We start from the raw sequence: 61,629 nt of genomic DNA on the forward strand, positions 1-61,629 counted from the left end.
GTAGGCAAAAGTGATGAATTCCCCCCCCCCCCCCCCTTGCGCGCGAGGTATACGTAAGGCCTAATTCCATTCCGATTTTCTTAGACGTTACAAAATCTTATTATTAATTCCCTGAATGTTATGAGACGTTTCAGTTGTTAGTTTTGAGCCTACCCGAAATTGTCTGAATATAAGCTTGCCGGATATATCTCCGGAATTAGTTGCCGAATTCATATCTCCGGAATTAAGTTAAAGGCTCATTACTTCAGCATTAATAGCGATCTTTATTTTCTTAAATGTTATGAGACGTTTCAGATTTAGCCGTTATCACCGCCTTACCTTTTACCTATATAAATAGAGGTAGTGATCTCTATTTCAACACACACTGAAACAAATCATCGGCTTCATCATAAAAGTTCTTTCACTGTTTCTCTTCCCGAGCAAAATACTTTGTGCAAACTCCATACTTCCAAACACCAGTGCAGGTGTTCGGGAGTTGTTGTGGAACCTTGGGAAGCGTACCGGGCTAAACCATTTGCATCGTGGTCGGTCCGGAAATCGCTTTTAAGGCATTGGCTTGCCATGACACAACAGTGGTTTCATAATTTGTTTTCGTGTTTTACTTTTTACTGATCTATATTGTTCTCAATTTTTTCTAACAAGACCTTTCACCCGAGTATAATGTTATCTGTTGTATTTGTACAACTTTTTAAATATAGAGACAAAATCAAAAAAATGGCTTGAAAAAAGAATATTTGTGTAAATCAACCTTTACTTAAGGAATATTCTTTATTTGGTCTGAAATGAATATCGTTTTAGCCAAATCAATTTGATTCAAAATAAATGTTGTTTCAGAGAACTAAGAAGGCATTTTATTCTATATATACCCTTGCTCCAATATATGATGTAAAATTTTTAGAAGAGTTGAAGGGCAGTTTGAGGAGATATAAAGGATTATTTAATCAAGTTTCTTCATGATTAGGTGAAATTAAAAATTTAAACTTGCACTGAATGGATGCTAAAAGTCGTTTCTACCAGTAATTATAACGACAAATCATAGGATATAGTTACTATCATATCTAAAGATAAGTTTAGTCAACTTTAGGAGTCAAAAGTGTTACATTCGTAAAATCAAAATACAAACTAATTAAAGCAAAAGAGTCACAAATTTGTGATTGAAATCCAAATACAATTCATTGTTAATAACTATTGGTCATTAATTGTAAGAGTATAGCTTGATAGTCAGTAGAGTAGGTTGAGAAATATGAACTCTCGAGTTCAACAAAAATACAAGTAGGCAAAAGACAAAGAAGATAAGAGTGATAATGTCACCATGATTCACGTGTTATGTGTTATTGCAAACAAAAAATACAAGTGTGCATGCAAATTTGCAAATAACACAAGAAAACACTTGTTAACACATTTTTTGTAATGCAAAAACTCCATTAAGAAAAAGATAAAACAAGAGAGGTGTAGTATTTCAAACAAAAACAATGAGCGATGAAGTGTTAACGACAAAAATACAAAGGGAGGTCTATAAAATTATTCTTTTAATTTATTCAACTGTATCAATTAAAGTATTGAAAACTATGAATTCATATGTAATCTAGTGAAAGGCGTTTGGATGAGAACTTGAATCATGAATTTGAAATATTTATTTGGGTAGAAGTTGAAATTGTGCTTGAAATTGCAATTTGGACTTCAAAAGTTTTACTTTTTCTTTATAAGCATGAAAATCCCACAATACTATGAATTCTATCAAAACAAACATCTATTTTTTCTTTTTATTTGCATTTGCTTTGTATCTTATCAATTTCAATTTTCTGTCTTATAAAGGTTTTTCCTAGTGCTCTTTAAATATATAAAATATTCGGAATTTTTTTCCTGAAATATCACAATATATCAAGACTTTTTAAGAAGATAAATATTACAATATCTTGCATCTAATAATCAAATTATAAAGGGGAAAGATTTATTATATATCACCTTTACCACTTAAAATAGTTTCGTAAAAAGAGTATCAAAATAAAGGAAATAAATACAGTATTTAAAACTTTAAGGGAGACAATGCTACATATACAAACATGAACGGATGTTTATGACATAATTCGTTCTAGTCAACGGTAGCAATTAAGGTGTTGTTTGAAAATCCTAGTTAACTCATCATTGATTATGTAATTTAGTCATCGGATTTATAATAAGAATCTTCAATTATTATTTTTTCTAAAAAAAGTATCATTGCAAAATAAATAAATATAGTATTTAAAACCTTAAGGGAGGTAAGTGCTACCATACAAACATGAAGAGAGGTTTATGACATTATTGGTTCTATTCAACTGTAGCATTAAAGTGTTGCAAATATAAATATCCAAATGCAATCAATTAAAGTATTGAAAATTTGAAAAGCCAAGTCAATCCATCATTGATTAATAGCTTGTTTGGCCAAGCTTATAAAAACAGCTTATTTTAAAAAGTACTTTTAAAAAAAGTACTTTTGACTAAAAGCAGTTTGTGTTTGGCCAATTAATTTAAAAAGTGCTTTTGAGCAACAATTACTATTTGGCCAAGCTTTTAAAAAATGCTTCTAAGTGTATTTTTCTCAAAAAGTACTTTTCAGAAAAGTGCTTTTGGGCAAAAGCTATTTTTTTTAGCTTCTGAAAAACTGCTTCTGCTGCTCCCAAAAGCACTTATTTTCTCTCAAAAACTTGACCAAACACCTCACTTTTTTTAAAATAAGCACTTGTTGAAAAAATAAGTACTTTTGGGGGGAAAATAAGCTTGGCCAAACAAGCTATTAAGTAATCTAGTCATCATATTTATAAGAAGAATCTTCAATTACATTTAAAAAAATATATATATCATTGCAATATAAATAAATAGAGTATTTACAACCTTAAGGGTAAGTGCTACAAATACAAACATGGAGAGACGTTTATGACATTATTTGTTCTATTCAACTGTAGCAATTAAAGTGTTACAAGTTTAAAAATCCAAGTTAATCCTACACTGATTACGTAATCTAGTCATCAGATTTATAAGAAGAATATTTAAATATACATCTTTTTTCTAAAAAAAATATCATTGCTATATAAATAAATATATTATTTAAAACCTTAAGGGAGGTAAGTGCTACAAATACAAACATGAACGGAGGTGTATGACATTATTTGTTCTATTCAACTGTAGCAATTAAAGTGCTGCAAATCTGATCTAGCAATTAAAGTGTTGCAAATTTGAAAATCCAAGTTAATCCATCATTGATTGCGTAATCTAGTCATCAGATTTATAAGAAGAATCTTTAATAACTTTTTTTTTCTAAAAAAATATCATTGCAATATAAATAAATATAGTATTTAAAACCTCGAAGGATATATGTGATACGGATAAAAACATGAAGGGTGGTTTTTGACATTATTTGTTCTATTTTACTATAGCAATTAAAGTGTTGCAAATTTAAAAATTCAAGTTAATCCATTATTGATTACATAATCTAGTCATCAGATTTATAACAAGAATCTTTAATTACATTTTTTTCTAAAAGAAAATATCACTGCGGTGCAAATAAATATAGTATTTAACACCTTAAGGGAGGTAAGTGCTAAAAATCCAAACATGAAGGGATGTTTATGACATTATTCATTCTATTCAACTGTAGCAATTAAAGTGTTGCGAATTCGAAATTCAAGGTAATCTATCATTAATTATGTAATCTAGTCATCGAATTTATGAGAAGAATCTTTAGTTATATTATTTTTAGAAGAAAATGTCACATCAACATAAATAAATATAGCATTTAACACTTTAAGGAAGGTAAGTGCTCTAAATACAAACATGTGGGGGTTTATGACATTATTCATTCTATTCAACTGTAGCAATTAAATTGTTGCAAATTTAAAAATTCGAATGCAATCTAACAATTAAAGTATTGCAAAACTACAAATCCAAGTTAATTCATCATTGATTACATAATCTAATCATCAGATTTACAAGAAGAATTTTTAATTTTTTAAAAGAAAATATCATGCAATATAATCGCAATAATAAACAATTTTACTGTTTTACCAAATCATGTGATATTGGTGGAAGAAATAAAATGAAAAAGAGCTACGAAAAGAACAAAGAAGATAAATGGGATGATGTCACCTTTATTCACATTTTATGTGCTTTTGTTACAAACAAAAATAACTTATGCATGCAAATAAATACGTTACCTAAGCAAGGAAACACTTGTTACAAATGAATGTTAACAACTACACTAGTTTATTATTATTTTGAAAAAAGTCATAAATCAAAAGTAAAATTCATAGTTTGGAAATTCAAAATTTGAGTCAATCTTATTTATGAATTAAAAAAATAAATGAAGTTAAAGTTGTTTAATATTAAGAAAAATGAATTAGATAGAGAATGTTAAGAAGTTAATAATTTATAAGACGACAATAAACTCAAGCTCTTAAATTCATTCCGGTGCTATAAGTATCAGAGTCAGGTATCAGTGCTGAATGGACGACGGTCTTCTTGCCATACAATTTCGATAAGTATCAGTGTCATATACTTATTTCTTATCTATTAATTGAGTGACATTCTTCATTTGTCCTAGACGTCAAATAAACTAGAGGATTGAAAATGGGAACAAATATAACAAATAAAAAGAAGAAGAAATTAAGCTAAATTAATGCTTGATTTCACGAACTCCATGTTCTTCAAACCATTAGACTTCCAGAGAAGGAAATTCCGATCTCCATTAAAACTCTTCTAAAAAAAAAATACATTTTTGATTTATTAGGTAAGATGATGTCACCTTTATTCACATTTTATGTGTTCTTGTTACAAATAAAAACAACTTATGCATGCAAATAAACAAGTTACTCAAGTAAGGAAACACTTGTTACAAATGAATGTTAACTAATACGACAATTTCTTGTTCTTTTTATTTCTTCTTAAAAACTCATAGATCAAAAGTAAAATATCGTATTTTTGAAATTCAAAATTCAAGTTGATGTTATTTATGAATTTAAAAATAAATGAAGCTAAAGTTACTTAAATATTAAAAAAAACCATTAAGAGGTTAATGCGTTATAAAACGACATCAAACTCAATCTCTTAAATTTATCCCTATAACATATCTAATTCTCATTCAACCGTCTATCCTCTAACTATAAATATCAGAGTCATGTATTACTCGAACCATTTCTTCAGTATTCTCTCAAGTTCTCGATCAAATTGTATTTTCCGGCACTAAAATGGATGGATTTTTCGGTGCTAAAACGGACGACGATTTTCTTCCTGAACGATTTCGGTAAGTAATACTGTCATATACTTATTTCTTATTTGTTGATTGAGTGACATTCTTCATTTGTCCTTGACGCCAAATAAATCAAAGGATTGAAAAAGGGAACGAAGATAACAAAGAAGAAATTAAGTTGAACCAATGCTGAATTTCATGAACTCCACGTTCTTCAAACCTTTAGACTTCTAGAGATGAAAATTCCGGTCGCCACTAAAACCTTCTCAGAAATAAAAAATCAACAACATTTTTTATTTATCAGGTAATATCATTCAATAGTCACTGATTGTAGCATATAAGTCAACTATGAATGAGATTAAAATAGTCGAGCTCTTTTAAAAAAGTGTGTTAGACATAGAAACATTGATTGATCTCGTCGATAGAAATAAGGAAAAATCTCTTCCGCTCGATGATTGAATATCAAAAAGAAAAAATGAAAGAACACGTTTGATTTACCTTTTTTTTTTTTTTTTTTAAGCTGGAATTTGATGTTATTTATTATTTATTAAATTGACTCGTTGATAAGAATAAAGAAAATTCTGTTTTGCTTGATGATTAATTATCAAAAGTAAAAATAAATAAAAATGAAACATTCGATTTATTTTTATTTAATTTTCTTTTAGTTGGAAATTGATGTTATTTATTGTTTAGTTGATTGATCTCGTCGATAAGAACAAAGAAAAATCTTGTTCGCTTGATGATTGATTAGCAGAAGTGAAAAAAAAATGACATATTCGATTTACCCTTTATTTTTTAATTTTCTTTTACTTGGAATTTGATGTTATTTATTATTTATTTGATTGATCTTGATAAAAATAAAGAAAAGTCTCTTTCGCTTTACGATTGGATATAAAAAATAAAAAAGAAATAATACGTTCGATTTACTTTTTACTTAATTTTCTTTTAATTGGAATTTGATGTTATTTATCGTTTATTTGACTGATCTCGTTGATAAGAATAAAGAAAAGTCTCGTTGGCCCGTTGATTGAATATCAAAAGTTAAAAATAAATAACATATTCGATTTACCTTTTACTTAATTTTCTTTTAGTTGGACTTATTTATTGTTTATTTGATTGATCTTGTGGATAAGAATAAAGAAAGTTCTCTTTCGCTCGAAGATTGAACATCAAAAGTAAAAAAAGAAATAACACATTCGATTTACCTTTTATTTAATTTTTATAGTTGGAATTTGTTATTATTTATTGTTTATTTGATTGATTTCGTCGATAAGAACAAAGAAAAATCTCTTTCGCTTGATGATTGATTATCAAAAGTAAAAAAAAAAATAACACATTCGATTTACCTTTTATTTGTTTTTTTCCTTTAGTTGAAATTTGATGTTATTTGTTGTTTATTTGATTGATCTCGTCGATAAGAATAAATAAAAGTCTCTTTCGCTCTATGGTTGAATATCAAAAGTAAAAAAAAAAAAAACCACATTCGATTTATCGGAAATAGCCTCTCTATCTCCACGTGTTAAGGGTAAAATCTGCGTACACCTCCCCTTCCCAGACACCACCTTGTGAAATTTCACTGGGTATGTTGTTGTTGTCTATTCACCTTTTATTTTAATTTTCTTTCCGTTGGAATTTGATTTTATTTATATTTATTATCTTATTGTTTATTTTTGTCAAGAATATTTGGTCAAATGTAAGAGTGTAAGGAGAAAGCAGTCATTTTTGGGAAAAATTTCCAAGAGCTGCAAAAACATATGCGACCACTATAACTTCATGGGATCCTTGATGTTACTTAACTGGCAATGTTTTGCTAAGCTAAACATTGAACATTTTGTCTATGCTTCTCCTAGTAGCAAAATTGTTGCTCTTTTCTCATCAATTTCCTTTTCAATTTTGATAGATTAGCTCAAATTTCATGCTCCCAAGTTGTTGTCTTGATATCTTCTTTAATTTTCTCAGAATTGAAAATTCTATGATTCCCTTTCTTGATTCAAACTCAAATGAGCGTGTTATAAATAAATCTGAAGTAGCCAAATTTGCGAGCTTATTTGGTTGTTCTGTTTCTTTTTGCCTAGGGTTTTAGTTTTGCATTCAGAGTTGTGTTTTTCCCGTTAAGTGAGTTTTCGGGTCGGGTCCAATGGCTTCGTATAGGCCATTTCCACCACCACCACCACCGCCACCATCTCAGTCAAGTTATGTTCCACCACCACCACCACCTCAAAATCAAAACCCTAATAATAATCAAAGCCAATACTCTCAAAATTGGGGGGGTTACAGTGGTGTAAATGATGGATCTTCTTATACACAGAATTATCAACACCACCACCCTGGTTATGTTCCACCACCTCCTCCTCCATCAAGAAACCAATATCCACCCCCTCCCCCACCCCCTTTGGATTCATCGTATCCGCCCCCACCACCGCCTTCCGGGCAGCCCCCTCCACCCCCACCACCAATGTACTACCCACCCCCACCCCCACCACCTACTCAACCACCCTCCCCACCACCACCCCCTAAGGAAATTAGGCATAGTGGAGGAGAGAAAAGGCGAGAATCGGGGCATGGTGGTAGTAGGTCTAAACAGGTTCCACCATTGCCTGTGAAAAAGGGTAGTAGAGTTGAGAGTGAGGAAGAGAGGAGGATAAGGAAGAAGAGAGAATTAGAAAAGCAAAGGCATGATGAGAAACATAGGCAGCAATTGAAAGAATCACAGAATAGGGTGTTGCAGAAAACACAAATGTTGGCGTCCGGTGTGAAGGGTCATGGGTCGATTAGCGCATCGCATATGGCTGATAGAAGAACTGCCCCTTTGTTAAGTGGTGAGAGGACTGAAAACCGGTTGAAGAAGCCGACCACATTTCTTTGCAAGTTAAAGTAAGACTAGTTTGAATTTATTACCTGCTAAGTGATTGTTCGATCATTATGTGTTCGAATTGTTGTATGTTGGACTAGTTACCTGATATATTATCTATTATCTGCTCCGCTGAAGATTGGAGTTTTTAAGCATACTAGTTGGTCGAAAGTAATGTTTTGTTTGGTATACTTCTGGAGTGTTACAGACCTCTATGTGCTTTGACTTACCTTGTGATGTGATCAGATAGTGTATGTTATCACTTGGGACAAACACATCGTTTTACATATCAGAGATAGCTGATCGTTCTGTAATTTATGTGTACTCTGCAGATTCAGAAATGAATTACCAGATCCGACAGCGCAACCAAAGCTTTTGAAATTAAGAAGAGACCCAGATCGGTATGTGATTCTGCTTTTCGTTGTGCTAGTCGTCTCACTTGTATTTATGATAATCAATTCAACCACAAATGCATCTTCTGACTGAAATACAACAAACAAATCAAGTCATGCTCTCTATATGTAGATGAAATGTTCCAATTAAATTGTGCAGCTTTTGTAAAGGTCGTAAGAGTTAAATTAGACTTCTTACCCAAGTGCTGTTCGCAAGCTTTTTATATACTTTTCTTTTGAACCTTTTTATTGTGGATTGCCTGCATATGCCTAATTCGGAATTGTGCTTAAAGCATCAACGCTGGTTAGTCTGATCCAGAAGTCGTTAGACTATCCCGATTGGTGTGAGAACGGACATGGCCGCAACTATTTACTTTTTTTTTTTTTTTAATTTATTTCTTTTCACCATTTTCATCAAGCAATTTGTTGATTTTTGGTTGCTGCACAACATCACTGCGCCTGCTATAATTCACACTATGCATGAATTTGCCCTAGAAAATTTCCTTCAATCTTCGAAAGATAATATTGTTTTCTACCTATTGATAGACTATTGCTTTAATGGTTGTTGTTACATTTCTCATTTTAGATGTTAGTCCTTCTAGTTAGTTGATTTACATTGTTGAGCATTTAAAGTTTCAGTATTGCTTATGAGCCTAATTTGAAGTTGTATATATATGAGGAGTAAATGACTTTGGTTTAGTAGTTACCAACTTCATCTGCGCTAGAGTAGGCAAGCGTTTAGCTCATCCGGGGCTCCTCTTCCTTTACATGTCCTTTTCTTTGGGAAGCAAAGCTTGTTCGAGTCAGGTCCTAGTTAATAGATTGCGAAAGATTATCTGAGGTTGCTTAAATGTTGTGTGTTCGCCCATTGTGATTTCATTTCTGAGGGCTACTTGCATTTGAATTTCTACTTTTCTTGGAGTGGGAGACTGCACCTCCATTGGTTCTCCATAAGCACTTCAATGCAGCATATGGAAGTGCTTTTGTCCCCAGACTCCACTCGTGGGATTAAGCTGGGTATGTTGTTGTTGCATATGGAAGGATTTTGGCTATATGTTAGCAATATACATACTAGAATTATTGAACTGGAGAGACTGCTTGGCAGAGTGTAGTTTGAAAATGATGGTATCTTGATGTCTTTTCCACCTTTCTTCAGCACTTCACACTTCGTGTAGTTTTTGATACATGAAACTCCAGGTTGTTGTCAGAGTATTAGTGTTGTCATTTTTTCTAAGGGCAATTCATTTAAGTGTGCAGATTTACGAAATACCAAATCACCTCATTGGAGAAAAATCACAAGCCTGAACTATATGTTGAACCAGACCTTGGAATTCCGCTTGACCTTCTTGATCTCAGTGTATACAAGTATGTTACACACACTCTCCTTATTTTCAAGCAGCACATTTTAATGGAAAAATTATCTATTGTTTTTACATTGTTGCTGGCTTGCTTAGTCCTCCCAAGGGTGTAAAGATACCGCTTGCTCCAGAAGATGAAGAGTTGTTGCGTGATGACGATGTTGTAACCCCCGTCAAGAAAGATGGCATAAAAAAGAAGGAAAGGCCAACTGACAAAGGTGTTTCTTGGCTGGTCAAAACACAATACATCTCCCCTCTTAGCACAGATGCAGCAAAACAGGTTCTACTAATTATAGCGTATAAAGAATGTTTTTCAAGGAGTTGCAAAACCTTATTTAATTAATTGTTTATGCTATTTGCAGTCTCTGACTGAGAAGCAAGCTAAAGATTTGCGAGAAAACAGAGGTGGCCGCAACATCTTGGAGAATCTTAACAATAGGTTACTTTTGCTTTCTGTGTTAATGCTATCCATGACTAAGATAAAGAGACATAGTTGAGACCTGAATATTGTATTCCTCAAAACACTATTGTCAGAGAGAGACAAATCCAGGAGATCAAGGCTTCTTTTGAGGCATGCAAGTCACGGCCCATTCATGCGACCAATCGCAGATTGCAGCCTGTCAAAGTCCAGCCACTTTTTCCCGACTTTGATCGGTAAGTCTTCCTCTCATTTTTCCTTCCCTTTTCATGTTACATATCAATATGTTGGTCTGAATGTTGGAGAAGAGGGATGGTAATAAGATTATGTTTCAGTATAATTGATGCATTCTCCTTTTATATTTTCTCGTCATCTAAAAGAATGCGGTATTGTCTTCTAATATGCATGCTTAAAGGGCTCAGACATTTCCTAGTTTCTCCTTTTATTATTGATCTATCATGTGATAATTGCAGCTTCCAGTCTTTTTTCCTTTTGATTGTCTGGACGGGAAAAAGTTTACCTCAATTCTCAATGCTGAAAAGCTCACCATTAATTGGCCGGTGGTTTTTGAATTGGAAGAGGATTTCATGTTAAAGTGGAGTAATAAAAAGCTATCCTTCCTTTGTACCTTCTCAAAAAAAAAAAAAAAAAAAAAAAACGATACTTTTTATGAGAACAGTGTTCTCTTTTACAGCAAACTTTGCACAACCTCCCCTATGGGCGGTGCCTTAGTGCCTCGCTCTACGGCGTACACTTTGTTGCCGTGGGTTCTGTCTTGAAGTGAGCGAAAGTAAATGTTAAATATAGTTGAAAAATAATATATTAATTGTTAATTAATGATTTAACATTATGAGTGAACATTTTTGTGATTAGGATTAAATGTAAAAGTTGAAAAATAACATATTAATTGTTTCTTACACTCCATGCTCATTCAAGCACCTCCACATAAATGACGGGGGGAGCATGTGAAAGCTAGTCACTAAATAACGAGAAACTCTAAATTAAAGGGCTTTCAAACCCTTTGCCCATTAATTTCTGGGCTTTGTTTGTTTGATATATGTAATTTAGCACTTGCTATTTGTTGTACCAACTTACGTGGTGGACCTTTTCTTTATTGTCACATATCCTTCATTGTCTCTCATTCTGCTTTACTTTTTCTAAATTATGGCACGTGTAGATGCAACTGGAAAAAAATCCTGAAATTGTTCTACAATTACTGTAGGTGGACAAATGAGTCTGGTATACTTTTTTTATATTCTTTGGAATGCCCAAGATATCCCACTTGTATAGATGATTGGATGGGATTTGTACAGGAGATCACCAGATTGCACTCTTTTCTTACGCATCTCTTATACTGGAATTCTTTTGATCTCTTTCTAGTCAATGAAATAATGTTTGCTTGTCAGACGAAAACAGCAGAGGCTGGATGCATTTCCCTTTTTTTTTCCTTCTATAAAACTCAACGTCATTAGATCATGGCAATTTCTTGGTACTAGAGATAACATGAACAAATAATGCTACCTACTTTGCCAGGATTGAAGACCCATTTGTGCTTGCGAATTTCGATAGTGCTCCAACTGCTGATTCAGAAACCTACAGCAAGTTGGACAAAACTGTTCGTGATGCATATGAATCACAGGTGAAGTTACTGATCAGATGCCTTTCTCCAAGTTTGTAATGCTTTCTCCATGTTAATAATAAGCTAAGGGAAAGACTCCTTTGGTCAGTAGATGTGAAGGAGCAATTTCTACGTGAAAGAAAGATTGGCAAAGTTAGCTTTTTCATATGAAAACTGAGACCCATATATTCATCTTCTCCAGACTTAGATTTGTCTGTGTCACCAGCATGGATGATCTTCTATTTACCCTCGGATCTCCATGACACTATGATGTTTGGATGCAATCTTAATGAACATGTATTTTGATTTGCAATACACCTTGCAGGCCATTATGAAAAGCTTTGCCGCTTCAACTGCAGATCCAGATAAACCGGACAAATTTCTGGCATATATGGTCCCTGCACCAAATGAGGTGAAATTTCTTTCTTCTTAAATGGAAAAGTTGGTTCCATGAGCATAAGTCTTATTTAATAATATTATGTTGCTTTCGTTGATTGTGACAGCTCATGAAGGATATGTATGATGAAAATGAGGATATCTCATACTCTTGGGTTCGGGAGTATCAGTGGGATGTATGTACCTTCTCTGAGTGCTGAACTCAACCTAGCTGCATCTTTATACTTTGATAAATTACTTAGTTGTATTAATTTTTCCATCACCTGCCCATTGGCAGGTACGAGGTGATGACAAAGATGATCCTTCTACATATGTTGTGGCGTTTGGTGAAACAGAGGCCCATTACGTGGTAAAAAACTGTGTTTTACTTGTAAAACTTTAATATGGTTTAAACCTGGAACTTAACCCCCACTGTGGATGTGATGTGATCCAGCCTCTTCCAACAAAGCTTGTTTTGAGGAAAAAGAGAGCTAGAGAAGGAAAATCAAATGATGAAGTTGAACATTTCCCAGTTCCCTCAAGAGTAACAGTAAGGAAGAGACCAACAGCTGCTGCCATTGAACTAAAAGAAGAAGGGGTAATGAAGCCAGCCCGCCTCTCATTTTTTTTTTTTTTGCTTTCTGCACGGCCTTTCTTTTTGCAACTGAATTATGACATTGGTGGATCCTCGCAGGGTTATACAATGGCTTTGAAGGGGGGTGTTTCAAGTTTTAAGAGAGGAAGAATCAGTCATGAAGATGCTGTCGGTGAACAACAGAACGATATGCATGATGGTGATCAAGATCAATCTAGTGGTGGCGAGTACGATATGTCTGATTGATTCCTGCTCATTTATTTCAGCTGATTAGATAATTTACATAGAAGAGAAAAAAGAGAGGGTAGGTACATGAGAGAAGGTGCATAAATAAACAATGCTTTGTACTATATCTGAATTTTGCTCTTTGAAAAGGTTGAACTTTCAACTACTTTGCATATGCTCCGAGGATTGTCTGTCCCGACCGATATTCTTGTGTGGTCTCCGCTACCCTGTGCCCACCTCACAGGTCTCGCTTTAGGTTTGGCAATTTGTGCTTTGCTTCTTGGTATCAGCTTTCTCAAAATTGTCTAGTGTGCACTTCTGCTTGTTGTGGCAGTGTATAGAAATGGGTTAAGAGGATGGATACTGGGTTAGCATCAGGCCTGCTTTGTGCTTTAGACTAATAGCTAGAACGCCCAAGCTTCCAGAAGAGAAAATGCTTTGAGAAAATACACATAGAAACACTTTTTAAAAATTTGACCAAACACTAATTGCTGTTCAAAAGTGTTTTCAAATCGATTAGTCAAACATGAAAGAACTTTTCACCAAAAATATTTCCTTGAAAAGCACCTTTTTAAAAAGTATTTTTCAAGAAAAAGTTGATTTAGAAGCTTGGTGAAACAAGCTATAACCCTTTGTGCTTCTAGCAAAATCTGATATTACTCGGAAATACACATTGCACTTCCTCACTAATCCTCATTTGTGCTGTGACGAGTCTTTGGGGATAGAACCACATATATGTGGAACTCGGGTTCCACTGACCCAAGAAGATATAACCGGTCAAGGTAAATGGTACACTACTTCTTCCATAAACGTTTGATTTGAGGAGACTATTTCGTCGAAACGGTGTGCAACTATCGGCCTACGTATTTCTTTTTTCGATCATATTACGGTTTTAAGTTAATATTACAAGTCTTAGGAGCCGTTTAGACATGATTTCATCTCATGAGATGAAATCAGGTTTGGACATGCAATTTGGATTTCTTAAGTTGCAGGTTTTTTTTATAAACATAAAAACTCCACAAGTTGTGAAAACCATCAAAATTCTCCAATTCTCATACAATCTTATCAAATGAGTAAATCATAATAAAATTAATACGCTACTAGAAGGCCTTTCTAAAGAACACATCAATTGATCAAGCTTTAGTTCAATAAAAAGGAAAAATTAGCATGAATAGTAATGTAACTACTCTTTAATATAATCCTTTCACATGGTAAACATGATTGATAAATATATTTTACCAACTTGCAAATTAATATTTAATACAAATGATTGGTAAACATGATTAGTAAATATATTTACCAACTTATGGGTCTTTTTTTTTACAAAATATAAACGTATGGTTCAAATTTTACATTTATATTTTTTGAAATCATAATTTCAAATCCCAAATCATGCCTTTTTGGAATTTCATCTCATGAGATGAAATCAGAAGCGATATCGCATGTCCAAACGCCTACATAGTTTGGCAGAGGTACAGTAAAAATTAAACGAAATAGTATATAGAAGATTTAAGTCCCTTAAAGACTCCTGCAAAAAGATTTAATGATACTCCACAGTCAGGCGGAGACATTAGAACAAAAATCAAAGAGAAGTCCGACAACGTTGCATTGTGTTTTTTGATTGTTTACAAGGTTGGTAGCAGAAGCAAGATTTTCGGGGGTGTTAAGTGCGAGATTGAACGCTAACCTTTTACAACAATCAACTGTTAATCATGTAGAAATCGCGTACTAAAATGTGGTGTCACAATGATTTAAACTACTAGAATCAAATCTTCCAAGTTTTTTTTTTTTTTTTTTTTTTTTTTGATACAACTCAGTTCTGAAAGCTAGAGTACAGCTGTACCCGGAAAGAATGGTTGAAGGAAATTGAATCAATAGGATACAATGTATGGTAATAGAATGTTCCAAAGTTTTTGAAGCATTCAGTTCCACCCACTACAACCGTTCAAACAGGGCTTCTAAGTTGTGGAATGACATCCATGGTAGCCACAAGTTCGAAGCTTTACAAAGGTCAGTACAATTTTCATTTACAGCTAGCTCTCTCTGCATACTGAGAGGAGATGGGATGTTCATTGTAGGATTAAGGTTGATGCATCACCACTTAATCGCTCACTGGGGTGTGGAATAAAACTGCTGCCCCTTCCGATGTTGGATCACTGCAGGGGGATTATCCCTTGTAACAAGTATACACCGTGATTGATGGCCAAGTGACAAAGAACTTCGATACAAGAGCAGCTGTCAAAGACTCCAGAGACCACTTCCTCATATTGAAATTTAAAGACCATGTCATTGACAACATGTCTGACGCCCCCCTTGCCAAGAAACAAACAGAAAACGAGAAGGGCTGATTGTAGACCTATCGATAAGCTACTATACAAGCAGAAGCAAGAGGGTGTACCATCTACAAGGATGCAACACATGAATGTGGTAGCAATCCTGCTTATCTATGCAATCCTGTCAACACAAAAGTAATCAAGCATGGTAAGCAAAACTTTAGAAACTGTATAGAAGATGTGGATCAAAATTCTCAGCCATCTAAAGTATTAAATTTTCTCACGTCATATTCATGCAACAGTGTGCCTAATACTTCTACATTAAGGAGTTGAGGTTAATATCGATGACAAACATGATAAAGATATTACCCAACCAGGCTTGCAAGGAGGCCTGCTGCGTGCTTTTAGAAGTGAATACTCCTTGATGCCATTGAAGCCCTACAAATTAACAAAAACCCCAAAATTATGTATAAGGTTTCAACTCGTAAACCCGTTAATGTGTATATAATTGATGTAAAGAACAATGGATCTATAATCTCTTACCAAGCTAGCCGACATTTGACTGCCTCTAGACGAACAACCCTCTTTGGATCATCAAGAGCTTTGGTTATAGCTTGCAACACCTAAATACGGAAAGACACATTGTGGAAATCCAGGCTTCATGAGAAAACAAGAACCTCTCATACTCCTGATAAATAAGCGGTCGCATCCTTCTAGCAGATACACGTGCCACTTCCCCACAAATTTGAAGATTATCAACAAAACTATCATACTTGATGATGCCAGGTCCATTTGTTATTATATTGAGGAATTCATGAAAATCATGTATGCACATATTATACATTTACGAACATGAAAGAACTCAGATTCTAAGGGATGCAAACTAGGACAACTCATACAAGATATTCACGAAGGGACAAGGGGATGCAGAGCACAGCAGCCGCTCGTCAAAGGCATGGACGCTAATTAAAATAGACAAGTAACTTAACCCATGTAAGGTTTAGTAGGGATGGCTACGAGGCAGGGGACAGGAAGTTTTCCCTCAAGTCGGTGAGAGACTTATTACACGCTATTAAATCCATTGTTAGGCCTTCATTTAGTGTTTCAGAACTGAATCTTCTGATAAAATGCCGTATATCAAATCATGATTGCATTTCACACGACAAAACACCAACCTGTGTTCTCATGGGATATATCCTCGCATGCGGCAGCTCTGACATGGCACCAAGGCACTGGATTGCAGTCTCTCGGATCACCTGCTAATTTTAAGTAATGTCAAAATTAAGAAAGGCCACAAGACTGAAGATGATTTCATCAAAGACTCCACCATATTTTACTAAACAGCTAGGTGCTTGATTGCAAGGAAGGAGCTCTTCCCATCACCTATCCCCGCTTATCCCTAGGCACATAAAACAAAGACCAGGCAAAATGGAATTGGGGGATGGGAAGCGTACAAGACTCACAGGATCAAGTAAGTTTTGTCAAAAAGGAGGAAAGGAAGAACCAATCAAGGCTACACTTGCGATCATTCCCACATGCTTTATGTCGTTACAAGCACTAGCCATGGTCATAGCCTCACATGTAAATCAAAAGACTTCCAGAAGAACTTTTTATTAGATTAGGCAGGATTTTCACGACTCCAAGGAGTTGGGACAGCATTGGGGTGAAAGACTCTTATGGAGATTCGGTATAAAGAAAGCACGGCCCATGGAACAAGGTAATTGCGGAAGAATATAGGACTCCAGAAGGAGGCGGCAGGGCAAAAAACATCACTCCACCTTTTTGTTTTTGGAAAGAACTGGAAAAGTTTAGTGGTAAGTAGGATCAGTTTTTTTAGACACAAGTCGTATGCATTGAGACTCACATTTCCGTACTACAATATCTCTTGCCAGAAGTAGATGACAACAACGACACCTCAGCCACGAAGAAGTTGGCTTCGGCTATATGAATCCTAATTGACCATGATTCTTCATTTAAATTCAACAACATTACACAAAATAAAAAGTAGTAAAATTCTCTAGATCTTCTACCAGCATGAGAATCTATGATAAGGCTAAAAATCTCCTAGAAAGCATAGGACCTACAATTAACGTACTGACATAACCAAAACATACAAAACATATTCCCAACTAATAGATATAGCCTATAAAGATCATTTTCTTCTATTATGTTCATTCTTTCGCTAATTTTTGCATGGATCTAAGAAATTGTAAAACAACTTCCTCCCGTGTGAATTCTCTCTCGTCCCCTTTTAGCAATTTGCTTGATGGTTTCACACATTCAGACTGGTGTATCTGGAGGCTGACGTTGGACATGACCAAACCATCTTAAGCGACTTTCTCTTATTTTATTTTCAATGCGTGCTACTTGCACCTTCTAATGTTTTTTTTTTTGACAATGTGGTCATATTTTATATTATCTAATCTTTCGTGACCAATTTAAAAGAATAAATTAATCTAGTATATTCTTGTCAAAAATAAATTAATCTGGTATGACAACACATCCATTCAGCAATTGCATATTTGAGACACTCATCTTGTGGATGTGTTCAACTTTAGTGGCTAATAATCACTCCCACGACATTGCTAGTCTTATCTGTGGAAATTACTTATCACTTCAGTGGACAACCAGAAGTAGATGATGACCCATCAAAATAGATGGTTATTGGTTACAAGAAGGTCAAGCTCACCAAGAACTAGGTCTAGAAGAAACCACTGGAGGTGAGAGAGTAGTGGGCTATTTCCAATGAAATCCTACTATAACAATCTTGATTAGAGAGGAATCGGCTCAATATCCATCTGTTTTATTCTCATGTTACCAGGAAAGGGTTGTTTCTTCACTTGGTTGGCAGTGAAGGGAACGTTTTGAGAGCTGAAAACTTTAGAAAACAAGAAATACATATACCGCTTGGTATTTTGTGTGTAAAAATTTGAACAAAGACATGGACCATCAATATTCTTTACATTGTCAGGTAGACAGTGAAATTTTTGCAGATGGTTTAGACAGGCAATGTCACGTTATGTGATCTGCAGGTACTCTTCAGCTGAACCTTTAGATTACGGAGGGCAAGACACAGGGCGATAGAGGGCTCTACTATCACTCATGTGCGTTTGTGTGCAAAGACGAGAGAAATAAGAAAATCTTTTGCAGGGACAAAGTATAATTTTGTTCATAAGGGGACAAAGAATAGTTTTGTACATATGGGGAACAACTCTTGTTCCTTGTTTCTCTTTGGTGCATACATGAGCTCTCAATTTGTATAAATTTTTTTTTTTTTTTGGGGGGGGGGGGGGGGGGGGGGGGGGTGTGGGGGGCTGGTGACAAGCCAAGAATAGCAAGGAACTTTTACCATCATATAAGGATAGGATGTGAGCTCAATAAGTCTGCGGATCACCGTGGGAGCATTTTCTACGATAGCTTCTTGTCCTGCATCAACGGAAGAAGTAGAAAAATGAATGACAGAACCATTGAATGCAAAATTTAACATTAAGGTGTGAAAACCATAACCTGATTAACTTTTTTTTTTTTGTATAAAGTAATAATTTTACTAAAATGTTTGAAAGCACATGTATACAAGAAGTATACCAAACAGTAGAAAGCCTATAGAAAGATGCGGTTTTTGACAAAAGACATCAATCTTCTATACATAAATAAATCTAATGGGTGCACCAAAAGGAAATAACGGATAAAAGACTATTCCTCAATTGTACAAGTTCATCTCTACACTTTCAAAAACTCTCCTATTTCGCTACTTAAGATAGTCATACGAGGGCTATCAAACAAAAAAAGAGCTCCCTTAGTTCTCTCTCCAAGTGACCCATATAAAAGCTAGAGGAGCAACATTCCCTCCCTACTTCTCCAAATAACCTGATTAACCTTAAGTTGGATAAAGACACGTGTAATTTGTTACGATTTAGTAAAGAGCTTTTTGCTCGCACTTTGGGTTTGGGAAGCTCAATTACACTACAGGTTCTCCAGACTTCTGTAGTGAAACTAATATGTCTTTCCAGTTTTCTCCAGGAAGTTGCTACTACTTAAAAGAGCAAATAGCACACAGCTTTTCATCAACATGCTTACCGTCCAGGGGCATCATTGGAATTAATATAAAGCCTGTTGTATTATGTTGCGGTTGCTTAATGGTTGGAATGAATCCCAGGAAAGGCAACAGCCATTTTTTAGAGTCCTCGTGTCCTCTTAATTGCTGGGCCAAATGTCTCCCTCTTACCACTGGCACCATACAACTTTTGACACGTAAGAGCCTGAAATCTGAACTCTGGATTGAGGACCCTTTCTTATATACTACACCTTTCTTATATACACCTTCAGACCGGTGTATCTGGAGGATACCTCTAGTTTTTTTTTTTTTTTTTTTTTTTGAGATAACCTTGCTGTCCGGGTGGAGGGTCCCTCTAGTATTCAGATATGCCACTTACATCTAGCATCACAAATAAAAATCTTAAGCAAGTACAAAATTGGCAGCCAGTGAAGCTCTTCTAGATTTCAAGCAACATCCAAAAGCTAATTGCCTATGTCTTTAACTTCTTTGTGTAACCTTGAAGATGAACAATTACAAATATAAAATATACAGTAAATATGCAAATCCTTAACAGATGGTGGTCAATAAGCAAATTGTTTGCACATGCTACAGCAATGAACTTATCAGAACTAAAAGAAATTCTCAGAGAGATAAGCAAACACTCTTTACCATTTTTATCCGTTAATATTCCAGAGAGAACTATTAAGGCACTATAAATTATCTCCTTATGAGAGACATCCTTGCTCAATATAAGAAAGCAATCCATAAGTACAGGAACGACCTGTATACAAGGATAAATATCATAAGCAATTAACTTCAGGCCTGACCATCAACAATATAAGAATCAACTAGTTGTGGTCATTGCACTACTCACTCACTTTTTTGGCGTCACCAACAACAGCAGCAAGAGGAGTTTCAGACACCAGGTGTACAAAAGCTTGATAGAGAAAACACCTGAAATCGCGGGTCGATTAACTTAAAAAGAGGACGTGAAACAGGCAAGCCAGCTTAACATTAGATCAGATCCACAGCAGTTAAATTCAACTCATTACAATGAGCACTTTTAAGATCGAAGTCCTCCCGTTCAATCTTTAATCAGCAAAAACAGTGTAGCTAATTAATATTCCAACAAAAAAATTACTTGTTTTATCTAGGGATGGCAACAGAACTTTGGAAACATATGTTACGGCGATTCATGTATGCTCTGACAGATTCAATAAGGCTTATTGAACTTTGAAAATCCACATGAAACAACCCTTATACGATTAGAACACAAGTATTTAGGCAAATGAAGATCTCACGGAACATAGCAAACAAAATGGGACATGCAAGATGGGCAAGCTTCGTATTTTAATCCTTTTTTTCTTTCTTTTTCAGATTAGCATTGTAATTTCATAGATGAGAAAACCCCACCCCCAGGGGAGGGGGCTTTACGCCTATTATATATCGCGCCGCATACCCCTTTCTTCTGCAGAACTTGCCTTTTAACTTAGTACATTACTTTGTAGAAGATAGCAGCTAGTGTTCAGTGTTATTGAAGAGAATCGCATTAAAATTAGCTAAAAATAACTTTTCTTTAAACAAGGTAGTAGAAATTAATTAAAAAACTTCTACCAAGATGATAAAAGCTTCTTAACATCTATTGCCATTCTTAGGCTTCTGAATGTTTCATCATGAAACCAAGAACCAGCAGATTATAGTTTCTATCATAACCAGATAGAAAATGAGAGTGTGAAGCTCCACATATAGAACAATAGAACTTCACAACTATATTGATATTTGATACATACCTTGTAGTGGATGAATCACATTTTACTATTGCAGATAAGAACATAGGCATCATAATGTTGAAAAACCGTTGTTTATAGAGTGGGCGAATGCTTGCATGATAATTTCTGTTCAAACAAGCATCAGAATCATTCATAAGAATATGAAATGCATCTGCAGCTGATTTTCTGAGACAAAGCACTTTCTGCTCAGCGCGATCTTTCATTTGATCATTAAAAGGTAGCAAATTTCCATGATCTCCATTTGAAACTAAGCAATTCAAGAAAGTCATAGTCACATCTTTTAGCTTCTCATGACCCCGCATAAGCAAACCTTTCCCTATCCATGCTAATCCAACAACAGCATGAATATTCAGACTACTTAGTTTCAGGTTACTCATATCAACCGCACCACCATCATTGCCCTCTTTCCCAATACTAATGTTGCACCACATTACATTCTTGAACAACGTGTCAATAACTTTTTCGAGACTGCAGTCTTCTGATATATTTAGAGGAAGTTTGTTAACCAAAGAACCCAGGGCCTGAGCTGAGGGAATATGACCTTCAAGGAGAGTCGTCGCCAGCAACTGTAATAACAGTCTTATATTTGGTATCCGAGTTTGAGGACGCAACGCAATTACAACTGACGCGAAGAGTGAAGTAATCCATTCGTCTCTACATGACAAACCCTCAGAAGTCTGACCAAGTTGAGTTTTCTTGTTAAAGAGATCGGTTCCTAGAATCAAATCTTTTGAAACGAAAAAGGAGCTTGTTGCCATCACATCAAAAGCTTTCTGAAGAACCTTTTCCTGGCTTTCCACTGAACAGCCTGCCACAGATTGCTTCATTGCAGCCATTGTTGCATCCAGAAGTTCCTAAGGTAAATTATAGTATACTTTTAAGCACATTTCTCATCGAGCTTATGGGAAAATCAGATGAGCCAAATATTTCTTGAAATAGAAGACGCCTGAAGAAAACGGACAAAAATATATGTTATGCTTACCTTTCCCTTTGCTCCTAGACTCAAAGATGTGCTTTTTTCCATTTTAGAGAAAATATTAATCGCAAGATTCAAAGAGACTTCATCTACACCTCCATTGCAATGGAACCTGAGAGGCAACCAAAACATACAGGTCAGACCTTAGCTCGAGAACATTGCAAAACCCAGAAATATCAAGTTATTTAACTCATTGGTTCACGAGAAAAGAACAGCTAAATACTGTGTACTTTTAGACCTCCCTTTCCCTTTGTACTTCATCATTAACCCATTCTTTTAATATTTTCGTTTAAGGGAACATAAGTGGAAAAGCAAGCTAGTGAACCAATGTGAATCTGGGTTGCATCAAGTATCAACATGAGAAAAATCAACAGGGAGCACTGGCCAGCCATACTAGGATGAATCACAATAGAGAATGCAATACGGAGAAATAGCTTGAACAAAAAGGAGTAGAATGGAAAGCTATTAAACAAGAGATTGTAGAGATTGAGCTCGTACCATGGAAGTACCTTATTGGAATAACATTCCAAAAGCCCAGCTGTCAATTCAGCTAACCGCAGATCTCCACAGACCTGCAACAAGAGAAAGCTGTTCTGTTAATATAAACAAGATGCTAGTAAAAGGAAACAGAGTTGAAAGGGGGGATGCGCTCAAGAGCAAGGTTCTCCATTTCTAGTTTAGTCATTTTCAGCAGGAGGTCATGGGTGCTTACACCTACATGTGTACTAAAGATGCCAGAGAGAGAGAAAAGTAGTTTAGTCAATTGCAGCAGGAGTTCATGGGAACATACACCTAGATATGTACTAAAAAAGCCAAAGTGTTATAAGTAGGACGCAGATGGCTGGAAGAAGCAGACTAGCAAACTTGACTTAAGAACGACACCAGGAAGGACATGACATTTCCAGTAACAGGAAGGCTTAAATTAAACAGACGACACATGTGGTAAGTTAGTAACGGCCTCGAGGTTTCAAATAGTACGTACAAAAATCTCAGACAAGCGGGCAGATATAGTCTTCTCCAATTCGCTTACAGCACTAAGCATGAAACTTTTCCCAGTCACTCCAATATCAAAAATGGCCTCCAGTTTGAGTGATTGAGGCATATTTAAGTCATCAGAAGAAATCAGAGAAACAATCTTTTGCCTGACAATAGTGTTAAAGCTAGCTGCCTTCTCGTCCTCATGATACTTATTGACAAACAAGTTGATCTCCACTAATGCTTTCAGTGCTGTCTTCCATAGAAACTTCTTGTTGAAATCAGATTCAATGATTGACGTCAAAGTCAGCAAGATATTCTCATACATGAGCTTTGACACTGAAATAAAGCTTCCAGGAAATGTAGCCAAGATCTCCAAACCTTTAACTAAAAATTGAGCACAAAAAGTGAACGACTTTAGTCAAAAGCAATAAACTTACACTTAGCAGAACTTATTCTTTTGTCAAAGAGAAGTACTTACCTGCTGCATAAACATAAGCATTCCAAGTACTTTCAGAAGAACTTGCGCGAATGAGACAAAAGAAAACATTGCATAATGATGTGCAGAAACTACGAAGTATCTGGCACCAAGGGTCACGAGATAGATCAGGAGCTGAAGTGACTTTATGAGAGCTGACTACCAGCTGTCTGCATGCAGCAAGGAATTCAACGCATAGATACAAGGCCCCAAAGTTAAAGTTTGCATCCAAAGCTGAATGAATAGTCTCATGGGAATTTTCAACCGAGAGCCTTAAAGCATCCACCAACCGAGGAAAGAAACTTTCAAAAACTTTATTGCAGGAAGATGCCGAAGATTTAATGCAAACAGAAAGAAGACGCCCAACGGCATGTAATCTCTGCTTGTATTGGGTAGAAAGATTATTAAAATCGTCTAACTGGGAAAAGGAGTTCAGAAATGTGCTTATGTCCCCATCACCCAGAATCAAACTCAAGAATGAAGCATTATGCTGACGAACAAGCACCTGAAGAAGTTCAAGGGCCTGTGTCATAATTTCACTCTCATGAAAACCTAATCCATCTACTGGATCGGAATCCACTGACAAAGTGGATTGCGGATTAGTAAATATTGCATCTTTTAATGCAGACCAAAGGGATCCTGTGTATTTTTCCATTCTATCTCCTCCATATTTCAACGTGCAGTAGCTAAGGTACTTAAAAGATTCCACCTGTCGCACAAGAATCCATGAAAGTATTTAAAAATTAAGACATTATCAACCCAAACAATAGTAACATAGAACAAATTGCAATAATTGGAATTAACCTTTGCTGACGGCAGAGAAGAAGACAGTTTTTCAAGAAGTAATGGAATGGCTGTGGGTTCAAAAAGTGGTGTCGAAGCAAATGCCAGCTAGAAAACAGCAAAAGTATGTTAGAATCCAATTAAAAACAAATAACTTGGTAAAGGAACTGGAAGGAGAAAGCTCCAAAATTGAAGTATCTAATAATACTAATTGAATATAATTGGAGTAAAAATGAAAAGACAACAACAAGAATGTGAATGCGAATAGCACATTAATTTTATTGGCTTTCTAGATGAACACATTCGATCGAATTATGGCACCATACATGATTAGTTCATCATTTAAGATTTCCTATGTATGGGAATAGGCCCTTCAGTTTAACATTGGAAAGCATATACCAAAAAAAAGGCAGCCCGGTGCACAAAGCATCCCACATTAGCAGGGTCTGGGGAAGGGCCGCACCCAAGGGTTTTGATGTAGACAGCCTATCCTAATGCAAGCATCAGTGTCTACTTCCACGGCTCAAACCCGTGACCTATAGGACACACGGAGACAATGTACCGCATTGGACAACATATACCGTTGGTTCAATTTCAAGAACCTACACCTACTAAGAATTGGTCCAAACTCCAATTGTATCAGTAATAAGCAGCATTCATCAACGTAGTCTCTGGGCCAATAAAGAGCAAAGTAAGAAAATCCAGAGACCACAAGTCCACGATACTATTGCAGCGGATGTTTTCCAAAGAAAAAAAGGTTTTGATGTAAAAAGGCAATCAGATCGTCCATATATAAATGAGTTTTATCATATTACCCAGGCAATACCCACATCCTAGGCTTGCAAATAATCTCCTTACTTTATAGGGAGTTTCTCCCAACCTAATCAAGAACTTCGCTACGGAAATCACACATCCCTCAATTCCTTCAGCTACCTAAAAGCTTAAAGCAAATACAATAAAGACGGATAGTGGTAAACAAAACTGAAACGCCCAAACGTTAAAAGATCCAGGTTCCAACAATTAACCCAACTAAATCCTCTCAACCAATGGATAACTGCAAAGTCTTGGACTAGCATGAAATGCCTGCCCAACAGTTAATGGGCCATGTTGTGCCCGTCCAGAAAGTTAGGAGAGGATGGAAAGATTCTAAATTTAAGACCTTGCTGATCAATTTGTTAACACGTTAATTTTTAAATGGAAACCATCTCAATATTCAAATAACATTCTTCCACTTTTTGGGGGCAAAGTACCAATATTATTATTAACCCGCCATATTCCCTTAATGAAAGAGAATATTATCATCCAGACACTAAAGGATACACCTCCAGTGGAAGCACCCTAGGGAAGAGAACCATATATCAGCATCTACAGTCAATTCTCAATCGGCATCGAAAGAAACAGAAATTCTTACAGCTCTATCCTATGCCACGTCACATGGAGTAAATAAAAATTAAGACAACCCAAAGTAAGTAGCAATGCTAAGATCTACCGAAGTTGTAAGCTTCAATGCATACATACATTGCTCAGTTAAATTCTTTAAGACTTCATTTATTTTTTTATACCACTCCCTAGGAGCTTCCCCCTTTTCGCTCCCTTGGTGACTTGAACCCACAACATTAAGGTTGGAGGTGAAGGGTGCTTACTACCTGAGCAACCCCCTCTGGTGGAGGGGGGGAAAGCGACTCACTGCACATGCATAAGTTCATTTTTTTGTGTTCATTGCACATACATATATCTCTACAAATGCCACTTCAGCGATAAAGACATATCAGATCACTATATATTAGTACACATATTGTGGACCATATCTGAGTCTTCCCCAGAACTAAGCTGCAAACACTATGCTGCCAACCTCTTGCAGAAAAGTTGGAAGAAGAGAACTCTCTTCTCAACTAGACAAAAGTACCAGCTGTTTTAAAACTAAACCACAACTAGAAGAAAACAATTGATACCCCACAACTAGAAAATTAATATGTTAAGCAAAGTGATGCAACTCAACCAGCATAGTAATATCTACATTTTCTTGAGATTCACAAATTCATGTCTACTGTTCGCAGAACAGTCAATCATTTGGGACCTCGGGGGATCCTATGTGAATTTCAGAACAAACTCCTTGATCATCTGATCCATAAATGGATGGACTTGTTAGTGCTTTTAGTATGAAGATACAAAGCATAACATCAATTATAACAGACACTTTAGAAAAGGTTTCAATGAAAGCACTATAAGAATTGGCATACCATTAGGGCCCTTGAGAGTTCCCCCTTCTTTACATCAACATCATCACTCTTAGGCTGGATATTCCAAAGAATAAGACAAATGAAAATTTGTGAAGTTCAAAAAAGCGTGGTGGGAGAAAAATAATGACTATGAACCACTTATGAATGATAAATAACAAGATTTTAGTTTATAGTACATGATTAATTAGCTACCTTCTCATAAGTCTAATGTTTATACTTCCCCTTCAAATGCATGAAAATTATTCTTGAATGGTATCAGTAACCCCCGAAGAAAATAAATACGGTATACTACAAAATATAAATGGAGTCTCAATCACCAGACACATTGTTTTTGAATGGTATCATCAACTCCAAAGAGAATAAATAACATATACTACAAGATATAAAAGGAGTTTCTCATTGATTTCAGACAAGATAGCAGTATCAAGTATTTTTTATTGAATTACCAAATCATACTTGGGACTATAGCTTTCCAGGGGGATGTAGTAAAATTATCTTCACTAAATGTTGAGGCAAACTAACATAGTCAAATAAATATTTCCTAAATAAAGAAAAAAAACACAAATAAAAAGCAGATAGGCATTATAATTCAATAATCTCACATGGGTAAAATGGATAGGAAAGTAACATCCCAAAAGGTCGAACAAATCCCCTGCATAATTCACCAATGGACCAGAAGGTTCAGGAAATAATTGTGCCAGCAGTTCAACTATATGGAATAAGAGCATCAAGCACTGTGGATCCTTTTCACCATCAATAGCTTCACAGATTCCATAAACGAGATCATCACCCTAGGTGGCCACAATCCAAAGATTAAAATTAAACATGTAACGGACCCTAAAGCAAATAAATACATAGGTGGAAGGGAGTAATAGGCTTGTAAAGCAGAAACTAGATATCATACTCAAAATAACAACAGAATGGGATGTTGGAGATTACTACATAAGTTTGGTCTAACATATTAGCACCACATATCTACAGGACTGCATGTTTCTGCAATCCTTTCAAATCATACTGTTATAAGGCCCCTTAGCTTAATCACGAATTCAAGAAATTGTCTTTAAAAGGGTGACAGAAAACTAAAGTAGCTAGAGCTAGAAACAAATATGTATAAGACATTGAATTTCAATTTTATTTTTTTATTTTTTTTTAATGATGGTTGGCCAACTTACGCGCATCTTGACTATTTCACCAGGTACATGCTACCTCCGGAGAGCAAATTAGGATAACTCTGCTCACCAAGGCTTAGGCAAATGGGGAATGTTATAATTTTCTTTTGTTTCTTTAGTATTTTGGTGTAAAGAGTTACACCTAAAGAAAACATCATCTTGGAGTAGTATTAATGAACACTCTTGCTTTATCCCAAAAAAAAAAGGGTATACCGAGAGCTAGTAGTTTAAATTATATTGTTTTGTTGGTTACTTAAAATTACTGAAGATAGCCATACAGTAAACCATGCTATAATTATCACAAAGATCAAATACAGTTAACTGAAAGGAATTAAAAGCTGGGGAGATGTTGCAATTGACTGTATGGATGATCCCAGCAGTCTTTTGTAACTCTTGGTACCTTCTTGGTACTTAGTCAATAGACCTTCACCTAATTAAAAAAAATGAATTAAAAGCTATTACCAGTGAAAAAAGTGCATCCTGATAGCGATCCAACAGGCATTCCAATATTTGAAGGCAAAGCTGCAAGAATTAGACAGTAAATTCCCCGAGCTGAAGATACTTCCAACAGCGTAGAAAGAATAGTTTATTTATCTGTGTACAATCACTATACCTTCCTGTCTTGCAGCCCCAAGGACTGAACCTGCAGGTTTTTAAGATAAGACTCTGCAACAGCCTTTGCTTGACTCTTATTGATCATACCAGTATCTCTTTTCCTCCTTAGTAGAGCCAAACAACCGACAAGGGCACCATGCAACGCTTTCCAGTCTGCCTGATACAAGTACAGTATCATTTATTCAGAGAACTCAGATGATAACCAATTAAAAAACAGACATATAAAAAGGTAAAGATACATGGTGCGCACAGCGATTGAATTTTTCCAAATTGCTGGACACACTAGTATAACAATATGATATATTCCTATTAGAAGCTTAAGAGTGTTTCACAGTTGAGCTTTCATTTCATAAGATTAAGCTTTAAGATTTTAGTTCAGCAATAAGAGAAACTTTTTCATCATAAGTTCCTATTCTGAGAACAGTAGTTCACCAGTAATGAACTAACTTGAGACAGATACGAGGCACAACATGCAGATAAGAGCAATAGCTCGTATCTTGTTTTAATCATAATTGTTTTGTAGAAAGCAAATACCGTAAAGGTGTTAAAGCTATACAGAGGAAAAAAGTTTAACAGACCACATTTAATTACAGACAAAAAAATTGCATGAAAAAAGCACTTTTTCTTGCTAAGGCAAACTCCTGATCCTAGAATGCTTGCTCACCAGCCTCTCTGCGAAGAATTCTAACAAGCTGCTTATTGCGGTATCCCCCAACGGCTTCGATACTAGTCGCATCAATAGTTCTCCAAGTAAGAGGATACCTGGAAGAGCAAAGGTTATGTAGCATAGAGTAAATGTAGGAATAGAAGGAAGGGTAAAATGTAAATTACAGAGAAAATAACGGTATTATCAGAGGAAAATAGCGAAAAAGTGTCTAGATCTCGTGGAGCTTTCAACATAAAGCGCAAATAAGCAACAGGTTTTATTGCAAAGGGCGCAAACGAAAAAAATAAAAAAATGCAAATGAAATTCAAGAGTGATAACTATAAACACAAACAACAATCATGGGAACAATGGATTGAGAAAATTTATAACAAAGTTAAATAGTTATTGTTCAGTGCTTTCAAAACAGACACTGTGGGTGATAGACGAAAACCTTCGTGCCCCTAAGCAAGACAAACCCCTCATCTTGGTTTGCACCTTAGCAATAAGGTTTAAACACACCTCAAGCAAGCCACAGACAACAACGGGAAAAATACCATGGCCATGCAAAACTACACATTACTGCCACTACTACTCATGACATATTTACATACACATAACGTTTCTGGGAACCAATAGGCAATAATGAATATTTACTATGCCTCAACAGAATCGCTAATCGGCATCTCTGATGTTTTTCAACAAATTGAGTTTCATAAAACAAATTTGCAACACATAATGTCTGTCTACTTAAGTCTCCACTTGGCTAAACAAGGATTTCAGATTTTTCACAGTAGATAACAAATCAACAGGACCATGCGCAATAAGTTCCTAACAGATTTATCGGTTTGGTCAGTATCTCATTTTCTCTACCCTCAATTGCTCTTTCTAATAAAATTTCTCTACATACCAAAAAAGTATATGGTAAAACCCTATCCAGACAGTGGCATAAAAAATGGGTGCAGAAAAATGTGAAGATGAATAACTAGTCTACATTAAAATGCTCAAACTCTATTCACTCCAAAATCTTCCTTCTCCCTCTTTGGTGTCTCAGTGCTGCCCCCACACTCAAACAACAATGAGAAACACAGTTCAATGGATAATTTACCCCTCCCCCACCCCCCACCCTCCACCCCCAAAAAAAAGGCAAAAATTACAGCAACAACCCTAAAATTATCAATCAATCCCAATATCATACCAACATTTGCATTGTGAATTGGGGATGAATTTCCTTGCCTTCCAAAGTGAAATAGCACTTCTAAGGAGCCAATTGAATTTTTCTAATTTCCTTCAATTATTAAAACTAGTAACAATAACTAAAAGATGAGTTACTTATATCAAGAAAAAAGGAAAGGGTACCTCTTGAGCGAATGCTGCTATCTGTAGTAGTCAAATACATCTCCATCTCTCTAACCTATGTATATCAACCACAAAATTTTAGCTTGGCAAAATAATAAGTTAAAAAATTGCATACAAAACAAATATTAACCCACCAAGGCTTCTAAACTTAAGAGGTCATTCTTCAAAAGAACAGCAATTGCATCACTGCTTGCAGCCTGCAAACACGAATCAGTAAAATAACATGAATGCAATAATTAAAGGGGGGAAAAAAAAAGTTACACGAGAAAAAGGAACCAACCAAATTTTCTTATTTTATACTCAAATCAATACGGTTGATGCAAGAATTGAAATTAGATAGTTGTAAACTTGAATTGACTTATTAAATTGCAATATATTGTACCTGTTGTGCGGGAGAGGTGGAAGAGCTGACATAGGACTCAATGTGAGTGACATACTGAATAGTAGGAGTGCCAGAAGACATAATAGCGTTAGACAAGAGGATTTTTAAGGACAAAGGAATTCGGAGGGTTTATGGTAGGGGCGAGGGTTTTTGAGGTTTCGAAGTGGAGCGGTGGACAAAACTGTCGGACTGTTACTAAGTACGCGGGCAGAAACGTGTTATAAAAAAAAAATTGGGAACAACAAAATGTTTTTTGGCCTATAATTCCAATAAATAATTGTTGTTTTATAATAATAATCATGGTGTTCAAACCAACTTGTGCGTATCTCGAGTAATCGCACATGATAAATTTCACCTCTCACGAGCAACAAGTATAATAATTTTGTCCACCAAGACTAGAAAAGATGAGAAGAAATTATACGTGCTACATTAAAAATTTATTAAAAAAATCATTAATTTGGAAGGGCAAATAGTATCGGATTTTAAACTTCTATATATCGTTGGAATCCTCTCATTAAGGCCTTCCCGAAAACCGATGTCTTGTCGGGTTTTGAACACATTGACCAGAGGGCGTTTTCGTCCTTTAAAATTTGACTTTAACCGTTTAAGCCTCTAAAAATATAGAAGTGGTTTACCCTAAGGGTTTTGACCATTCTAAATTCGTTTTTGTGTAGTTTGAGGCAATCTGGAGACTCGAGAAAGCAGTTTTGATTTATTGGGAAGTGTACTTGAATTGTGAATTTGAGGTAAGTGAGACTTTAAGCTTTGGGTACTTGCTTTTCAAAATCCGTTTTAAAAATATGTTTTGTCTGCCTGGTCCATGTGTTGGGGCGAGTGTGTGCTTGACAGAATCGGTGGTCCTTAAGGCCAACCGCATATACTTTATTTTCAAATAATCCAAAACTCTCTTTATAAATTATTTTGTGATGTGATATAGCTGTGAGCCATGATATTGGGGCATTGTGTATGTTTTTTGATTATATTAGGGCATTGTGTATGCTTCCCTTAGCATTGTGTATGCTTCTTGATGATATTGAGGCATTGTGTATGCTTCCCTTAGCATTGTGTATGCTTCCTGACATATTTGGCACATTGTGTATGTTGCCGTGGATTCATAGTGTTGACTAATTCTTTAACTGCCACTTATGACGGTTCGTAGTGTAAATTGTGTTGAGATATATAATATATCTGATAAACAGTGGTTTGGACCTTGGTTGCTATTATATAATGATATATTCATGTACATAATATTTTTGTGCTTGTTGTGTGTTTATATTTTCTAACATTTGTTCCAGGGGTATTTGAAGTGGCGGGTCGAGGATCTTACTGGGTTATATTTATGTATAACTCACTCCTTACCTGTATGTCCATGCAAATACTGTCGTTGAGAACGAGGCTCGTAATTGAAGACTTTGTGAGTGGATTCTGTTGTTGAGGTGAGCCACCGCATTGTTCGTGGAGGCATCCATTTCAGCTTTATCTAGTTTATTTCTAGTTATTTCTTTTATTTTGGGTTTACATGCTCGACACTCAAACTCATGTAACTCTGTTAGATGTTCCATGGTCTTAGCGTGGGATGTGGGCTAGAGATTCTTTTTATCTTAGCGTTGATTGGTTTTCATAAATCGATTATGGATTTGGTTAGCGACTATTTCGCATTTTTATCATTAATAACGTTGTTGGACCTGCACTTATTTTCTTTTAGTGCTTTTGTAAATGATTAAGAGTATGATATATGGTTCGCCTGGCGGGTGGTGTTTGCTGGGTGCCAATCACGTCTAGCGGGTACTTTGGGACATGACACCAGCCATACTACCCAGTCCTAAATCCTTCTTAAGATTTTCACCAGCCACCAGTTCCTCTCCTTTCTCACAAAATCCTAATCCACCACCCAGAAATAATCCCACATTTTCCAAACCACAACAATCCACTAATATCCCTAGACCTAAATCCAACGACAGAAATCCCAAACTGCTGACATCAACAAAAAAGGATGAAAGGAGGAGTAAGGGGTTGTGCTTTAGCTGTGATGAGAAGTACACCTTTGGCCATGTGTGCAAGAACAAGAGGCAACTCTTTTCTACGGAAGTGGAATAATGTAATGAGATAACTGGGGAAATTAATGAAAATGTAATGGTTGATGCTGCTGAATTCTTGACTATGATAGGTCAAGGTTTAGAGACTGATTCTGAGGGTGCAATTCTACCTCATGTGTCAGTCCATGCCATGAATGGAGTTCATAATTTTAGAACTATGAGAGTTACTGTGTCTGTTAAAGGGAAAGTTATTCATGTCCTGATAGACACTGTAGCACCCACAATTTTTTAGACTTCAACACTGCAAAGAAACTAGGGTGTTTGTTGACTACTATCTCTCCTTTTGATGTGTTTGTGGCTGATGGCAAGAAAATCCAAAGTAACTATGTCTGTAAGAATCTTAACTAAAAGATGCAAGGCGTCACTTTTGAATCTGATATGTTAATAGTGCCTATTGGTGGTTGCAACATGGTGTTAGGTATTCAATGGTTGATTTCTTTGGAAGATGTTACGTGGAACTTTTAGAAACTCAAAATGGAATTCAGTTCTTGGGTAAGAAGGTATTTTTTAGGGGAATGCAACCCTCCTCAGCTAAGGTGATTCCACAAGCTGGCATGGCTAAACTACTAGCAAAACCAGCTGAACTTTGTATGGTCTCCGTGGGAATGTTTAATGAAGGGAACTCATAAGGAAATGCCAGCTTATTCTCGTTGGAAGTAGCACAAGAATCAGAGGTGGATGAATGAGTGCAGTCACTTTTGCAAAAGTACAAGGACTTGTTTGAAGTACTAGAAGAGTTGCCACCTTCCAGATCACATGATCACAAGAAATTTTGAAAGAAGGAACCTCTCCCATTAATATCAGGCCATATAGGTATCCCACCATTCAAAAAAATGAGATTGAAATGATGGTGGATGAGATGCTAAGCTTAGGAGTGATTAGACACAGCAACAATCCTTATCCTTCTCCTATTGTAACAGTCAAGAAAAAAGATGGGACTTGGAGGATGTATGTGGATTATAGAGAATTGAATAATCACATAATCAAAGACAAATTCCCAATTCCTGTTATTGAAGAACTGCTAGATGAGTTACATGAATCAAGGTATTTTTCTAAGTTGGATTTAAGGTCTGGCTATCACCAGATCAAGATGTTTGAACCTGACATTCCTAAGACTGCATTTAGAACTGATCATGACCACTATGAGTTCTTAGTGATGCCATTTAGGCTAACCAATGCACTATCTACATTTCAGAGCCTCATGAACCATACTTTCCATACTCATCGTAGGAAATTTATTTTGGTGTTCTTTGATGATATACTAGTGTACAGTTCTACAATGCATGAACATGTGACTCATTTGAAGACAACTTTCCAGATTCTGAGAGACCATGTGTTATTTGTCAAACAAAGCAAATGTGCTTTTGGAGTGACACAGATTGATTACTTGGGGCATGTCATTTCTGGACAAGGAGTAGCTATTGATCCTCACAGGATTGATGATGTACTCAACTGGCCTCAACCAACAACCATCAAGGGGTTGAGAGGATTCTTGGGCTTAGCTGGTTACTATAGAAGATTTATCAAGGGATATGGCAACCTTGCAAGATCCTTACATGACTTGTTGAATAAAGGTAACTTCTCTTGGATTGTTGATGCTACCATTACATTTGCAGGATTGAAATTTGTTATCGCCTCATCACCAGTCCTGGCTTTGCCTGATTTTTCCAAAGACTTTGTAGTTGAGACTGATGCATCAGGTGGGGGGTATAAGAGCTTGGCATAAGAAAATAGACCAATTGCTTTCTTTAGTCAAAGATTATGTGACAAAAATAAGGTCCTTTCAGTTTATGAGAGGGAACTGCTTGCACTAGTTTTAGCAGTGCCAAAATGGAGACCCTACCTGCTTGGTAGGCATTTTGTGGTCAAAACTGACCACTATAGTCTCAAATATTTGTTGGAGCAAAGAATCACCACACCTAGTCAACAAAAGTGGTTAGTCAAACTCCTTGGGTATGACTACACCATAGATTACAAGAAGGGTAAGAAGAACACTGTAGCTGATGCCCTTTTTAGGAAGGAGGAAACTATACAACTCTATAATATTTTTGGAGTTCAAGACAAATTGTTGGAGGAGGTGAAACAATCATGGGTATAATATCCTATCCTACTGAAACTAATTCAAACTATTCAAGCTGGTACTGCTCACAAAGTTTACTATAAATATACTGCTGTCATCTTAACTAGGAAGGACAAGTTGATGGTGGGATCTGATATAAGGCAGAAACTACTAGCATTTTATCACGAGGGTGCTATTGGGGGTCACTCTGGGATCAAAGCTACTCTACAAAAACTGAACCAAGATTTTTTTGGGAAAAAAGATGAAACAAGATGTTTATGCTTTTGTGAGACAGTGTGATGTTTGTCAGAAATGTAAAGGGGAGAATGTAGCTTATCCTGGTCTCTTACAACCTCTACCTATCCCTGCTGGTGTTTGGCAGGACATATCTATGGATTTCATAGAGGGTCTGCCTAAGGTTACAAGAAAGGAGGTGATCTTTGTAGTAGTGGACAGACTGAGCAAAGTTGCCCACTTTCCACCTCTTAAACATCCCTATACTGCTTTGGATGTAGCTCAATTGTTCATGAATGAAATTTTTAGATTGCATGGCATACCAAGATCTATTGTGTCTGATAGAGATGTTGTTTTCACAAGCAAATTCTGGAAGAAGTTTTTTCATCTCCAAAAGGTGTCACTTTTGACTTCTACTGCCTACCATCCACAAACAGATGGTCAGACAGAGGTGGTTAACAGGTGTTTGGAGGGGTATTTGAGATGCATGACCTTTGAGAAGCCTAGAGACTGGCCTAAGTAGTTGCCCTTGGCTGAGTGGCGGTATAATACCACTTTTCATTCCTCGATAAAAATGACTCGTTATGAAGTTGTGTATGGTCAGAAACCCCCCCCCCCCCCCCTATATGTCATTTGACTCTCATATAGATGTTGTTAATATGAGTTTGGTTACTAGAGAAGCTACATTGAGGACTCTCAAAGCTTGTTTGACTAAGGCTCAATGCAGAATGAAATCACAAGCTGATAAAAAGAGGACAGACGGGACCTATGACATTGGTGATTGGGCCTATATCAAGTTTCAACCATACATACAACTATCCCTTAGATCTCACACATTTCATAAACTTTCAGCTAAATTCTTCGGTCCTTTTCAGATCACTGCCAAGGTTGGTCAAGTTGCTTACACCTTGGACTTACCTGAGGATGCTAAAATCCACCCCATCTTTCACATTTCACAACTAAAGAGGAAACTTGGTTCTCAGTCTGCTTCAGCTACCCTCCTTGTTTTTCATTCAGACTCAGGTCATGCGCTCCTAACTCCTGAAGTTGTATTAGACAGGAGATTGATTTAGAATTGATACGCTCAAATTAGACCTATTAGTGGCGTAAAGCGGACGTTGTCAAATATAGTAACCCAAACAAGGTTGGGGTCGAATCCCACAGGGAATATGGAGAGAAAAAGGTACTAATTATTTATGTAACTAATCTCTAGAAACTTTAATTTTATTCCGAATAGTATAGAAGAGAGATTTGGTTTGTAATCGCTATTTTGAAATATTTGGAATTTGTTTGGATTGGGAGAACCAAAGTTGTGTCCCCACGGTGATTAGATGTTATGCTATGGGTATCAATATGATATATTTCTAATGGGTTGGGGTTTTGTATGCACTTAATCTCTAATGCACTTCCTAATATTTTTCAATAGTTAGAAAGTATTTCTTTTCATGATTTTCCCAAATGTAGAAAAGTTGCAAGTAAGATCGATTAAATATGTCAAGTAGAACTCATCTTATCCCTAAGTGAGTTCATTAAACAAGGGTTAACGCCCCGAGTCCTTGTTATATTATTTCAAATCACACCCTAGTTCATCTTTCCAAATAAACTAGGGTTTGTGCATAAGCAAGTGTTTGCAACCACTAACTAACAATGAATGTGAGAAATAATAAAACACATTACAACCCATTATATATATATACAATGTTAGACACCCATTACATATCACCCATCATTTGGGTCCACAACTTTGATTAAAGAAACTACTCACACATAATGGTCTCAAAAGTAGTAAGCAATAAATGAGACATAAAGCTTACAAAGTGTGATAAAGATGATGGAAAATGGAATCTTATTGTCTTCACTAAGCTCCAAAAGTGGAGTAATAAATGCTCACCTATCAATGGAACTTTGTTCACGTGCACAATAGAAAACTGGCTCCCAAAAATAACCTAAAATGTTCTTTAAATTGGCTCCAAAAACGCACAGTAGCGACTGACAAAATTGCCCCTGATAGCAAGATCGACGGACCGTCGATCGTTCGACGATCCGTCGATTCCTCCGTCCTTTATATCTTCAACGATGCGATCCATTCGACGGTGTCGTCGACCAGTTCGACGCTCCGTCGAGTATTCCGTCTTTCTCTCTTCTTGTTGACAGATCTTGATTGATGACACAAACGACGAAGCGTTGATCAGTTCGACGCTTTGTCGATGGCTTCGTCCTTTGTTGTCTTCAACTAAGGCCATCACTGAAAAATCGAGCTTATCGACGCTCCGAAGGACGGTCCGTCGGCTGATCGACGGGACGTCGATTCTTCATTTCTGGCCAATTTCTCCTTTGTTCTTTGTTTTTTTGCTTTTGGGCCATTGTTTTCCTAAAACACAACAAAAACATATTAACAAGAACCAAACTTACTTGAAAACAACCAAAATTCATAGTAAAAAGGCGTTGAATGTGCCACAAATCCGCGGCACATCAAGAACCATGAAAGAGTTGTTGCCCAATGACTTATTAAGTGGTTCAGTGCTGCAGAGGAGGATAGCACTTGGGAGGATTCTCACATATTTTGCCAGCAGTTTTCTAACTTCAATCCTTGAGCACAAGGATTATTTTATTTGGGGGGGGGGGAGTGTTGATACGACCCTATTGTAATACATTTCCATTTTCTAGTTAATTCCAATTAATAAGCAATTAGTTGAGTAATTAGTTAGTAGTCACATGCCGGACACGTGACTAAGGAATTAGTTAGACCAGCCTGTCAAGTTAGTTGATAACTAACTTTTGGAAACTGATTTTGCCCCCCCAAAAATCCCAAATTCCTCAATACATAAGTAGTTGCTATTCCATTGATTGTAATCATCCAAGTTGAATACTAAGATCAATAAACTCTTTTTTCTCCTTCTAAAACTGTTACTAGAGTAAGCTGTTCAAGAGCAATTCTTCATATTTGTTCTTTAGGCAAGCTAAATTTTCTTCTATTTTTGTTCGTAAATACCGGAGCTGTACCATTAATTAGACGAGCCATTTCAAACTTAAAGATAATGTTCAAATCAAATATTAACACGACGTCATTAAGCGAACCAAGCACCTACGCATGAAGAAGCTATAACTGGTCCACGAGTTAGAACTCCTACTGAACTAAAAAAAAGCATTTGTGTCTTGGTTGGCAATTGTGTTCTCCGGTCATAGCAACATTGAATGAATAGTTGATTTTGGACCATATTAGTCTGTTAAGTACTCAAATTCTGTCTAAAGGATAAAAGATAAGAATTGTTGATGACTCGACGATCTCATCTCCTCTCTCTATATTGCTATCACAAAATATAATTAATTTTAGCATTCATTCTAGCATCAACTTATCATCCAATGAGAAAATTTATTGTAATAAATTAATATTTATAGTATAATTTAATAAAAACACATAGTGGATGTAAAATTTTACTCATTTAATTTGACCTCAAATCTTCTATCCAGTTCAGTTTGACTGCATAGTTAGAAGTAAGTTTAGCCCGTTAGTTCATTTCACCTTATCTAGTTAGATTGCTATACATAGTTATTAGGGGCGTTGGTGCCCCCGGGGGGGGGGGGAGGGTGGGTAGCGTGGGAGGGAGAGGAAAATAAACACTACTGTGAAAGAAAAGGGGCAATTTACAGGATTGTCCTTCGCTGGGGTGGTCTTTAATTTTTGTCCCTCAAATTAGTGAACCCCCGCTCAGTCAAAAATAAAAATAAAAAATTCGCAAGACAGAGTTTAAAACTCTACCTTAAGGTAGAGTTTTGAAGGCGAAATCTTGCATTAAGACAGAGTTTTGAAGGCGAAATTCTGTCTTGCGAATCCAAACCTCTATCTTACGATATTCCTTTTTTTTTTTTTTACTGAGCTGAGGTTCGAATTCAGAAACTCAGAATATTAGGCGAAAGACAAAAATTAAAGACCATCAATTTGAGGGGGAAAATTAAAGATCACCCCAAAAGAAGCACAATCCGCCCAAAAAAAATGAAAGAAAAGGAGACTAACACCATTATTGCATCGCTTCTGCCTTGGAAAAATATATTTTTTTGGCCCATACCATATTCTCTTTTGTTAATAATTATTATGATTCTCATTGGACAGTTAGAGTAAGAATATTTTGAAACCAAACGTTATACGAGGAAGACACAATTTACACCTCAAAAAAAAAAAAAAAGAATATTGGTAGTTTGGTACAATGGAGCGTATTGAAATAGACAAAAAAAAAAAAAAAAAATTGAAATATGGTGAGTTACATGACATAAATTTGTGTGGAGAGAAATTTCATACGCCTAAGTGTATTGTTCATATCAGTAAATCCTTTTCATACCTACATGTGCCAACATTTTCATACTAATTGTTCCCTTAATCACAAATTAATTGTCATGTTTCGCTTTTCGATAGTCAGTGAAGATAAACATTTTAATATGTATTTAGTTTATCATACTAATATGAGAATAATTATAATTACAATTTGTAGTACTTTTCATATAGTTTTTAAATATTAATCTAAATCCAATTCAATTTGAAAGATAGTCAAAACGACTCTCCATTAGCAAAATATGACAATTAATTTGAGACAGATGGAGTAGATTTGAAAATTCTTCCCGGTTGAAGACTCAAACATGTATAGCTTAAGTTGAGCTAACAGGGAATAAAATGAATATGGACAAATATAGGGGAAGGGGGAGTATTTTAAAAAAGTCAAGATTTCCATAATTCGCTTTCAATGAATAGGGACGTATTTTGTGGTGAAATAAACAAGTATATCTATCACGTGTCACCCCGCAGTAGACAAGAAGACTTGCACAGCCGTGACGCTGCACGGTTCCATATATAAACATCATATAACTCAACCATTGCTCAATAATTGCTAAAACAAACACAGAGAATCGAAAAAGATGCCATCAAATTTGTTGACCCAAGTAGGAATACCTCAACAGAAACACTTCAGTGGTGTTCCTTTCCCTGCTGTGTTATCTCCAAACCCAAACACTGATCATACAAAACCACAACTACCTCAGATAATTAAAGAACAAAAACCATGGATTGGATCACTTCTACATCAATCTGGGGCTATTCTTTTCAGGGGATTTCCTGTTAACTCAGCATCAGACTTTAACGATGTTGTTGAAGCTTTTGGCTACGAGGAACTGCCGTATGTGGGTGGTGCTGCTCCTCGTACCAATGTTGTTGGCCGTGTCTTCACCTCTAATGAGTCCCCACCTGATCAAAAAATTCCCTTTCATCATGAAATGGCTCAGGTGTATGATCTATCACTAGTACTTTACTTATATATATATATATATTGTCCTTTGCTATTCTATTAAATCCTGTAGAGCAGAATGGATAAAAAAGATTGTGCCTTGATTGAATTTGAGGTGTGTAATTGATTGAATTATTGATGGTTATAAAATAAAGACTTGTAAAAACAATTACTAGTACTCCCTAAGTCTTAAATTGTTTGTCGTGTTTCTTTTTTACACGCCCCTTAAGAAATACTACTATTAATTCGCATAGAGTTTTGGCTATTTTAACCTTATTTATGCCTTTAAGATATAGGATTAAATTTCTATTCATTGAATATTTAGTCTATCAACTTGAGGTATTTGTAGTCTTCAAGAAAAATTACTACTAAGGGTAAAATGAGGGGAAAAAAATAGTACTCTGTAATTGGTTTTTTTTTTTTTTCAACGCCACCGCTGCTCGGCAGTCAGCGACACAGCCAACTTCAGCCTTCGCACACGCACTCACTTTCTAACACTTAGATTATTTTTCAGGTTAGTCACAATGAAAGGAACACACACAATTTACGGGCAACGCCCAACCTTTTTATTATCTCTCAGATATACAAAAGGACTCACGAATTTGGAGGCTTACAAAACTGATACTTGCCTTAGCCAAATTCCCTCTACTTATAAAATCTGCCAGGGGCAGCTACCAACCGTTACAAGGGGGGGGGGGGGGGGGCGTGCATGGCATGTGCCAGCATTTACATTGGGATAATGGCATACAGATTCTAGGCCTAGAATTTCGCCCCCATGCGGGCAGAGCTTCCAAAAACCGTGCACAACTGTCGCGCATGCGCGCACCTCGATGCCCGTGCCGCGCACGTGCCTCGCTCGTGTGCTGTGCACCTGCCTCGCTCATGTGCCTCGCGCGTGCCTTAGCCTGTTTTTCGCCTCATAGCTTCGCCCAACACTTAGAATCTTTTTCGCCCATCTTCATGCCAATGTCATGCCAACACCATGCCAACCCTTTTCCTTGCTCGTCTGCCTTGGCCCCAGCCAGCCCATGTCCGCTGGTGCCAACCCACTGCCTGCACGCATGCCCGCCTGGTGCCATGCGCCTGTCCGTGTCACTGACATTCGTCAAGCTGCTTTGCCAACACCCAAGCACCTTGACTTAGTTGCACACCATGCCATCGGCATGCAACCCCGCACATTGCTTCCAACACCCACATAGGCCACTGTCAAGGGGCAATGTACAAGCCCTTGACACTGCCCTCGCCTGCATGCATCTAGGTTCGAATTTGGGGGTCTAACAAACCACCCCCACCAGTTGAACTCGACGCCCTCGTCGAGGTTGTTTTCAAGTAGTCCTCCAATGGCTTGTCGAACTGCCAAAGTGACTTAGTCTTCTCCCAAGTAGCATCAGCTTCTTGCTTACCCTTCCATTGAATCAGAAATTTTGTCCGCCTATTTTTCTTGACACCAAGTATCCGGTGATCCAATATCTTTTCAATCTCAGCATCAAACTGTGTGCGCACCACAGCCGGTGCTCTCTTTGACTGGTTCCTGTCCGGATCAGCATCTTTGAAATAAGGCTTCAGAAAACTCACATGGAAGGTTGGGTGTAATTTCAACCTTTCAGGCAGTTTCAACCTATAAGCAACTTCGCCGACTTTCTGGACTACTTCAAATGGTCCATCATATTTTGGGATCAAATCGCGGTGCCTAAACTTGTAATCTGTTTCCAGATTTGGGGAGTAAGCTTGAGCAGCACCCTATCACCAACATTAAATTCCAACGCTCTTCTACGCCGGTCTGCATACTTTTTCATCCGTTTCTGGGCCTTGCGCAAACTGTCTTGCGCTTCTGCAAGCACTTCCTGCTTGTCCCTAACGAAACGATAGGCAGCAGGGCATTTCCCTTGAGTCTTCTACTTAGCAACATCAAGCGGAGTCATAGGCTGTCTGCCTAGGACCAACTCAAACGGGCTCATCTCCGTGGCCGACGACTTGTGCAAATTATAGCAAAATTGTGCACTGTCCAATAAGTCCACCCAATTCCGCTGACTTGCAGTCACAAAGTGCCTCAGATATTCCTCTAACAAGTGATTAATTCTTTCAGTTTGCCCATCCGTTTGCGGATGGTTCGCTGTGGAAAACTTCAAATCAGTTCCCATCATATTGAACAAAGTAGTCCAAAACCGTCCTGTGAACCGAGTATCCCTATCACTGATGATATCAGCTGGCACACCAAAGAACTTAACCACATTTTTGTAAAACAAATCTGCAGCAATATCCGACGAACACACAACTGGGGCAGCAATAAAAACAGCATACTTTGAGAACCTGTCCACCACCACCATGACCGATGCCATACCGTTTACCTTCGGAAACCCACCAATAAAGTCCATCGAAACAGACATCCAAGGCCTTCCAGGAATAGGAAGAGGCTGCAACAAACCTGCTTCCTTCTTGCGCTCAGTTTTATCTAGTTGACAAACCAAACAAGTTTTCACATAAGCTTCAATATCATCTTCCATCTTCGGCCAGAAATACACCCTAGACAGCAATGCTAACATCCGTTCAACACCCGGATGTCCAGCCCAAGTAGTGTCATGCGCCTCTTTCAATAGTTCTTTACGCAATCCACCACCTTGAGGTACCACGATTCTCCCCCCTTTGAAATAGAGCAGATCGTCCTCGATCCAATACTTCCTCACTGTCCCTTCTTTAACTTGACTCATTAATTTAGTGTATAATGAATCATTTGCAGCACATAGTCTAATTTTATCAATAAAATCAGACTCCAACCGAGAAATTGAATATATAGCAGCAAACACCTCTTTTCTACTCAAAGCATCAGCAACTTGGTTGTGCTTCCCCGGCTTATGCTCCCACATGAAGTCATACTCAGCCAAGAACTCTTGCCAACGGGCCTGCTTGAAGGTAAAATATTTGTAGCCTTCAAGAAAAATTACTACTAAGGGTAAAATGAGGGGAAAAAAATAGTACTCGTAATTGGTTTTATCTTAAACTTCTAAAATGACAAATAATTTGAGACAACTATTTTAGAAATCACGACAAATATTTGAGATAGAGGAAGTAGTAGATAGCTCTTAATCAACTATTTATACAAAAGTTTAAGTTATATACTCCGTCAAATTAAAGATTTTTATACTATTAGGTCAACCATAGGCCAGTCAAAAGATATCTGTAGTTAAATCTCCTTAAAATGTGTGGGATTTGTAAGATTACGAGTACAATAGATTCCAGATGGTGTAAAAATTACTTAATCTGATGGTATATGTAACTTAAACTCTTTATATAAAGAAAAACAATAACCTTTTTTTACACTCTTATAAGATCAAGACGATGTTCTTTTATTTAGTTAATATATGGGATGTTAAATTTAGCATTTTTATTTTGGAGTAGGTTCCCGAGTATCCATCAAAGTTGTTTTTCTTTTGTGATGTGGAACCTGGAAGTGAGGGAGAAACTCCAATAGTCCTGAGTCATGTTGTATATGAGAAGATGAAGAATAAGTACCCTGAGTTTGTTGAGCGATTGGAAGAGCATGGCTTAATGTATATAAGGGTATTAGGAGAAGATGATGATCCTTCTTCCCCAATTGGCCGAGGCTGGAAGTCTACATTTTTAACCAAAGACAAAAGTGTGGCTGAAGAGAGGTTTGTACTTTGCTCCTTTGTTTTATTTTCAGCTTGTTTCTAAGTTGCTAAAAAAACACATCTTTCACTATTTTAGTAGCTAGATGAGTTAACTTGTACCTTTCTTGCACTTCTGTGTTCTTAATTGGCTTGAAATCTAGCAGTAATGACGCAAAATTTTAACTCTTAGGGTGTGTTTGGTATTTTCCAATTTTCTCATGTTCGGTTGGTCAAAATGTTTTGGAAAACGCTTTCTCTAGGAAAACAAGTTCCTTGAAAATGAGGAAAAGGACTTCTCTAATGGAAGTAGGGAAAACAAGTTCCATAAGTTAACATTCCAACTTCGTTGTCTCTTCCCCACCCACGCAATGCCCTCAACCCCCACCCCTTGACCATTCCACCCCCTGCCACCCCCGAACCCCCACTCCGCCCTACTCCACCTTCATAAATGTTCTTGGATGATATCTTTTTGCTTACTTACCAAACACTAGAAAATGAGTAAAAAAAGCACTAAAAATATTTTCCTTCATGCCAAACACCATAGGATGAAGGTCAATGGGTTGCTAATGTTGTTATGAACCCAATGCCTGATGATTGTTACAATGTCTGCCTGGCATGATATTAAACAGGGCTGCCAAGTTAGGGATGAAGCTGGAATGGATAGAAGATGGAGTTAAAACTGTAACGGGACCTATACCAGGCATCAAATTCAACCAAGAAAGGAAGCAGAAAATATGGTTCAATAGCATGGTAGCTGCTTATACTGGATGGAAAGATGCTAGAAATGATCCCGTGAAAGCAGTCACTTTTGGAGATGGTCAGCCTTTGCCTGCTGAAGTTGTACATGATTGTTTAAGCATCCTTGAGGATGAAAGTGTTGCGATTCCATGGAAGAAAGGTGATGTCTTGCTGATTGATAATTTGGCTGTTCTTCACTCCAGGAAATCTTTCATCCCACCTCGTCGTGTATTAGCTTCACTCTGCAAGTAGAATCAATCCTAAAGAATATAGGGATGAAATTTCGTGTCTGATATTTGTAGTAGTCTGTCTTCTATTTGGTCCTCTCTATGGATAGTTTTTGAAGAACTTCCTATTTTCTTTCTCTAATATCCATTTTATGGAAATTGTGATGGTAATTTTTATAGTTTTGTTATCTTGTATGCATGGAGAACCCCAACTAATCACTACAACATACATCCCAAGGCCCTGCTGTCAAAGATGTAGAATGTGTTTTGTATGGAGGACAAGAATGTTTTTTAATCTTCCCATGTTTGGTTGGTCAAAATGTCTTGAATTTTTTTCTAAAGTTAAACAAATTTCTTGAAAATTAAGAAATAGTAGAGAAAAAGGTTTCGTAAGTGGCATTGCACACTCACTGTCTCCTCCCATCCCTAAGAGTTCATCCAACTCTATTAATCCACAATGCTAGTCTGAGTCAGTTGCCTTGGATATGGAATGTAACCAAAATATTATATGAACCAATCCAATAACCTTTACATTAGACCTTAGGATAAAGTATCTAAACTCAACCTTGCCAAGCTTCTTCTCCTGAAGAGTAAGATGATATATGGTATTTCACATTATGAAAGAAATGGCCAACTTCCTAAAATTGGCAAGCGGTAACACATTTTAGGTTCTTCCCTAAGGACATCATTTAAGTTTTTAAATGTTTAAATTACTATACAAATATTAAACAAGAACACACCATTGTAAAATATACAATCTGCAAGCATTAAAATGGAAGGAGCTTCAACACTTCGGGTAATAAATGAAAACTTTTACAATATATTAATTGCAAAACTGCAGCTTAAATTCCCGGTAATTATATCAAAAAAGAAAAAGAAAATCCGCTATATGAGAAATTACTCAGTACATAAAAAAGATACATGAGAAAGAATTGATAAGACAAAAGTGACTGGACTGGTAAAATGGAGAAGATTGACTCCAATGATTACTATGTACATTATATATGATGAGGATGCAAGGCAACACCTAGCATATGGAAAAACGATGAAAGTGCTTTGCTTAGTTTTCTGAGACAGACCACTCTCATGGCCTATCTTCCCTGCACAATGCCACTGAACACTTGACTGTTCCCAGCAAGAGTTGCTTCCCACTCCACAGAGGATAACAGTATTTGTGAAAGCGTAATCACCACTTGCTTCATGTCCGGTCTCAATATTGGATCATCATCCGCACATTGCTTAGCCAGCGTAGCGACCTACCAAAGTTAACATGGAGGACACAATGAAATAAGTCGTGAAATCTCATTAGAAAATCAATCACCGATGTCACTCAGCTGATAATAGCTAAGAACAGTATCAGGAACCTTTTTTTTTTTTTGGGATTGATAGTGTGAGGGCAATTTTTTTAATCTTAAACTATCTGTTCAGTCTAATGTTTTAATTAAACCAGTTGAGAAAGTTAGATTCCCTACCAACTCTATGTACGTTATTATCCCGTTTCAATGTAGATGAGGCACAACTTGAACTGATAGAAAGTTGACAGACGTAATTTTTTTTTTTTTTGTGAGTAAGAAGTGGTCAAATATAATATTTAAGCTGTAACTTACCTTGAAAACACAGTCAGAAGGGTACAAATCCATCAAACTGGGATCCAGCTGGTCTTTCAAGCTTGCCATACTAGTAGAGTCGGGTGAGTTCCTCAGAGCTGACAGCATCTGCAATTATATAGCATTAATCGCTGCCAATAATCGATTTATAGTGTGCATGTAAGTGTGTAAAATATGTATGTTTATGCATACACATTATGTATACCAATATGTAGATCGGGTCCAATAATATAGCTATGTACATAACAATAGGCAATAAATTTGTGGAATTTCTGAATTTTTCTATAAAGTAGAGCATTTAGGAAGTTGATGAACTAATCCTAAACCAGAGAATAGTAAACATCCCGATTTGATAAAGATGCCAGATAGGTGACATCTAGTAATATGTTGACCATGCATGATGGATGCCAAAACATTTTCCAGAGCTTTCATGAATTTGATACTCATTTTGTATGATAAAATCGATTTTTTTTCATGTTTTTTAGTCACATAACAGAATAGAAGTGGCAATGTTGGGAAATAGAATCCATAAGGGAGCATGCCTGAACAGTTTGTGAGCAATAAGACTTACAATGGACACTAAGGAACGTCTTTCTGCAGTTTTCATCACATTGCCTTCAGTCGGGGTGACGGCCTCTTTCCCTGACAGCATCTCAAAAAGAACAACACCAAATGCATACACATCAGTCTTTTTAGTTGCCAGGCCATCCCTCAAATATCTGCAACAGCAAGAGAAACAAACAAAATCAGAGAGAAGCAAGTTTCAGTTTGTGTTATTACTTATTGTTGGTTATGTGCTTACTCTGGAGCTACATAGCCATAGGTTCCAACAACTCGTGTTACAGAAGCGTCTCCATCATTAGTTATCCCCATAAGTTTTGACAAACCAAAATCTGAAATCTGTTGCAAAACAACACAATGAGAATTTGAGTTTGAAAAAAGACGCGCATAAAGGAGAAAATCCGGGCACCAAAATTGCTTTACAACCTTTGCTCTAAAAGAATCATCAAGCAGGATGTTACTAGTCTTTATATCTCGATGCACATAATGCGGCTTGGTGTGCTCGTGAATGTATTCTAGACCTCTAGCAGCATCAAGTGCAATTTGGACCCTCATGATCCAAGAGAGAGGTGTATGGCCTACACAAAACAAGAGGTCAGATCATCTAGCATTTTCACCAAAATACAGCAGTAATGAGGCATTTCCATAGCAACAACTGGAAAAAAGGTATATATACACTACGCATAAATTCTAAGCTTGGTGATTATCTTCAAGATGTGCACCTTTGTTCTGAGGATCGTGCAAGTGGCTTTTAAGAGAGCCCTTCTGGGCATATTCATAAACGAGGAATAGTTCGTCATTACTGACTGCATAACCGATCAATTCTACCTTGACAAAATAAAACCAAGACAGGAGTCAAATTTTGAATTGATGGAGCACTATCATCAAGCTCCAAAACAAAAACTCAGGATGCTGCAGTGAAATTCAGTATTCATTACCAAATTCAGATGATGAACTTTACATAAAACTTTCATCTCGGCAGTAAATTCTTTTGTTTTCGTGGCAGTCATTCTTTTGATTGCAACTTCCTGAAAGGTTAACATTCCAAAGTAATAAGTAAGTTAATAGGCCATGTTGACAGGAAACCATTCAATATAGGTAAGGTAGAGAGAAGTAACCTGGTTGCGGAGAATGGCGTAATAGACAGAACCATAAGTTCCATGACCAAGCAGATTGGAGTCGGAAAATCCATCAGTAGAAGATAGAATGTCTTCATAGGCGAAAACAAGAGGTTTTTCCATGTCAAAGACATCAGTCCCTATAACTGCAGGACGCACAAAAAAAGTCAATTAATTTTTTTTTCCTGGAAAAGAATAGTCAATTATTATATTGAGAAGTCCTGCACGATATTGAAACCATTCTACAAACTTTATGCGCCATTATGAGAAAAGGTGAAAAATTTCTATGGTACATTTTCAAACGACCTGTAGCATAGTGGCACACCATTGCGAAGCGAGTAAGGACTAAGGCCAGCATAGGCTTGGCAATTTCAACTTATCCCAGCTATAACAACTCAAGTTCAATTCCAAAAGCAATATTATTTAACTTTTGAGATCTTATCTGACATCCATGGCTTATTTGCCTTCTATTTGACTACGAGAACTTGATCAATGTCATGTCTATCACTTTCAGAAGTATTATAGAATAACTTTGTTTTAGTTTTATGTTTCCATCAGAAAATGGATTCAAGGATATGTTTACATAAAGATTAATAAAGAACCAAACTCCTTTCTTCTTTCCCAACTTCCCGTCCCCCCTCTAGCAGGAGGACTATAACAGGAGTGGCTTATGATTTGCTTGATGCTTTTAGAACACGCGCGGGAACATTGTAATACATATAAGAAGCAAGTGACTTGGTCTCACGCATAAAGTTTTGAAGGAATTTAACAGGAAGGATCTTTGGTAATATTAAAAGAGCAAAAGCATGCATGCCTATGTACTGACCTTTTGGAATATTCATCTGTTGGTCACTAGATTCTCCATTCGGTTCTTGCCGGTCCCCTATGTACCTTCCTGATGCACAGCAGAAACTTGTATTTCGAAGAATCTGGAACTTATGAGAAATCTTCTCATTGGAACCTGCTGTGTGACTTCTCTCAGTGCTGGAAAAACATCTTGACGACCTCCACGAAACAAAAGCAAGAATGACGGCAATCAAGAGAAGACCAGAACCCAAACCCCCAATTATCCACCAGTAAATAGCATGACTTTTATGATTCTCCACAACTCCTGCAGACACAGTTGAACCTTGGAGATTATTTACTGCAACAGAAAGGTAACCATCTAAAACACATCTACAGTAGAAAAGTCCATTAAGATATGGAGTCCTGAAATACTTCTGAGGATTTTCATCTTTAATTGAGAAAACAACCATAGCTTGAAAAGAACTTAGCAAATCATTGAAAGTAAAGCATTTCAAATTAGATGAATTACAAAGTTACTGCATAGATAAATTGAGGAAATGACTGACAGGGAAGTATGACTTTATAGTGGATTTGTTTTGCAAACTCAAAAGTTTCATGAAAGAAGGAAAAATACTATGATATATTGAACACATCTCATAAAAGAAATATAATAGCTTGACACTTACCATTAACATAGGGTATACATAAAACTGAAAGATGAATAAAAAATTTACGCAGCCAACAATTGGTGATAGAATAAAGATAAATTCAGTTGAATGCCAAGACGAAACCTTATATTCAGATAGAAGTCTATATTTTTCATTGCAATAACAGAGAATAGCTCGCGGAACTACTAACAAAAAAAAAAAGGGCACAAAAACATGCCATGCCATGACTCTTATAAAGCTAAATCTATTGGCTTGTGTGTAAAACTACACATGAACATCGTCCTTGAGTGATATTAAGATGGAAAACATATCAACCAACAAGAAAATAAGAACGCCCATAAGCTATTAAGAAACTATCTTTCTTACCTGAAATATCAGCAACAGCAGGTGCCGGAGCAGGAGCAGGAACGGTGTCAGGATATGGGTCACCAGGAACTGAACAGACACGAAGTCGTTAAAGTAAAGTACTTCTAAACCAAAATAGGCTTATTAGGAAAGCTATTGACTGTGAGTAAATGCAAGATAGTTATTGAGCCTGGCAAAGTCCTTCACAATCAAGAATAATAGTGGACCTAAACATAAGTAGCAAAGGCGCAGAATTGGGACTTAAGTCTGTCAAGAGCATATTCCTCTCACTTTTCTTATCAAGCCATCCAGTGAAGGAAAGAATATGACCAAGGATTTAGGGGGGATCAGAATTCAGTATCAGCAACCACATAAAATTTCCTCTTAAAACACTGGTTATATAACTGCTCCGCTAGGTGATATATGTTTAAGTGGAAATAAAAATAAATTCTCTTTCATAATATTCAAGGACCATATCTTAGTAATTTAACCTAGATATCCACGACTTTATAGGAGAGCAGTTGGAGTCACATAGCGTCCTGCTATATTCACAGAAAGAAAACTTCATTTTAAGGAATGGTTATTATACTAGTGGCCTATACTTCCTGCTGAAGAAATAAAAAACTATTACCTACATCATTCAGTTATACTTCAGCAATCTTCATGCAGAACAGTTAAATTTAGTTAAACACATGCGATCTCTTATGCAGATAAAACGGCACAATAAGAGTGCCCATATGTTCATCTTCATACCAGGTCCTCCTTAACGCTTACAAGTCATGTGATAAAATTATTCTGCTTTATAGTTGGATGTATCGTTGAAACTAATATACTATATGATGTATTCTATAGGACATGTTATCCATCGAGATACGCATTTCCCTTGATACAATCAATCCAAACTCTTTAAGTGATCGGAGGCAACTGATTTTGGCCATGCCCCAAGGGTTGCCAAGCTAATTCCCATTACATCCACTTTAAACAACTTTCACTATTTAGTGCAAAAAGTCTAGAGCTTTTTAGATGTCTTGAACAGTGTTCTCATGTTCACTATTGAATGCAAGCATTAGGTAGTCAATGATCTTCTCCGGACCTAATTATAACATAAGTTGGTATCTTCCTCCCCCACCCCCAACAAACAAACAAAAAAGAAAGAAAAACCTGAATAATCTTCCTCAGCAACTAAAAGTTCAAAATTCAATCTCACTTATTTCTACAACCAACACAATTTGATTAATCAAGAAGCTTCTAAATCATCCTAAATCAAAATAATGATACACATTTGGATTTGAAAAAAGACAAAACAGACTTCACAAGAGGGAAAAGAAACTCATACCTGAATTCAATGGCACATAGTATAAAGATCCCACAGTGAAATTATCAGGATTGGCAATTCCATTAACAGTCTCAATATTATCCATACTAACCCCAAACCTACTAGACAAAGACCCCACAGTATCATCATCTGTCATCACATAACTCATGAGATAATTCCACAACCCACTTGAGCATCCACATATGAGCTTCAATGAAACCACTGCTCCTTTCTTAGCTTCCCTTGTAAAATTAGTTGGAAAATAAGCCAACCCATCATAAGCATCAACAACAATATTATACACAGATCCATTGTTCTTTCTAACAGTAAATGTTGTGTTTGTCAAATACATATTCATCCCAGTAGCACAAGAACAGTTCTTTCTTATAAAGACATAACCTTTACCATTTCCTTCCACAGTTATGTCATTTGGTAACACATCAAACATGCTTTGGATCACTGGAAGGGTCTGTTCTTTGGTGGGTTTAAATGCCAAGAAAGAAGTACACAAACGACCAGTGTCAGTACAGTTTGATGGAGTAGGGTATGATTGACAAAAAGGGACAATCTTGAAAATGGTGAACAGACAAAGTATTGCAAGAAATGTTGATTTTATATGATCCATTGTAATAAAGATTGAATCTTTGATAGATTTAGTGAAATGGGTCAATGGAAACTGATCAAAAACTTAAAGAAAAACATGAAAAAGAATTGCAAAGAGTTGAATCTTAAGAGAAAGAAGTAGAGAGAAGAAGAGAACATAACATTTTGTTATGTTGGTGGGGGGTTGTATTGTAATGGTTGAAAACAAGGTATTTAGTGAACCTTAATACTGATTCAGTGACTGGTAACTAATCTGAGACTGCAAAAACAACCAAAAAGCAAAAAATATGGAAAGAGAGACAAATCACCCTGAGATTTTTCAGAGAAATGGATATCATTTTTTTCCACTGACTAAACTGCCACTATCGAGTTAGTGACTAATCAACATTAAATATAGCATTTAGTACTCTGTAAGAATGAACACATTCAAGAAAGCTAAAGGAATCAACGTTGTCTATGTACCCCACCCCACGTTTAAATGACCAAGAATCTTGTTTTAATTTAAGTCAACTACATAAATCATAATTTTTCATTCTTCTTTATTTGGGGTCTATCTTAATCTTGATCTTTTCCAGCTTTATACAGTTAAATGAGCAAATCCTTTTAACTTCCATTATTATCATCGTATTAGAATAATCAAAATTACGTTGCAAGTTTTATCTTTGTTTAAGCTGAAGGTCTATCAAAAATAACCGTTTCACTGTCTATAAAGATAGGAATAAATTTTACGTGCATCCTACCTTCCTCAAAATTCACTAGTTGAATTAAAATGAATATATTTTTGTTATTGTTGTAATTACTCTGCAATTTCAAGCAAGTTGAAATTTACTATACTGAATTGGAAATTTAACCTCTTGTTTCTAAATTTAGTTTTTGTATGAGATGTTAGCAGTTAAATATTGGCAGGGCCAGAAGTGGAAATGAGCATCAGAGATTAAAAACAAGAAAATGACTTGTTTTGGGAAAAGGAAAGCACAAGTTGCGAGAGCTGTGCAAGTAAAAGAGTACTTGGGGTCCACTCCCCAAGTACATGTACCACATAGTTTGCCTTGCCGCCAAAAAAAAATCTCTCCTTTAAGGATCGCCGATCTTTTCACCATCAAGCTTGACGGGGTCATTTGCACTTTTGGCCCTATTTTGTATTGGTTCTTCAATTTTTTCCCCTCATAGCAAATACTTTCTCCATCTCAAAATAAGTACTATCTTAATAAAAATTACGTTCATTAATAAATCAATAAATATAATATGAAGTTTACTAAACTATTTATGTTTATCAGATTTTTTTTAGAATCGAGCAATATTAAAAAGAACTCATTTTGAAAACACCTGTCAATATTTGTCTTGAATTTCTAAGGTGATACTCGTTTTGGACAATTTATTTTTTTGTTAAGATGATACTTATTTTGGGAAGGGAATAATTTTTTTGTAGACTGTAACTTTATATTTTTGCATAATAATATTTCACAAATTATGCCGCTATGACTTTTGTCTTCAAACTTATGTTGATTAGGCATAAGTTTGATTGGTAAACGATAAAATTAAAGATCAATCCATTTGAAGGGAAATTTGTGCAATTTGATCAAACTTGAAGGCTGACTGGTCCGAGTAAAAAAGTCGTTGACTTGACTTTCAACTGCCCGGTGACCGACAGACTCGTGTCAACCGCACAATTCTCTACAATTTTCACCGCGATAACGACTACTCCTATTGCACCTCCTTGCATTTTTATCACTTGCCACGATAAGTAAAAACATGACCTCATCCTTGTTTAATCAAAAATTAATTGAAAAAGTATTATAAATCCTAGTTATATATAATGACATTTAAGAACAATTATCGAGAAAAGAGTCATTTATTTTTTCAAAAAATACTCTCTATGTTCCGCTTTTATATGATGTCATTATCATTTTGAAAAGTCAAATAATTATTTCTTTCATATACTTTTTTTCCACATATAAGGGGCAAACTTGTCCATTTTAAAGGTTCAACTTTGTGAAATGATCCAAATTTGCAATCAATTAGGGTCAAATATATCATTATTATTTGTCATTTGGCCCGTGCCCAAACTACATTAAAATATATATTTACAACATTTTTGTGTGTTTGTTTTCTACTCTTACTTTTTATTTTGTTTTTGTAACACTATATTATTTGTAAAAGTAGTTCGATAATTTCTCAATATTTCTAAAATATTGAATCATATAAAACTTTTTGTAAGTTAGAAAACAACATTTTTCGAGTATATTTAGATTTCCTTTTTATTTTCAAACAAACGCATGCACCAAGTCCTTCCCCTTTATATTATATTAAAATTTTTGGGGTTAAAGTCTTTAATGATTTAAATCGAATTTTACCTTATGTTGGATTAACTTATTTATTGGCTAACCTATTTTTGGAAAAAAAAAAATACGGTATTCAGGTAATATAAAAATAATTGATGCTACAAATTGTTGTATGATGACGTCAATGAAGTTAACTTATAAATAAAATTTTCATTTAAAATTAAATAGATAAAAGTTTTGATATGACGAAATACTTTTGTAGATGTTCCATCAAATTAAATCATACAAAAGGAACTGAAAATTTAATGAAATTATTTGTTTTTCTTATTTTAAGCCTTCCTTTTCCTTTAAAAAAGTATGTTAAGAAACAGAGTATTTTTTGTTTTTTCTTCGCTTAATTCATTTTTTAAAGAAATTTATATTGTAATTTCTTAAACGTGTATATGTTACCTTTTTCAAATATTTTTAACTATATAACTTTTAATTTAATAATTAAGCATGTACTAAGATAGAAAGAGAATGTCACGATAATTTTTTACTTGTTTTATATATAAAGTTATACTCCCTCTGTCCCAAATAGATTGACACTTTTCGCTATTCGAGAGTTAAACTTTTTAATTTTGACTATGTGATTTAACATAGAATTTTTTATTTTTTTGAAATAAGATTTACATATTTAAAAAATACGTAAAAAATATTATAAGTCACCATAATTAATAATTAAAAATATTTAAAAGACGTATGAAAAAATTATGGTCAAAGAACAACTCGTTTTGACTCTCAAAAAGTGTCAATCTTTTTGGGACGGAGGGAGTAATAAAAATACTTCTTGTCTAAATTATATATTTAAAAATTAAAATCTAAACGAGATAAATTAAATTAAAAGTTTAACTCTGTCTCACTATTTTTAGGGCTATATGCGTAACGGGGAAGTATGTGTTGGGTGTGAAGAATAACATCCACTACAAAGAGTTGTGCTCGAATATATAAATTCATTTACTCTTAATTATAGAATTTGAGTTGAATGTAGAAAATGAAAGAAATCTTAGTAGAGTACTTTCTTTTTAAATAGAGCTTAGTTGAGCAGATCTTAGTTCAAAACAAAATTAATACTCTACTAGAAGACCTTTTTAAAAAATACAACATCAATTAATCAAACTTCAGTTCAATAAAAAGGAAAATCTAACATGAATATTAATATAAATAGTATTTAATATAATTCTCCACATAAATAAAGGTTGGTAGAAGTTAATGAGACTGGTAATGGTTAGTGGGAATAATTATTAAAAATATCTATCAACTTATGAGTCTTTTTTTTAGAAAATTTAAACTTATGAATCAAGTTTTACATTTAAATTTTTTAAAATCATATCTTTTTTAATGATTTGGAATTTTATCTTATACAATTTCATCTCATGTCTAAATATTAATTTTATCTCATGATATGAAATTATAAGATGAAATCGCATGTCCAAACGTAGTTCATCTCTCTCCTAAGTCCTAACCGATAAGAATGGCATCCAAGGTGTTTGTCAATTTGACTAAGGTAGGGCCGCACGTGGACTGGAGACAACTGTAAAATTACCTTAGCCAGGAAGAGAAAGGACAACCCACGGAATAAAACAATACATATGTCATATGTATCTTTTTCTTCTACTTCACTTCACCATCTTACATTTATAATTATTACTTTCCCCTTTTTGCTCTTTAACTTTTGTGTTCTCTAGACATAATAATACAACCTTGATTTGTTGCAACTTCGTGAGTGTATAATTAAACAAGTGATTCCATATTTCACTTACCTTTGTTTATCTTTCTTTTGTCTTTGACCTATGAATGTGTATAAATTTGATAGATTTGTTATTTCATGGGTGTTAATTTTCAAGTAACTTACTATGCAATTACTAAAATCACTCTTGTCACATGGTTTCATTAGATTATTTGTTGTTGCTTGATGAACGAAATAATGGGGCAGTTGTAAAATTATAACTTTTTTTTCACAAGCAAACAGGTCAAAGATGAAGAGGACAAAAAGTTAGTAGTAGTAGTAGCTAGCAGTGGATATAGCAAACAACAAACAAACGACGTTGCCGCAACGCAATGGTCAGATCAGCACATGATTAATATTATGAGTTTTAAATAAAAGTTAAATGTAAATTTGTTTTAAGCCACAGTAAATGTAAGCTGTTTAGAATATGCATGAAGAGCTTAAGATTCCTCCATCAATTTCGCCTTTAACTACTCTATCTAATTAAATGTCAACCACATGATTGACACAAATTTCTTTTTCCAAAAATTATTACGAGAATTTCAATTGGAAATTTGGAATCGATAATTTTCATATGACAGAATCAGGTCTAGTCAAGCAAAGGCAGATGTGGAATTTTCAAAATCAATAATCTCCGAATGACAATTATTTATTTATATTTACTACTCTTTTGTGGAAAAAAAAAACAAATACTGTGAGTATTCATTACAATTTACATATAGATTTGCCATATATTTATACTGAATTAAAAAATAGTGAGTGTGCTCACATCCGTCATTTTCAATATGCATCTTGCTCAAGGATATTTTTGAATTGTTGCCGTGAAGTATCTAATAAATTCGTACTACTTTCTCATAATCATTCATTAAATGTGGATTGAAAGCTCTTAATTATATACACTAGGAAATTTGTATATAATTATAATGTGTGTTCTTTATTATAATGTGTTCGTGAAATTAACACGGACATGAAAAATTATATTGATGATTGAACTAATAAACAATTGTCTTACTTTATTATAATGTGTTCGTGAAATTATAAATATTTCAAATTCATATATATAATTAAACTTTCATTTGAGTCGGATTTAGTTCACTTTTTTAGAATATTTACATATAAGAAATTTCACCACATTTTGTAAGTGAGGTTATTACCACTTACAATACATATGTCTTCGTCTTTTTGTTCAGGCAACACTTACACAGGAAAACACTAACTGATTTTAGGAGTTGAACCACTCTTCTTCGGCGAAGTCCACCTACATATTTCAATCGATTTTTATAATTTTGCAAAATTACATGACCGAATAATATTTGTACCATGAGTTGAACTATTCAATCTCGACTTATTTTTTTCCAACTATTTTGAAATACTCAAAAGTAAGATGTATGTATATTCAAGAACCAATTTATAAGTCTACAAAGAAAATTTAGTCATCTAAGCAACAATAAGAAATATTAGATTCATATTATGGAATGTGAATTTTTAAAGCACTTATTCTTTGTTAGTTTGTTTCGAACTTCGGAGGTAATAAACACTAAATTCATATATGTGTCGCTCTATTTCTTTAGCGCCTCCCCTCTCCCACCATTTAAATTTTCACTTCAGAAAAGAAAAAATCATTGGAGCTGCAAATACATAATTATTATACGTGCAGGAGCTTATCAAAATGATTTTATTTTTTTTCTTTCGTCCTCACACTTAATTCCGTCTCTCTTTTTTTTTTTTTTTTTTTTTTGTGTGTGTGTGTGTGTGAGTTTGTAGAGTTATTTCCAATAGTTAAAAATAGAATAACTATAAGAGAAGGTAGATACAATTATCAAATTAGTATCACTCTTTAAATCTTCAAGCAAAGTAGTGCCCACTGAAATTGCTAAAGAGGCATACATGTATAGATGCCTTTTTAGATCACGTCGACCCTTCCAGATTTCGCTCAGTGTTAAACTACTACAATAAACTCGTAGCTAAATCTAGGGATCGAAATGAATGAAAATAAGTTGATGTTACAGCCCTGAATTTTATATAACCCCACCTTTTGCCTTCCTTCCATCATCTTCTTTTCGTTGATCAACTAATTACTATCGTTGTATGATAGAGAATAATTAACAAAATCAACAAAAGAAAAGAGAGGGTGCAAAATAGGTCGAAAAATACTATAAGTTGTATTGTCATATATAATATAATGAAAAAATACATCTCAACAAATATTTAAAGTTCATATAACTTGACTCTCGAAAAGCGCAACAATGAGAAATATTTTAGGACAGAGAAAGTAACATAAAATGTTCAGCGAAAGAACATAAAACACTTGATACACAAGAAAAGGCTTGTTCTAATGACAAATTTGAAGGTTCAGTAAATAGAAAGGTTCTGGTTAATAGGTATACATGAGATTGTATCTTTGGAAATTACCTCATTATATATGATAGGAAGATCAACTTCAACTCTGCATTTTCAATAACCTTGTCAAAAAAAAAAAACTACGGAAAACATGTTAGAGCATGCAAATTAGAGTAAGTACAAAGAATCACTTCCAATATCTCTCTCTCTCTCTCTCTCTCTCTCTCTCTCTATATATATATATATATATATATATATATAGTGCAAAGAATATTAAGAGGCATAATTAAGGATTAATTATCAGTGCAATTGTAAGGGATTAATAAACGTAAAAAACTGTTAGAAATATAGTAATTAATTAGGGAAAACTGTTATGGAATGTGAAATATATAACCTAATTGCTATTTAATATGGAGTCTTTATTATGATGGCAGATGGAATATTGATTATTTTATTTGGTAAATTGAGTTAATTAAATAAGAAATGCCAAAAAAATGAGATAAAAGATAACTACCAATGAAGGTCTAAGAGAGGTGCCACACCACCTTTTTTATTTCTAGCTTTATATTATATATAGATTAGTTTGTTGTGATACAGTCTTGAACTAAGTATCACAGTGAGTACTATTCATGCTGGATGGAGAAAATTGAAAAGCTAAAGACAGAAGAAGGGAAATAAATGCTCAGAAAAGGATTGCCTAAAAGTGGAAATGGTCCACGCTCCATGTATACCTTACCACTTAAAGTATAATAATTAAAGAAGAGTAGGTAGGGTAATAACCAAGAAGTCCCATTTCATTTTCATATTCTTAATTACAATTAACAAATTGTCAAGTACTTGAACAAAAAGGGGATTAGCTAGCATAATGTTACGCAGTCCAGAAAAGATTATAAATGTGGGACAAAGCCCACGTCGTGTGCATGTGAAAATTCGCTGGAAGCCCATTTCCATGCATGTGGGGCACAGGAAAATCAGAATACATTTCACAATGCTAATTGCTGTGATTAAATTATTATTAACACGAATTTTGCTTTATAAGGTTATCCGACATGAGCTAGCTGTATGTGCTATACTATTAAGCTAGAGAAGGAATGAACAAAGTTAGTTTAACAAAGGAGTCCTACTTTCCGAGAGCAACTTTAATTTAAATAATGACATGTCCGTTCAAAATACACAGAGTGCAGGTTGTCGTACAAGAAAATATGCATTAAAGTCACATTTGCTCCCAGATTTAAATTGTTGTCGCCTTGCGCACTAGGCCCCAACGTTACCACAATCCTCATCTAAGCCCGTCAACCGGTCCGAACCGGAAACGGACTGACAACCGGTTATAAAATCGGCCGATTTTCTGTCTAAAAATCAGAACCTGACATCGGTTCCGGTTTACCGGTTTGAAACCCCAAACCGGAACCGGTCCGGTTCAAAATGTTCAAAACCTCTTCTTTTTTTTGTATAGTATATGTATATTATAGTATTTATTAGTATATTGTAGGTATATTTACATATGTTATATAAGTTTATAAGTAAAGTTTATATATTTACTGACTAACAGGCTAACAGCAAGTCAGCAATACAGCATATATGTGTATATATATATATATATATATTAAGTTATATGCTTGAGTATATATATATATTAAGTTATATGCTTAAGTTATACTACATATACATAAAATATAGTAAGAATATACTTATATATATCAATATACTTAGGTTATATAACTTACATATATACATATATGTATATATATATATATATAAACTTAAACATATATATATATATATATATATATATATATATATATATATATATACATATCTTGCTCATGTATTATAAGTATATTCTTAGTATATTTTAGGTATATTCCTAACTTAATATAAGTAAAAATACGAACACAAGTAAATAGAAGAAAGCTCAATGAGCCATATATTTTATTCATTCTTGGATAACATTTATTTGCAAGTTGTAGTTTTTTTAACTTGCAAATAATTCATGAGTTGCAAAAAAATAGTAGAATAATAAAATCACCAATTCTCAATCATTTGGTTAATTTCCCCCATATCATATTCGGCCATGGAGATATCTTCAAAGTCTTCCATTTGGTCCGGTCCACTTGCTATCAACTCTTCAATCTCTTCCTCTTCGCCTTCCTCCGCTTCTAAGTTCTGGTTGCGTCGCTCCGATCTAATCCAATCGCGAATGCACACTAGTACTTGCAAGTTAAAGTCGGATAGTGAGTGTCTATGGTCTCCAATTTATTGTCTTCCCTGGCTAAATGCACTCTCCGAAGCCACTATTGATACTTGAACCGTAAGGATATCTCGAGTCATTCTTGAGAGTATCGGATGACTTGCCTTGTATTTCTTCCACTATGCTAAGAAATACCACTACTACCGGCACCACGTCTAAATCTCTTCGCCACTATTAAATAGAATTAATTTAAATCACACTCAAATAAATCACAAGAAAATGAATTGCAACAAATTAAATTGCGAAAAATAAAGATAAAGTTGGAACGAAGGTACCAAGTTGCCGGACTAATTTCCAACAAAGTGAAGGCGGCTATAATTGCAAATCCACCAAAGCTACTTCGGATTATTGCAAAATCACCAACTCCACCAACAATATTATAATTGCAAAATTAATAATTGAAACTATAATAAGACTTTATCATATTTATTTGAGAGAAATTTAAAGTGGCTAATTGTTGCAAAGTAACTATAATTGAGAGATTGAGATTTGAGAGAAAGAGAAGAGTGAATTGGTGTGGATTAAAATGGAAATGGAAAGGGGTTTATATAGGGGTGGGGGTGGGTTAAAGTGTTAAAAAAAAATTGGGAGGTTTTTTTTGTGTGGGGGGGGGGGGGGGGGGGGGGGAGAGTTGGGGACCGTTGCCCAACGGTCCAATTTGGGCCCAAAGCCGCAACGGCTACAAAGTAAAAAAAAAAAAAATTAAATTCCACCGGTTAACCGGTTCCGGTTTCAAAAAAATTAGAATCTGACCAGTACAAAATATCCGGTTAATCGGTTCCGGTTTTGTCGGTCCGGTTACCGGTTTGAACCGGTTAAACCGGACCGGTTGACGGGCTTATCCTCATCTATTAAAAAGATTTTATCATTTTAAAAAATTACTAATCCATTTCCTACATTTGATTAGGTTTAAAGGAACATTAACACACAGTATTACAAGAAGGTATAGAGATCCTT

The 61,629-nt window shown here is 35.5% G+C and overlaps 5 protein-coding genes across 8 annotated transcripts; 3 read left to right on the forward strand and 2 right to left on the reverse strand.

Annotated features, from left to right (window-relative positions):
- The first annotated feature begins 6,923 nt into the window (after positions 1 to 6,923).
- On the forward strand, positions 6,924 to 13,228 carry LOC132633415 (protein PAF1 homolog). The gene is made up of 12 exons (XM_060349824.1): positions 6,924 to 8,095; positions 8,405 to 8,473; positions 9,722 to 9,829; positions 9,919 to 10,102; positions 10,185 to 10,261; positions 10,357 to 10,476; positions 11,774 to 11,879; positions 12,184 to 12,270; positions 12,362 to 12,430; positions 12,532 to 12,603; positions 12,688 to 12,831; positions 12,928 to 13,228. The coding sequence occupies exons 1-12, from the start codon at positions 7,359 to 7,361 to the stop codon at positions 13,072 to 13,074; spliced, it is 1,920 nt and encodes a 639-aa protein (XP_060205807.1). The 5' UTR covers positions 6,924 to 7,358; the 3' UTR covers positions 13,075 to 13,228.
- A 1,663-nt stretch (positions 13,229 to 14,891) lies between these two features.
- LOC132633416 (MMS19 nucleotide excision repair protein homolog) lies at positions 14,892 to 30,973 on the reverse strand. Of its 4 annotated transcripts, XR_009579647.1 has the most exons (22): positions 30,773 to 30,973; positions 30,525 to 30,587; positions 30,391 to 30,445; positions 29,053 to 29,150; positions 28,387 to 28,545; positions 28,236 to 28,295; positions 27,207 to 27,395; positions 26,605 to 26,658; positions 24,386 to 24,472; positions 23,585 to 24,290; positions 23,111 to 23,490; positions 22,627 to 22,700; positions 22,135 to 22,240; positions 21,153 to 22,006; positions 20,241 to 20,316; positions 20,032 to 20,143; positions 18,676 to 18,752; positions 16,502 to 16,585; positions 15,870 to 15,949; positions 15,696 to 15,764; positions 15,452 to 15,507; positions 14,892 to 15,365 (listed from the first exon to the last, which is right to left on the reverse strand). XR_009579647.1 is itself a non-coding variant. In XM_060349825.1 (21 exons), exons 1-20 carry the CDS (start codon positions 30,851 to 30,853, stop codon positions 15,731 to 15,733), a joined length of 3,429 nt encoding a protein of 1,142 aa, XP_060205808.1. In that variant the 5' UTR covers positions 30,854 to 30,973; the 3' UTR covers positions 14,892 to 15,507; positions 15,696 to 15,730. The 4 variants fall into 4 exon arrangements, 3 of the variants coding, with proteins under 3 accessions (XP_060205808.1, XP_060205809.1, XP_060205810.1); XM_060349825.1 differs by having other exon boundaries at positions 14,892 to 15,507; XM_060349826.1 differs by having other exon boundaries at positions 14,892 to 15,507; positions 16,502 to 16,582; positions 30,773 to 30,972.
- A 4,847-nt stretch (positions 30,974 to 35,820) lies between these two features.
- Positions 35,821 to 36,234, forward strand: LOC132631528 (uncharacterized). Its single transcript, XM_060347098.1, has one exon. The coding sequence runs from the start codon at positions 35,821 to 35,823 to the stop codon at positions 36,232 to 36,234; it is 414 nt and encodes a 137-aa protein (XP_060203081.1).
- A 3,733-nt stretch (positions 36,235 to 39,967) lies between these two features.
- On the forward strand, positions 39,968 to 45,216 carry LOC132633417 (clavaminate synthase-like protein At3g21360). The gene is made up of 3 exons (XM_060349828.1): positions 39,968 to 40,432; positions 43,831 to 44,084; positions 44,693 to 45,216. Exons 1-3 carry the CDS (start codon positions 40,070 to 40,072, stop codon positions 45,051 to 45,053), a joined length of 978 nt encoding a protein of 325 aa, XP_060205811.1. The 5' UTR covers positions 39,968 to 40,069; the 3' UTR covers positions 45,054 to 45,216.
- Positions 45,217 to 45,828: 612 nt separating this feature from the next.
- LOC132633418 (lysM domain receptor-like kinase 3) lies at positions 45,829 to 52,515 on the reverse strand. Its single transcript, XM_060349829.1, has 11 exons — positions 51,450 to 52,515; positions 50,135 to 50,203; positions 49,141 to 49,425; positions 48,315 to 48,460; positions 48,135 to 48,224; positions 47,919 to 48,024; positions 47,623 to 47,774; positions 47,438 to 47,535; positions 47,207 to 47,354; positions 46,636 to 46,743; positions 45,829 to 46,284 (listed from the first exon to the last, which is right to left on the reverse strand). The coding sequence occupies exons 1-11, from the start codon at positions 52,051 to 52,053 to the stop codon at positions 46,120 to 46,122; spliced, it is 1,971 nt and encodes a 656-aa protein (XP_060205812.1). The 5' UTR covers positions 52,054 to 52,515; the 3' UTR covers positions 45,829 to 46,119.
- Between the last annotated feature and the right edge of the window lie 9,114 nt (positions 52,516 to 61,629).

This window comes from Lycium barbarum, chromosome 3 (assembly GCF_019175385.1).
Source record: "Lycium barbarum isolate Lr01 chromosome 3, ASM1917538v2, whole genome shotgun sequence".
NCBI classification, from domain to species: Eukaryota; Viridiplantae; Streptophyta; class Magnoliopsida; order Solanales; family Solanaceae; genus Lycium; species Lycium barbarum.

Coding starts and splice junctions, on each gene's coding strand:
- LOC132633417 (XM_060349828.1), top strand. CDS start 40,070: ATGCCATCAAATTTGTTGACCCAAGTAGGAATACCTCAACAGAAACAC. Junction 40,433..43,830: donor TTCATCATGAAATGGCTCAG/GTGTATGATCTA, acceptor ATTTTGGAGTAG/GTTCCCGAGTATCCATCAAA. Junction 44,085..44,692: donor AAAAGTGTGGCTGAAGAGAG/GTTTGTACTTTG, acceptor GATATTAAACAG/GGCTGCCAAGTTAGGGATGA.
- LOC132631528 (XM_060347098.1), top strand. CDS start 35,821: ATGAGTTTGGTTACTAGAGAAGCTACATTGAGGACTCTCAAAGCTTGT.
- LOC132633415 (XM_060349824.1), top strand. CDS start 7,359: ATGGCTTCGTATAGGCCATTTCCACCACCACCACCACCGCCACCATCT. Junction 8,096..8,404: donor ACATTTCTTTGCAAGTTAAA/GTAAGACTAGTT, acceptor TGTACTCTGCAG/ATTCAGAAATGAATTACCAG. Junction 8,474..9,721: donor TTAAGAAGAGACCCAGATCG/GTATGTGATTCT, acceptor TTAAGTGTGCAG/ATTTACGAAATACCAAATCA.
- LOC132633416 (XM_060349825.1), bottom strand. CDS start 30,853: ATGTCTTCTGGCACTCCTACTATTCAGTATGTCACTCACATTGAGTCC. Junction 30,446..30,524: donor TCTTAAGTTTAGAAGCCTTG/GTGGGTTAATAT, acceptor TGATATACATAG/GTTAGAGAGATGGAGATGTA. Junction 16,586..18,675: donor CATCCTATCCTTATATGATG/GTAAAAGTTCCT, acceptor ACTTAAAATTAG/CAGGTGATCCGAGAGACTGC.
- LOC132633418 (XM_060349829.1), bottom strand. CDS start 52,053: ATGGATCATATAAAATCAACATTTCTTGCAATACTTTGTCTGTTCACC. Junction 50,204..51,449: donor CTATGTGCCATTGAATTCAG/GTATGAGTTTCT, acceptor GTGTCTGTTCAG/TTCCTGGTGACCCATATCCT. Junction 46,744..47,206: donor GACGTTCCTTAGTGTCCATT/GTAAGTCTTATT, acceptor ATATAATTGCAG/ATGCTGTCAGCTCTGAGGAA.